Source organism: Phyllostomus discolor, chromosome 11, assembly GCF_004126475.2.
Source record: "Phyllostomus discolor isolate MPI-MPIP mPhyDis1 chromosome 11, mPhyDis1.pri.v3, whole genome shotgun sequence".
Classification (NCBI taxonomy): Eukaryota; Metazoa; Chordata; class Mammalia; order Chiroptera; family Phyllostomidae; genus Phyllostomus; species Phyllostomus discolor.
Genome location: NC_040913.2, coordinates 92,496,990 through 92,568,216, shown reverse-complemented (window position 1 = coordinate 92,568,216; position 71,227 = coordinate 92,496,990). Strand labels below are relative to the sequence as shown.

At 47.8% G+C, this 71,227-nt stretch overlaps 3 long non-coding RNA genes across 3 annotated transcripts; 1 reads left to right on the top strand and 2 right to left on the bottom strand.

Moving 5' to 3' along the window:
• Nucleotides 1-31,491: 31,491 nt before the first annotated feature.
• LOC118497466 lies at nucleotides 31,492-49,159 on the bottom strand. The gene is made up of 4 exons (XR_004899989.1): nucleotides 48,980-49,159; nucleotides 47,573-47,582; nucleotides 43,516-43,521; nucleotides 31,492-31,501 (listed from the first exon to the last, which is right to left on the bottom strand). It is a non-coding gene; the product is annotated as an uncharacterized LOC118497466 (long non-coding RNA).
• Nucleotides 35,379-38,577, top strand: LOC118497465. The gene is made up of 3 exons (XR_004899988.1): nucleotides 35,379-35,643; nucleotides 36,105-36,196; nucleotides 38,382-38,577. It is a non-coding gene; the product is annotated as an uncharacterized LOC118497465 (long non-coding RNA).
• Nucleotides 49,160-54,312: 5,153 nt separating the features above from the next.
• On the bottom strand, nucleotides 54,313-66,473 carry LOC118497306. The gene is made up of 3 exons (XR_004899830.1): nucleotides 66,324-66,473; nucleotides 60,996-61,001; nucleotides 54,313-54,397 (listed from the first exon to the last, which is right to left on the bottom strand). It is a non-coding gene; the product is annotated as an uncharacterized LOC118497306 (long non-coding RNA).
• Nucleotides 66,474-71,227: the final 4,754 nt, after the last annotated feature.

The following is a 71,227-nucleotide window of genomic DNA, read 5'->3' as shown; positions in this document are numbered from 1 at the left end:
TCCTAAGCCTCTCCTCATTTTTTTTAACTCTTGTTTCTTTATTCTTTTCTGTTTGGTTATTTCTTTCTTCCTTCTGGTCCACTCCATTGATTTGAGTTCCAGTTTTCTTCCCATCACTATTGGCTCCCTGTGCATTTTCCTTTATTTCACTTAGTGTAGCCTTCATTTTTTCATCTAATTTGCAACCAAATTCAACCAATTCTGTGAGCATCCTGATCACCAGTGCTTTGAACTGTGCATCTTATAGGTTGTCTGTCTCTTAGTCACTTAGTTGTATTTGCTGTGGAGCTTTGATCTATTCTTCCATTTGGGTCATTTTTTTTTGTCTTGTCACACCTGTTACATGTGAGTGGCAGAGCCTTCCATGTTCACCAGGGCAGGGCAACACAGTAACTGGGTTGTGATGTTGTATGTGGGGGAGGGGTCTGAGAGGGAACAATGGCGCTTGCTCCACTCTGTCAGATTTCAGTCCCTTCCGCTACTTCCCCCAAGCAAACTGGGCCTTTCTGGTGCTAATTCCCATGTGGTGGGCTTGTGCACATTCTAGGACCCCGTGGGTCTCTCCATCAAACTCTCCTGTGAGGCTGGGCGTCTCTCCCTGCGCCTCAACCCCCACAGGTGTTTTCAATCAGTGCCTCGAGGCTCTATTTCCCGGCATGGGAACCCTGGGTTGTGCAGTGTGTCTCCCCAGTTTCACCTGGTTTATCTGTGTGCAAATGTGGGACTACCCGGTCAGCCTTGTGTGTAGTGCCTTGCTTCACAATCACCACCTCACTGGGTCTGCCCATTGCCACCCTCTGCCCAGGGTCTGCCAACCACTGCCTGTGCACCCAGGGTCCGCTCACTGGGGTCTTGTGTGCCTGGGATGCCTTACAAACTAGGTGCCACCACTTTTTGTGCCACGACCCCCCTCTGCTCAGCTGTCTGACTCAGCCCCTCCTACCGGTCTGGATGAGTGTGTCTATTTTAACTCCTTGGTCGTTCAACTTCCATACAGTTCAATTTTCTGCTGGTTCTTGTTGTTACTTTGCTTCTGAATAGTTGTTGTCCTTATTTAGGTTGTGCAAGGAGGCACAGTGTGTCTACCTATGCCTCCATGTTGGCTGGAAGTCCAAAGTGCAGCATTTTTAAGTACTAAAATGATTTACTATTACTCACAATGGTGCTATGTTGTTATTTATACATTTTCTCTCTATTTGTACTTGGAGGTTTGGAATGGCTGGCAATGTAGCTCATTGTATCTTGACCGTGAAGAGGAGAGTGACTCCATGAGGATGGTGGAGCAGGAAGGTGTGGAATGCCTGCCCTGGAGGTCAAGGATGAGCCATGCCACCCAGCTTCTGGGCTGCCCATGCTTCTGACTTTCTATAGCCACTGGTGGCCGGAAGCTGTCTGGGCCCGGAACGGTGAGGGTTTGGATTTTTCCCAACCTGACAGGTAAGAATTGAACACGAGTTGAGTCCTGGCTCTGTTTCTATCATGAGTCAGGAATACTGTGTCTTCATATCTAAGATGCACTGTGTTTACTCTCTCTGAGTGCCCTTTCCATTTGGCATTTGTGTGGGAGATGTAATGGTTGGCCAATTTATTTATACTGATTGTTAAGATATAATTATACATTTAGGCTATTAGCTCTTTGTCCCAAGTACTTCAAATCATTTCCAGATTTTATCATTTCTCTTTTGGCTTTGTCCCTTTTCTACAGAGATACTTTGGATTTTTACGTAGTTTTAAATTCCCTTTAAGTAATTTTTTTCACTTTGTGTCTTTCCCTCTCAGTTTGTAAAAGTTAGTGCTTGTCTCTTGGTGGTGGAACCTAAGAGGGCCTCTTTGATTGTAGACTTAACGAAAACTCTGTTGTTCTTGGTCTTTTCAAGGAAAAATTTTTCAGAATAGAAAGGCCACAGGCCAGAGATCAACTCAATGTCATTACCAGCACGGCACAGTTTCAGGGTAGAACATGGGGTCATGGCTGTACGGATGCAGGTGGCCCCCATGGACGTGGGAGGGGGAGGGGAGAGAGATGCTCGTGTCCTGGAAACCAGGCCCCTGTGCATCTCAGCTGGTACACAGCAGCCCGCCTTTCAGCCCAGGAGTGCAGGGCCTGTCCTTGGCATCATTAAAACATATTATTTGCTTTTAAAATTTACTTTTGTAATTTATTTTCCATCCCCGTTTCCCTCCAAAAATCTTCCACCTTCCCTCATCCCCTCTGTCCTCTGCAATCACCACACCGTTCATTTCCTCGAGCTCTTTCTTTCTTTTTCCTTTTGGCTCCATCCACCACCCCTTTTCCCGCAGCTGTCTGCCTGTTCTCCATCTGTCAGTCTGTGTCTCTTTTGCTTGTTAGTTCAGTTTGTTCATTAGATTCACACACAAATGAGATCATATGGTTTTTCTCTTTGTGTGGCCTGTTCATTTCACTTAGCATAATGTTCTCCAGGTCCATGTGTGCTGTTGCAAAGTCTAATGTTTTTCCTTCTTTTTATGGCCCAGAAGTATTCCATCATATAAATGTTGGATGTATTTTATCCTCATATCTACTGATGGACACTTGGGCGGCTTCCACATCCTGGCTGTTGTGATAATGCTGCAATGAACACTGGGGTGCATATATCCTACCATGTGGTCTTCAGGTTTCTTTGGCTCAGTCTCATAAGTGGAATTCCTGGGTTGTAAGGCAGAGCCATATGTAATTTTGTGAAGTACCCCATGCAGTCTCCTTGAGTGGCTGCAACAACTTGTATCCTCCCAACATTCCATGGGTTTCCTCTTTTCCACAACCTCAGCAATGGTTGTGTGTTGATACATTGTTTATGGCCATTCTGACAGGTGTGAAGTGTCATATGATTGTGGTTTTTAAAATATATTTTATTGGTTATGCTATTACAGTTGTCCCATTTTCCACCTCTTTATGCCCCTCCATGCTCTATCCCCCCTCCCACCACCAATCCACTACTTAGCTCAAAAAAGATGATGAAAAATATGAACAGTAAAATGACAACTCACAACTATCAACAACCAAACCTAAAAAAAAACAAGAACTAAAACAAACTAAGCAAACGATGGAACAGAGATGGAGATTACAAGGAGGGTTATCAGCTGGTGGTAGAGAGGGGAGAATGGGAGAAAAGGCACAGGGAAGATGAAGAAGAAATGGTAGGTGGAAAATAGACAGGGGAGGTGAAGAATAGTATAGGTAAAGTAGAAGCCAAAGAACCTACATGTATGACCCATGGGCTTGATGGTGGTTTTAATGTGCCTTTCTCTGATGATTAGTGACATTGAGTTTCTTTGCAAGTATCTGTTGACCATCTGTATATTCTCTTTGGAGAAGTGTCTATTTAGGTCCTTTGTCCATTTTTCACTGGTTTGTTTGTTAACTGGTTATGTTTTTGATGTTGAGCTTTATAAATTCTTTATATATTTTAGATATCAACCACTTACCAGTTGTCAGGAAATATATGTTCCGATTCAGTGGGTCATCCTTGTATTTGGTAGATGGTTCTTTTTCTGTGCAAAATGTTTCTAGTTGCATATAGCCCCCTTAGTTATTTTTTCCTTTTCTTTCCCTTGACCGAGGAGATGTACCAGAAAAAAATATTACTATGAGCAATGTCTGATATTTTACTGCCCATGTTTTCTTGTTGGAATGTCAGGTTTTGGGTCTAACATGTAAGTCTTTAATCCATTTTGGGTTTATTCTTGTGTGTGGCATAAGAATGTTGCCTAGTTTAATTTTTTTGCACATATCTGCCTGATTGCTTCAACACCATTTACTGAAAAGAGTAACTTGTTGATATAGCTAGGGAAGACATTGAAGTAACTGTAGTACCTACATAAAATGAGAAAATATCCCAACATGCATATGCCCACCCATAACTTAGAATCAAAGAACAAGTACCACTGTTCATTGGATCCACCTTCCCAACATTCAATGGAACATTTTGGACTCTCCAAAGAAACTTCCTTCTTTTGAGTTTCACTATGAATGGGTTGAACTTTGACCATTAAAATCGTCTTAAGAATTATGTTCCTCTCTGCTGGTTTGTTTTTGCCAGGAGATGCCCAGGTGTTGCATCCCTGAGATGCAAAGGCTGGTCACCTTAGTGTAGACCATTGAGGACAGAATTCTCTGTGCAAGAGAACCATGGGGTTAGTCTTATGGAATGAAAGAAAAAAGCCAAACAGTGAGTTTAATGCTTGAAGTTTATTATGGAGAGAGAAAGAAGAAAAGGCACAGGTAGAAAGACTAAATGCTTGTCCAGGTCTTCAGTAGGATCTTGCTGTACTCTGGGTCTCAGTCCACACAGCTCAGTGACAGCAGAGTGTGTATAGACGGCCAGAGATCTTACAGGTTCCAGAGGGACGCCTAGGGAATGGGCAGACCCCACTAAAACATGAGCAGTATATTGTCTTCCGAAGGCCTACAGAGGGAAGAGGGAGGGCAGGGTCAGGCTCATGGGGGAAGGAAACAGGGAACAGAGGCTCAGCCAGCCTGATGGAGACCTTCTGAGAGGTGACATGTCTACTCACTGTGGACAGTACCTGCCTGGCCAGAGTGAAGGGATTCACAAGTCTGTCCTAAATCCCAGGAAATTTTACTGGCTGTGTGGTCATCCGGGATTCTGATTTTTTTGTGATCCTGGTCTATGTCCCACATGCTTCTATCCTGTGTCTTGTTCCTCAAGCTGCTCCTAAACTTGCAGTTCTTATCTCCCCCCAGCTTCATCCAAATACTTCACTCTGTGCCTCTGTCCCAATTCCACACCAACAAGCCCCTGTCATGTGCTGCCACCCCAGTTACATGTGGGCAGGCGTCTCACCTCCAAGCTGTCGAGCAAAGCGTTCGTGTTCTGAGAAGGACACAGCCACATCCTGGTCATCGTCCCCGGGCTGGTCCTGGTCCTCAACCTCCGGTTGATCCTGGGTGGGAACCTGGTCAGCTGTCTTTTGCAGGGTCCCAGCCTGGGCCTGAAAGGCCAGGAGGAGAAGGGCAGTGAGGAGAGCGAGGGTCCTCATGGCTGAGGGTCACTGGAGGTACGGGTTTTGTGAGAGGAAAGAATGGAGTGGTGAGGAGGGCCCAGGCAGCCTGTACTTATAGGTGGGATGGGAGGAGGCTCAGAGACTCCAGGGCAGTGAGAGGGAGAGGCTGTGCCTTTGGCTGGCCTGGGGCCAAGGCGGCCGTCACCCTCAAAGCCCCTTTGATGCTCCTGCTCCTGCCCCTTCATCAGAGCACACGTATGTGAGCTGAGTGTCCACACTTGTTTCAAGTTGACAGTGGTGATAAGGGCCCTGGTGTGGTGTCTGTTTCCCATCTGCCTGGGTATTTACCTTGTGACGGTCACAGAGATCAAGGAACCGTGCTCTTGGTGAGTGAGTCAAGGAAGGAAGACCCCTTCTTCTTGCTGCTGGGCCCTTCTTACCTGAGCCCAGACCTTCCCAATGGGGTTGGGTGTCCCCCTGCATGGTCAGGGGCATCACCACCTTGTGAGGGAACTTTTCAGGCCCTGGGTGGTGGCTCCTATGGGGGAGGGGATGGTGACTTGGGCTCAGGTGAGGTGGGACAGAGGGAAGGAGCTGGTCAGAGTAAAGTGAAGGACAGGCTTGTTTCAGGATGTCAGTGGGACATGTGCACATTGTGTACCCCATTCAACGGTCACTTGTGTCCCTTTTGGAGAAACAGCAAATACAACCAAGTTCCTGGGTCTCCCTTATGAAAGTGCTCATTTTCAAAAGTGGAAATGATTCATGCACGAAGCACTGAGTTCTACGTGTAGATGAGAGAAGAGTGGAAATACCATCTCCGTCGTGTCCCTGCCCCCGTCCTTTGTGCGGGAACCACCAGGTCTCTGTGTCCCCAGTTTCCTCAGGCGTCCTGGGCTCTGACTCAAACACTGTCACACCAGCACATAGAGAACCTCTTCTCTGTTTTGTTAGCATTCTCCCATCATGGTGTTTGATATACGTCCTCAATGAACTATTGGTATTGCTCATGAAATTCTGAAGTTTCGTTATTTCTTTTTTCTTTCAGTCTTTCATTGTTTGTGCTATTACAGTTACCTCGGTATTTCCCCCTTTACTCCCCCTCCACGCTGCCCACCCCTCACTTCAGTCCCCCGGTGTTGTTCCTGTCCATGAGCCCTGCACACATGTTCTTTCGCTGTTCCCCTCTTTCCTCTCCTCCCTGTCCTCTGTTACAGCTATCAGCTTGTACCACGTTCTATGCCTCCCATTCTGTTTTGGTCGTTATTTATTTTGTTCATTAGATGCCACTTATAAGTGAGATGATGTGGTGTTTGTCTTTCACTGACTGGCTTATTCAATTTAGGCTAATCTAGTCCAGTTCCATCCATGGTGTCAAAAAAGGTAAGAATTCCTTCCTCCTACTGCTCGGTTGTGTTCCATTGTGTAAATGTACGACAGTTTGTTTTCTTAACCACTCATTTACTGATGAGCACTTAGGATGTTTCCGTATCTTGGTTATTGTAAATAACACTGCTATGAACATGGGTTGTGTATATTCTTTTGAGCTAGTGTTTTGGATTTCTTTGATTATATTCCCAGAAGTGGGATTGCTGAGTCAATGGGCAGTTCCATGTTTATTCTGGGGGAAGCTCCATTCATCTTTCCAGAGAGGTTGCATCAGCCTGTATTAATACCAACAGTTCACTGGCATTCCCTTTTTCTCCATACATAGCCTCACCAGCATTTGATGTTTGTTGATTTATTAGTGCTGGCCATTCTGACAGATGTGAGGCGATATCTCATTGTGGTTTTTATTGGCATCTCTCTGATGACTAGTGACATTGGTCATCTTTTCATATGTCTGTTGGCCATCTGTATGTCCTCTTTGGAGAAGTGTCTATTCAGGTCCTTTGCCAATTTGTAATTGGACTGTTTGTGTTTTTGGTATTGAGCTTTATAAGTTCTTTATGAATTTTGGATATCGATCTCTTACCAGATGTTATTGGGAAATACGTGCTTCCATCCAGTAGGTTGTCTTTGTACTTTGTAGATGGTTTCCTTTTCTGTGCAAAACATTTCTGGTTGGATATAGTCCCCTTTGTTATTTTTTCTTTTGTTTCCCTTGGCTGAGGAGGTTTACCAAAAAAAGTATTACTATGTAAAGTGTCTGAGATTGTACTGCCTATGTTTTCTTCTAGGGTTTTTATAATTTTGAGTCTAACATTTAAGCCTTTAATCCATTTTAAGTTTATTTTTTGTGTCCATAGAAAGTGGTTTAGTTTGTTTTTTTTGCACATATCTTTCCAATTTCCCCAACACTATTTATTGAGCAGACTATGTTTAGTCCATTCATGGTCTTGCTTCTTTTGTCCAATATTAATTGAATATAATATGTGGTGTGTCCCTGGGCTTTCTGTTCTGTTCCATTCTTTAGGTCTGTCTTTATGCCAGTATGCTGTTTTGATTACCCTTGTCTTGTGGCATAGTTTGATATTAGTAGTGTGATTCTTCCAACTTTGTTCTTCTTTCTAAAGATTGCTGTTGTGATTCAGGGTCTTTTGTGATTCCATATGAATTTATTGAACATTTGTTATAGTTCTATGGAATATGCTAGTGGTATCTTGATAGGACCTGCTTGAATCTGTAGATGGCTTTGGTTAGTATGGACATTTTAGTGATGTTAATTCTTCCTATCCGTGAACACTGTACATGCTTCCACATATTTGTATATTCTTCAGTGTCTTAATAGAAACAAGGTTGACAAAACATTTAACCAGACTCATAAAAAAGAGAGAGGACCCAAATAAATAAAATGAGCAATGAAAGTGGAGACGTAACACCTGACACCAAAGAAATACAAAGGACTGTAAGAAAATATTATCAACCACTACATGCCAACAAATTGGGCAATCTGGATGAAATGGATAATTCCTAGGAACATATAGTCTGCCAAAACTAACTCAGGAAGAATCAGAGAATCTGAATAGAAAGATTACAACTAGTGAAACTGAAGCAGTGATAAAAAACTGGCAACAAAGAAAAGCCCTGGGCCAGAATGCTTCACAGGTGAATTTTATTAAATACTTGAAGAAGAGCTAACACCTATCTTTCTCAAATTCTTCCAAAGATTCAAGAGGAGGGACAACTCCCATGCTCATTTTCTGAGGCCAGCATTATCCTAATTCCAAAACAGATAAAGACACTACAAAGAAAGAAAACTATAGCCCAGTATTTCTGATGAATGTAGGTGCTAAAACCTGAACTCAATAATAGCAACAGAATCCAGTGATACATGAAAGAGAACATGCACCATGACCGAGTGGGGTTTATTCCAGGGATGCAAGGTTGATACAATATCTGAAAATCAATCAACTTGATGCACCACACAAACCAAATGAAGGATAAAAAGCACTTGGTCATATCAACAGATGCAGAGAAAGCATTTGGTAAAATCCAGCAACCATTTCTGATAAAAACTCTCAGCCAAGTGGAAATAGTGGGAACACACCTCAGTATAATGAAGGCCGTAATGACAAACCCACAGCCCACATCATACTCTAGGGGCCAAAACTAGTAGCGTTCCCCTTAAGAATGGTGACACACAGGATGTCCACTTTCACCTCTCTTACTGGAAGTGCTCACTATGGCAATCAGACACGAAGAAAGTGATAAAAGGCAACCAGTTTGGAAAATTGGCATTATAGCCCTGGTTGGCATAGCTCAGTGGGTTGAGCGTGGGCTGCGAACCAAAGCATCGCAGGTTCGATTCCCAGTCAGAGCACATGCCTGGGTTGCAGGCCACAGCCCCCAGCAACTGCACATTGATGTTTCTCTCTCTCTCTCTTTCTCCCTCCTTTCCCTCTCTAAAAATAAATAAATAAAATCTTTTTTTAAAAAAGAAAGAAAATTGGCATTGTTTGCTGATGACCTGATACTGTAAATAGAGAACCCCGAAGATTACAACAAAAACTACTAGGACTGATACATGAAGTCAGTGAAGTAGCAGAATACAAATAAAAGTCTGGAAATCACTAGCATTATTTTACACCAATAAGGAACTCTCAGAAAGGGAAACGAAGAAAACAATCCCAATCATAATTTCTTTGAAAAGAATAAAATACCCAAGAAAAAAATTAACCAAGGATCTAAAGACCTTTGCTAGGAAAAAATACTATTTATTGCTAAAATTTTGTTAAAATTAGTAGTGGTTTATTATGACTAGTAGATTCAATCAAGAGAGAGAGAGAGAGAGAGTTGAGAACAACTTCTTTTTTACTTGACATTGCATTAATCTTTAAGGCCAAACGAGGACCCGATTTTCACTGGTCATTGTGCATGACCATCTATATGGAACAGCTTCCGAACTCCCCCTTTCTCTGGTCATTTTTGAGGCCACTGGCACTGGACAGAATATTCTGTTTTGGGGGTAGTTCTTACATTTTCCTTGTTGCTGACATACTGAAGCATTAGTTCCCTTTATCTTGTTAATGCAACTAAAAGAAATATGTAGATAACTCTAATGCCTGCTTGTCATGAGAAAATATCCATTCATATCAATGCCCACACGTTATCTTCAAATCAAAGAACAAAATCACACAGGCCATCGGATCCCCCTTTCAGGGCATCAACAATTCATTTTGGGCGCTCCATAGAAACCTGCTTCTTTTGAGTTTCACTATGAATGGATGTAACTTTGCAGGTTAAAGTTGTCCTAATAAAGAGTGATGCTCATTTTTGCTGGTTTGTTGTTGCCGTGAGATGCTCCCATGTGGCATCCCTGAGATGCAAAAGCTGGTTGGTCACCTTCATGTAGACCATCAGGAAAGAATTCTCTGTACAAGTGAACCACACAAATAACCCTTATGGAAAACCATCTTAAACAGTGTAATGCCTGAGGTTTATTTTGGAGCTAGGAAAAAGAAAAGGTACAGGTACAAAGACTAAAGGTCTTCCATGAACAATGCAGTGTTTTGGACCCCTTCCCAAGAGCTCATTAACAGCATCGTGTGTATCTCCGGTGACGGATTGAACACCTTCCAGAAGGACGCTCTGTAGGCTTGCAGAAGAGCCCCCGTCGGCATCTGCAGATTCTTAGTACGGGAATGCCTGCAAAGGGAAGAGAAGGGTCAGGCTCAAGGTGGAAGGGGGACAGGGAGGAGAGGCTCAGTCCGCCTCTGGGAGATCTTCTGAGAGGCGAAGGGTCTACTCACTGTACACGGTACCTGCCTGGTTTGGGTGAAAGGATTCAGTGTCTGTCACGAATCCGAAGACATCTTACTGGCTCTGTGTGGACATGCAGGATAACAACTTTCTCTGACCCCAGGGTATCATGTACATTGTTGGGTCCTCTGCCTTGCCCAACAAGCTCCTCCTGAGCATGGTTAACCTCCTCCTCACTCCAACTCATCACACAGTCCATTTTGAACCCAGAATCCATGTCCCCTCCGACAAGCCTCTCCAACGGTCCAGAGACTCTAATGGCATAGGTGTGGGTTATCTCACCTGCAGCCTCCCGAGTGAGACGTTCCTCTCCTGTGACAGGGTTGACCGTGTCCTCAGCCTCAAGTAGGTTCTGGATCTCATCTGCAAGCAGGTTTAGGTCCTCGACCCCAAGCTGGTCCTGGTCCTTGGTCCCAGGTTGGTCCTGGGTGGGAACCTGGTCAGCTGTCTCTTGCAGGGTCTGAGCCCAAGCCTGGAAGGCCAGGAGGAGAAGAGCAGTGAGGAGAGTGAGGGTCCTCATGGCTGAGGGTCCCTGGAGGTCCGGGTTGTGTTAGAGGAAAGAATGGAGTGGTGAGGAGGGCCCAGGCAGCCTGTACTTATAGGTGGGATGGGAGGAGGCTCGGAGACTCCAGGGCAGTGAGAGGGAGAGGCTGTGCCTTTGGCTGGCCTGGGTCCAAGGTGGCCATGGCCCTCGAAGCCCCTTTGATGCTCCTGCTCCTGCCCCTTCATCAGAGCACGTGTGCATGAGCTGAGTGTCCACACTTGTTTCAAGTTGATAGTAGTGATAAGAGCCCTGGTGTGGTGTCTGTTTCCCATCTGCCTGGGTGTTTACCTTGTGATGGTCACAGAGATCAAGGAACTGTGCTCTTGCTGAGTGATTCAGGGGATGAAGACCTCTTTTTTCTGCTGCTGGGCCCTTCTCGTCTCAGCCCAGACCTTCCCAATGGGGTTGGGGGTCCCCTTGCAGGTTCAGGGGCATCACTGCCCAGTGAGGGAGACTTGCAGATCCTGGGTGGTGGCTCCTATGGGGGAGGGGACAGTGACTTGGGCTCAGGTGAGGTGGGACAGAGGGAAGGAGCTGGTCAGAGCAAAGTGAAGGACAGGCTAGTTTCAGGATGTCAGTGGCACATGTGCCTGTCGTGTACCCCACTCAGCAGTCACTTGTGTCCCTTTGGAGAAGGCAAAGACAACTATGTCCCTGCAGCTCCCTTCTGAAAGTGTTCATTTTTTAAAACTGGAAATGATTTGTGCCTGAAGCACAGAATCCTAAATGTAGAAGAAAGAGGAGTGGAGACACCAGTCTCCCCTCTGTCCCTGTCCCCCATCTTTTCTGCAGAAACCACCGGGTCACCGGGTCCTGTGTTTCCTCACTCAGTTGGAGCTACTACAGTTGTCTTATTCGCCCACCCCCATATACCCTTTACTACCCTCCACCCTGCATCCCCCCTCCCACCAGCAATCCACCCCCTTAGTTCCAAAAAAATGATAAAAAATATGAACAGTAAAATGACAACAACTCACAACTATCAGCCACCAAACCTAAAAAAAACAAGAACTAAACAAACTAAGCAAACAACTAGAACAGGAACAGAATCACAGAAATGGAGATCACATGGAGGGGTATCAGCAGGGAGGTGGAGAGGGGAGAATGGGGGAAAAGGGACAGGGAAGAAGAAGCATAAGTGGTAGGTACAGAATAGACAGGGGGATGTTAAGAATAGTATCGGAAAAGTAGAAGCCAAAGAACCTACATGTATGACCCATGGACTTGATTGTGGTTTTAATGTGCCTTTCTCTGATGATTAGTGACTTTGAGCATCTTTTCAAGTATTTGTTTGCCGTCTGTATGTCCTCTTTGGAGAAGTGTCTTTTTAGGTCCTTTGTCCATTTTTCATTGTTTTTTTTATTGAATTGCTTGTGTTTTTTATGTTGAGCTTTATAAGTTCTTTATATATTTTGAATATCAACCTCTTATCAGATGTTATTAGGAAATATGTGTTCCCATCCAGTGGGTCATCCTTGCATTTTGTAGATGGTTCCTTTTCTGTGCAAAACGTTTCTAGTTGGATAGAGTCCCCTTAGTTATTCTTTTCTTTTCTTTCCCTTGACCGAGGAGATATACCAGAAAAAAATATTACTATGAACAATGTGTGATATTTTACTGCCTATGTTTTCTTGTAGGAATGTCAGGTGTCGAGTCTAACATGTAAGTCTTTAATCCATTTTGGGTTTATTGTGTGTGACATAAGAAGGTTGTCTAGTTTCATTTTCTTGCACATATCTGTCTCATTACTTTAACACCATTTACTGAAAAGAGTAACTTGTTGATATAGCTAGGGAAGACATTGAAGTAACTGTAGTACCTACATAAAATGAGAAAATATCCCAACATGCATATGCCCACCCATAACTTAGAATCAAAGAACAAGTACCACGGTTCATTGGATCCACCTTCCCAACATTCAATGGAACATTTTGGACTCTCCAAAGAAACTTCCTTCTTTTGAGTTTCACTATGAATGGGTTGAACTTTGACCATTAAAATGGTCTTAAGAATTATGTTCCTCTCTGCTGGTTTGTTTTTGCCAGGAGATGCCCAGGTGTTGCATCCCTGAGATGCAAAGGCTGGTCACCTTAGCATAGACCATTGAGGACAGAATTCTCTGTGCAAGAGAACCATGGGGTTAGTCTTATGGAATGAAATAAAAAAGCCAAACAGTGAGTTTAATGCTTGAAGTTTATTATGGAGAGAGAAAGAAGAAAAGGCACAGGTAGAAAGACTAAATGCTTGTCCAGGTCTTCAGTAGGATCTTGCCGTACTCTGGGTCTCAGTCCACACAGCTCAGTGACAGCAGAGTGTGTATACACGGTTAGAGTACCTACAGGTTCCAGAGGGACGCCTAGGGAATGGGCAGACCCCACTAAAACATGAGCAGTATATTGTCTTCCGAAGGCCTACAGAGGGAAGAGGGAGGGCAGGGTCAGGCTCATGGGGGAAGGAAACAGGGAACAGAGGCTCAGCCAGCCTGATGGAGACCTTCTGAGAGGTGACATGTCTACTCACTGTGGACAGTACCTGCCTGGCCAGAGTGAAGGGATTCACAAGTCTGTCCTAAATCCCAGGAAATCTTACTGGCTGTGTATGGTCATCCAGGATTGTTATTTTTCTGTGATCCTGGTCTATGTCCCACATGCTTCTATCCTGTGTCTCGCTCCTCAAGCTGCTCCTGAGCTTGGGGTACTTATCTCCCTCCAGCTTCATCCAAATACTTCATTCTGTGCCTCTGTCCCAATTCCACACCAACAAGCCCCTGTCATGTGCTGCCACCCCAGTTACATGTGGGCAGGTGTCTCACCTCCAAGCTGTCGAGCAAAGCGTTCGTGTTCTGAGAAGGACACGGCCACATCCTGGTCATCATCCCCGGGCTGGTCCTGGTCCTCAACCTCAGGCTGGTCCTGGTTGGGAACCTGGTCAGCTGTCTCTTGCAGGGTCTGAGCCTGGGCCTGGAAGGCCAGGAGGAGAAGGGCAGTGAGGAGAGTGAGGGTCCTCATGGCTGAGGGTCACCTGGAGCTCCGGGTTGTGTGAGAGGAAAGAATGGAGTGGTGGGGAGGGCCCAGGCAGCCTGTACTTACAGGTGGGATGGAAGGAGGCTCGGAGACTCCCGGGCAGTGAGAGGGAGAAGCTGTGCCTTTGGCTGGCCTGGGGCCAAGGCGGCCATGGCCCTCGAAGCCCCTTTGATGCTCCTGCTCCTGCCCCTTCATCAGAGCACGTGTACATGAGCTGAGTGTCCACACTTGTTTCAAGTTGACTAGTAGTGATAAAGGTCCTGGTGTGGTGTCTGTTTCCCAGCTCCCTGGGTGTTTACCTTGTGATGGTCAAAGGGGACAGGGAGTTGTGCTCTTGGAGAGTGAATCAGGGGACAAATGCCCCTTCCTCCTGCTGCTGGGCCCTTATTGTCTAAGCCCCGACCCTGGGTCTAGGTGGTCCCAGGGAGTAAGGTGGTCCCCCTACATGTTCAGTGGAATCACTGCCCTTTGAGGGAGCTTTTCAGGTCCTGGGTGGTGGCTCCTAGGGGGGAGGGGACAGTGACTTGGGCTCAGGTGAAGTGGGGCAGAAGGAAGGAGCTGGTTAGAGTAAAGTGAAAGGACAGGCTTGTTTCAGGACAGTCAGTGGGATGTGGGCACATTGTGTACCCCATTCAGCTGTCACTTGTGTCCTTGTGGAGAAACAACCAACACAATGAAGTTGTGGTTGCTCCTTTTTGCAATTCTTGGTCTTTAAACAAAATTCATTCACAAAGAACAACATTCAGCGTGTAGCCTAGAGAGGAGTGGAAATACCAGCATCCCTCCTGCCCCTGCCCCTTTCCTCCCGCAGGAGCCACCAGCTCCCCAGGTGCTGCGTTTCCTCACTCAGCTGGGGCCCCAACTCGAACGCTATCACTCCAGCACGTACAGAACGGCTTCACGGCTGTTACAGTGTTGTACATCTCAGTATTTTATATGCCATCATTTAACTTTTTCTTATTGATAAAGCAGCATTAAATTTTTAGTTTCTTTCTTTATGAATTTTTGCAGTTACAAGCATAGTGGCAATGTGTATCTTTTTACCTACAGCATCTTGCATATTTGTGACTGTTTTTTAGATAAGTTTCTAGATATAGATTTTGGTGATGGAGAAAACATCTCATACATTTAAAAGACATTAATTTATTGTCCCCTGTAGAGGTCATTCCCACATCACTCACCAGAATACAGGAGCCTAAGTGTGTCCCATGGACAGTGGAAGGTGTTTCAACGGCCCTGTGATTGCCCCCAACTTCCTTCATCCTTCCATCCTGTCTGGGATGTGGGCAGCAGTGTGCTTTGTGAGCAATGCACTTGAGCTCTAACACTCTCTTGCAGGTGAGTGTGGCCAATAAACAGAGTTCTAATAAAATGTAAACCCTGGGAAGGGCCGCACTTTTAAATAATAAAATGATTTATTGTTAAATCGTTTGTGCTGTGCTATCATTGTATATATTTCCTCTCCGTTTGTACTTGGAGTTTTGGAACGGTTGGCAGTGTGGCTCATTGCATTTTCATCATGAAGAGGGCAGTGACTTGATGTGGCTGGTGGAGCAGGAAGGTCCATGACTCATCCTGCCCTTGAGGTCATGGCTGAGCCATGTCACCCAGCTCCCAGGATGCCCATGCTCCTGACTTTCTGCAGCCACTTGTGGCGATGGTCCTTGGGTCCTGGTGGTGCCTGGAAGCAGTCTGAGCCTAGGACTGTGAGGGTTGAGGTCTTTCCCATCGTGACAGGGAAGAACTGCAACCCATGGAGTCTGGGCTTTATTTCTCTCAAGTGTCAGGGGCAGTCTGTGCTCATCGCTAACTGTGGACTGGTGTTAGTCTCCCTGAGTGTCTTCTCTGTTAGCATCCCTTTGGGAAACTGAAGCATTGGCTGATTTTTTAGTGTTGATTAGTAAGGTTTAATTTTAAACTCAGGAAATTAGCTTCTTGTCCAAGTAGCACAAATTATTTCCAGAATTTGTCATTTCTCTTTTGGTTCTTTTTCTTGTTTACCCAGATACTTTGGGTTTTTATGCAGTGCAAAATTTTGGGAGTAATTTCTGGGTCATGTGTCCTTTCCCACTAAAAGTTGGAAAGGGTAGTGCTCAAGTATCCGGTGGCACAGCTGAGAGTCTCAGGGGGGTTGACAGTAAAGCTGTAGATAGAGCTATTTGTCATCCTTTGTATTTTCAGGGGAAAGTTCTCAAAATAGAAGTGGCCACAGGACAAAGATCAGATCCAAGGTGCCCTCAGTACAACATTGTTGCAGGGCAGAACCCAGGGCTGTGGGTGTGAGGATGTCTGTGGCCACCGTGAGGCTGTGAAAGGGGCATGGAGGAGGGATGCTTGCCCCTGGAAATCAGGCTCCTGTGAATCTCATTGCCTCACCTGCGCACTCCCTTCCATTCAGGGTGTGAAAGGCCTGTTACTGGCATTACTAAAAACACATCATTTCTTCCTAGAATTCTATTTAAGTTAGTACCTGTTTATTATAACTAGTAGACTCGGTCTCTTTAGAGAGAAAGTTGAAACCAAAATATTTCACTGGACATAGGAGTAGTCTAGAGGGGACCATTTATTTCACTGGTCACTGGGCATGACCACCTATACTGAGCAGCTTCTGGAAACTTCTTTTGTCTGGTAGTTATTTGAGGCCACAGATACTGGTCAGTGTATTCTGTTTTTGGTGTATAAGGCATGTCTGGAAAAAGTTGAGCCATTGTCAATATAACAAGAATGGTTTGCATGACATTGCTATAACCTGATAGCTAAGCAGAGTGGATTGGAATGAGCATTCATGAACAATGATGACTTCATTGTACTAGTCAGTGGGGGTGGTCGACACTGTTGAGTGAGCATGTATACTGTGTGGCCATTGCATTTAAAATGACTGAGTGAGTAGAGCAATGAATCTGTATCCAATTTTGCATTAAGCTTGAATACTCCTCTGTGGAAACTGTTTTCATGATTCAGAAGGCCACAGCTATGGGCCACTGGTGATTGGCACCTTCATTACAACAACACACCCACTTATGTATCACTTGTACAGTTTTTTGATGAAACACCAACTCACCCAGACGACCCACCACCTTCTACAACCCAAATTTGATGCCCTGTGACTTCTGGCTTTCCCAACCCTAAAATCACCTTTGAAAGGGATGAGATTTCCAACTTTTGCTGAGATTCAGGAAAAGACAACAGGGTAGCTGATGGCGATTGGGAGAACTGTGTGAGGTCCCAAGGTGCCTACTTTGGAGGAGAATGAGGTATCATTGTCCTGTGTACAGTGTTTCCTGTATCTTCTTCAATAAATGTCTCTATTTTTCATATTACATGACTGGATACCTTCTGGACAGACCTTATAGTTCTTCCTTTTTTCCGTTGGTGGCATAGTGAAGCATCAGTTCACCCTATCTTGTTCATGCAGCTAAAAGAAATATATATGTAATGGAAACCCCTGCTTATCATGAGGAACTATCAATACATATGGATGCCCACCCATGTCTTAAAATCAAGGAACAAGTACCATGGTCCATTGGGTGTTCCTTTCCTGGAACCCACAAAGTATTTTGGACACTGCCATAGAAACTTCCTCTTTGTTTTATTATGAATGGGTCAAATTTCGTAGGTTAAAATTATATTAATCAATAATCATGTTCATTTTTTCCTATTTGTTTTTTTTTTTCTGTGTAATGCTCGAATTGTGGGACACAAAGGCCGGTCCCCTTCATGTAGACTGTTCAGGACAGAATTCTCTGTACAAGTGAACCACGCAAAGAAGCCTTATGGAACTGACAAAAAAAAAATCCAAGCAATAAGTTTAATGCTTGAAGTTTATTCTGGAGAGACAAAGAAGAAAAGGTACAGATAGAAAGACTAAATTAAACGCTTGTCCAGGTCTTCAGTGGAATCTCACAGTGCTCTGGGTCTTGGTCCACAAAGCTCATTTACAGCAAATCTTGGAGAGACCCAGTTTTCCACATTTCCCCAGGTTACGCTCGAAGGTACTTGCAGGAGAGTCTGTGTCGGCACTTACATATGGCAAACGGCTGAAATCCTGCAGTGGGAAGGGAAGGGTCAGGCCCAGGGGTGGAGGGGATGGGGAGGAGAGGCTCATCTAACTTCATGGAGATCTTCTGAGAGGCAATGACTCTACTCACTGTAGACAGTACCTGCCTGGTTCAGGTGGAAGGATTCAGCATTTATCGTAAGTCCCGAGTCATCTTACTGGCTCTGCGTGCTTATGCAGGGTCACGCTTTTTCTCTGATTCTCGACCATCACATCCTTGGTCATTTCCTAACCCACACTCTACAACTCTCCTTTTTAACTCTGGGTACCTGCTGCTCACCCCACCTCATGCACACACCCGTTTTTGAGCCCAGACTCCATGCAGCCTCTAACAAGCCCCTGTAATGGGTGTAGACCCCAATAGCATGTGGGCAGTGTCTCACCTAGTTGTCGAGTTAGGCGTCTCCCTTCTGGGAAGGAGAGGGCCACCTCCTGGTCCTCATCCTCAAACAGGTCCTGGTCCTCAGCCCCAGGCTGGTCCTGAGCAGGAACCTGGTCAGCTGTCTCTTGCAGGGTCTGAGCCCGGGCCTGGAAGGCCAAGAGGAGAAGGGCAGTGAGGAGAGCGAGAGTCCTCATGGCTGAGGGTCCCTGGAGGTCTGGGTCAGCTGGGAGGAAAGAATGGATTGGTGAGGAGGGCCCAGGCAGCCTGTATTTATGGACGAGCTGGAGGAAAGAAGGCGTGCACTCAGTGTGTGAACAGGTGGTGGCCGGTGGCCTGTCCCAGCTCCACCTGTTGTTGCCCAGAGTTTCTTTGATGTGCTGACCTGGCTGTTCTCTTCCACGTCTCACCTGCTTGCGTGGTGCTCATGCAGGTGTTCATAGGTGATGATGGAGGTCTGTTCAGCACATGGCAGCTTTCTCTGTCTCTAGTCTGCCTGAGTGTTTACCTGTGAAGATATGTGCTCGGGCGCCAGAGTGCATCAAAGACATCAGAGATGCCTGTGAACTTGTAAAACTGGGGCAGGACAGGGCTGCCACCAGATGGGGATGACCCGTGTCACCCAGTTCCAATTACTGGATGGTATAATTGACACTTTGGAAGGAAATTGTTTGAATGCGGAGCTATTTTTTATAATTCACATTTTAGGGACAAATGGTCTGTTTTCATATGTTCACGAATTCAGAAAATTTGATCTGCACGAGTCCCTTCTGAAAAATATTTTTCAAACACTCATGCCAACAAAATTTAAAAAATGGCCCCCAAATAAGAAGACATTGAGATCAAAAAGACAGTTGGAAAACAAGCTAGTGAAACATTTGTATTCTTTTCATTCATTTTCATTAATGTTTGATAAGGCTATACATTTTAAGGCTGTTTTTAAGAAAAGATTCCTGAACAAAGTAAAAAAAAATACATGAGTTGCCATTTGGAATCAAAATTCCCAATAAATTCAACAAAACATGGGAAATGATCAAGAAAGAAAGTGGGATCATGGACAAATACTAACTCTTCCTATCACTAAGGAAACACTTGTTTAAGTACGTGTTTAATAGGTATGTTTCCCAGTGGAGGGCAGGTACATAGAACACTAAACAAGACAGACGCAGTAGAAGGAAGACGACAAGGAAGGGAATTTATTCTTCAATGAGAAAGACAAAGTCAGGAATTGTAACCAATAGGAGACGCCACCAAGATGTCAGGAAGGCCATTAGCTCGACTGGCTTCTTGTTCCCACTCTGTCCCTTCTCACTGGGGACAGAACTCCCCTTTCTGTCCCTCGTTTTCTTCATCTTCATTGTGTTGTTGTGAGGAAACAAGGACAAGAACCATGTCATGTGCTTAGAGTGATGCCTGGCACGAAGCAAAACCGCAGTCAATATTGTTGTGGTTATTTTATTATTTTCAGGATCATGGCCATGACCCAAGCACTTGGAAGAGTGGTTGGGGCAACGTAAGTGCTGGAGGCGGGTTTGCAGCAATCCCCGTTTGAACCCGCCAAGGAGCAGGCTGACCTGGGGCTGAATTTGCTGTGTGGGCAATGTCAGCTCTCGGGGTGTTATACCTTCTCTACCTGCCCCCCTTGCAGTCCCTCCCTGGGCTTTGCTCCTGGACTCATGGTGCCGCTCCCCAGTTCTCATGTCTGGTGTCTTCTCTCGGCATCTCTAGAGGTGACGACTGCGGGGCGTTTGAGGAAAGGTTTGTTCTGGGTTTAGCCTTTCCCCACGGATTCCGTTTTGTGGTCTTGGTCACCCGGAGTCCCCATTTATTGCAGAAAATTTGATCTTCAGCCTCTCTTCATCCTTGGTGGGCCTTGTTGGGCGAGGGGAGTGGCATATCCAGGAACGAGAAGCACATGGTTTAAAGGCTCAGCAGCCAGGCCCTGATGAGACAGGCTCTACTGGGCTCTGCCCGCGAACCAGAACAGGCCTGGAGCCGGTTCCTGTGCTTCCGGCCCGGACCCACTCCACCGGCTCACGGCTCAGCCCGGGACACTAGGTGTCCCTGCCTGCTGAGTACCGTTTCGCTCGACTTCTCTTAGGGAGAGCTATTTCTAGCAAATTTCTACTGACTGACATTATGGAAAACAATTGTAGTTTTCTAACGTGTTTGTAAATGATAATTTAGAATAAAATGTCTTTTCTTTTGCCTTTTTTTTTTACTCTAGCAAGTCATGTGTTGTCTAGTGTCCTGACATCAGTCTGCTGTCATTTATAGTGCAACCCGGGGGAACGTGTTCCCTGTCCTTCCCTCAGAGTCTGATCTAGCCTCTGCTCTCTTGGGGGCCAGGACGGACAAGACACAGACATCTGAAATACGGACTCCGCCAAGAGGGGCATGAATCCCCTGACCTGGGACTTAAGAGCTTAGCCTGGGAATGAACTTGGCCATGCTGAGAAGTGTGGTGCAAGGGAATTAGCCTGAAGGGAAGACTGGATATCTTAGGATGTCAACAGGTGTGGTTTTGGACAAGCGGTTCTGTATTGCGTGTTGTTCCAGAGAACAGATGATGCGGAGGGTGCCTGGGTTATTGCTGCTAATAATGGCCCGGCAGATGGGCAGCAGGGAGAGCCATCCAGGTGGGCCTCTGTCATCATGAAGAGCGGCGTTTGAGTGAAGCGGCTGGATCTCAGAATCATCAAAGGCCTGAGCTGTCACACCCTAGCAACACACACATGGCATGCGCACACACAGCACACACACACACGGCACACACCCACACCTCCCACCTGAGGGCACCCCCTTCGCCCAAAGCTCATTGACTCCAACTCTGCATTTCTCAGACTCTCACCCACACAGGGCTGGGGTCTCCTCTGTCCCCACAGACACCCAGGCCCTTGCTGTCCATCAGGGGCTGACCCCCAGGAGGCCACCCCTCACAAGCGCCCGAGAGCCCCTGGCTGCCTTTGTCTCTAGGACACTCGGAGGAAGAGCCGAATGGCTCCCAGCCCTGCGGCAGCCTGGGGGCCGAGGGCCGGGATGGGGCTGCCTCTCTTCGGGGAATCCACACTATGTACTCCAGGAGAGGTGTCCCAGGTGTGCCACAGACTGGTCGTGGAATCATTAGGAGGTAGGCTTTTTGCAGTCTCAGTTTTTTCTGGAAACTGAAGGCATTGGATTGGTCTCTCCAAGGACCCCTTGGGTGCTAGAGACTCTGGTTTCATGGCCCCTGCATGTGAGCCTCAGCAGCTTCAGCTGCAGAGACGAAACGAGTCTATTAGACAAGCCTGGAGTGACGCTTAAGGTGAGTGTGTGCTCACATACACACGTGCGTGTGGTTCTGCATACATGGGGGCAGGTGTATGGATGTTTTTCTAGTAGGTGTATTATGTGTAAGTAAGTGTCTGTGTGTGCATGCAGGGGGGCCTTGAACACTATAAATGGTAGACAAGGTGAGAGAAGGAGCCAGCTGCTGAATGGCCGGATGCGGCCAGTTAAGATTTCTTGGCCCTGCTCTGAGAGGACCTGTAAGGAGACACTTTGCTCCTCTGGGCGACTTCAAGCTGCTGACGCTGTGTCCCGCCACCTCTCCTCCCAAGTCTGGTTGGCCTGGTGCCTGACATGCCCGAACTCTCCCCACCTTTCCCTGGGCCTTCAGGTGAGCTCTACCTGCTCCTGCAGCCCAGACTTCAGATTCCGGGTGACCCAGCATCACTCAGGGACCCTGCCTTCCATGGAGCCCACTGGGAGACTCGGGGCAAGATTCAGCTGGAAGGCCTGGAACTAGCATTTCCCTCTGTGTACCTTGTGCCTTGTCTTCCATCTCCAAGATCACACTTCCACCATAAACTCCATGTGTCTGGGCATGTCCCTTCTCCTTCTTTTCTCTTTTTTGCCTTACTTTTTGTATGACACGGCTAGCTTACATTGTGGCCGTTTTCATAGAGTGGTTGGCACTCTACCTTCTGACTACCTTCTGGCTTCCTTTGACTAGCTGGGGGTAGTCCCGAGAAAGAGGGACTCTAGGACACCAATATCTTCTTAAAAAACACACATTTATTTATTTATTTATTTATTTATTTATTTATTTATTTATAGAGGAAAGGGAGGGAGAAAGAAAGGGAGAGAAACACTGACGTGACAGGGAACCATGGATTGGTTGCCCCTTGCACGCACCTGACCAAGGACCACACCTGTGACCCAGACTCAAACCAACAGCCTTTTGCTTTGTGGGACAATGCTCCAACCACTAGGCCACACCGGGCAGGGCTAGGACCCTGATGTTTTGTCTGAGTGACGAAGCTGAGAGCAATGGGAAGTGCCTTGTCAGATATCTTTGACATGGACGTGAATTGAGCGTGGTGGCAATGCCCACGGAGAACACCGTGGGGCACAGCGGTTGCCTAAATGTCCCCTCCCTGGCCTCCCCTCCCATGCACAGCCCAGCACCCCAGCCCAGCCTCCACCATTGGTCTAATTAACATTTTAAGCACCTCCTTTTCCCAGCATGTCTCTTTTTGGCTCAGCTCCTTTAACCTTGGCATTGACCGGGTGTAGTAGGTCCCATCATGCACTTTAGAAACAAACATGGTACAGCCAGCGGTGGCTGAGTAACTTGTGAATGGCCACATGGCCATTAGAAGCAGCCTCGGGGGTGGGGGGTGGGGGTCAGAGCCCGCTGTCCTCACCACCGGGCTCCGAGCTCCACAGGGCTACAGGCAGCCTTCTTAGAAGCAGCTTTTCTGTGGGCCTCTGTTTTCACAATGCGGGGGTGGGGACTTCAACCACCATCCTCTTTCTTAGAGGTCTGGTTAAAAATAAAAAGAAAAATTAGAAAATAGAAGATAAAAATGTGAAGTTAGGGAATAGTGTGCTATTCCCTTTTGTGAGCACAGTTGAATCTTATTTCTGAATGAGACTTGGGGTTTTCAGCCCGAGCCGCTGATGTCAAAGACGCTCTGATGGAGGACCCTCCATCATCTGTCCACAGTGCGGGGTCTCAGCACTCCACCCCTGTTCCCAGCAGAAGGACCCACCTCCCTCTCCACCGCCCTCTGAACTGCTGGGTCCTTGGGGGAAAGGTCAGGCCTAGTTGTCACTCGGTGCTTTCTTTGTGTCTGTGCCCCACACCCATCTTGCTTCTGTTTGTTCCTAGACTGCTAGACCACTTCCTTCTGCTTTACCCCCTTCTGCACAGGGATCTTACAGTTCTCGTTAGCTTACCATCTCGGCCCCAACAAGTTCCCACAGTTGCAGAGTTTCAGAGTTCCACACATTTCCCCCATTCTTCTCATCTTCTCCATGTCTTCCAGTTCTCGTGCTCTCAGTCCCCCGCCCTGGGGACACGAAACGATGCGGACCTGGGTGCGCTCTATGGGGGCACCTGATTCTCTGACACATTCTTTTTTTTTTTTTTTAAAGTTTTGATTGTTGTTAAAGTACAGTTTTCTGCCCTTTACCTCCATACCAGCCCACCCCGCCAACCCTCCCCACCTCCCTCCCTTTTCCTCTCCCCCTTGTTATTGTCCATGTGTCCTTCATACTTGTTCCTGCAAACCTTTCCCCTTTCCCCCTGAAATTCCCTCCCCTCTCCCCTCTGGTCACTGTTCTGACGCATTCTTGGTGGGAGAGTCACTTCCCATGACCTTCCCTGGGGGGCAGGGCCATGCTCCGCACTCTGACGTCTCAGTGGGCTCCTGCCCCTTAAGATCTCTGCTTATTAGCCGAGCCCATTTCCCAGTGCCAGTGGGGTGCCTGTCCTTGTCCTTGGGTGGCTGCCAGGAGCATGCCACTCATCTGAATTGCCCACTCAGTGGTTTCTATGGTTCAGTAGCCGCAGTGTGAGCAGAGCACGGGCAGGCTGTCAGTGTCACCTCCGGGAACGAGGATGGAGAATGAAGCATTGGCTGAGTGAACGACCTGCTGCCCACAGGACGGAGTGGAGGTGAGTACTAGGCAGCATGCAGACAGGGGCTGGTTTGGGACTGGCCAGATGTTGAGGCCAGCTGCCTTGAGTCCCTGCACTCCCACTCCTCTTTCCCCACCTCTGCTCTTTGGCACACGCACCCTTTCAGAAGCACCTCGAACCACAAACCTGGGAACTGAGGCGGGGACTTTAGGATGTCACCTGACCCCATCCTATCATTTTGCAGATGAGGGGTCTGAGGCCCAGACAGGTGACGTGACTTGTAAGTCAGGGGCAGAGCTAGAACCTAGGAACCCACAATCAATGCACTCCTTATTTTTTTTTTTTCTTTATAATGCCCTTGAGTTCCCTGACACTACTTCTGGGGCAGAGCCAAGGCTCAGGAGGCGAAGTCGCAGGGCAGCTGTGAGCCCAGGGCATGACTCCTGCTGGAGTTCAGCTCCTGCTTGACCACCGGGTGGCCCTGTGGCCTCACCCACAGCAGAGAGTGCTCCTCGGAGTGAACCTGCCTCTCAGGACGTTCTGGGGGATGAACTGAAGTGACCGCGCAGGGCACTTGGCACCATGCTGCGCACGTGGGGAGGGCTCGGAGCCCGACCTGGGCCCTCAGGCGCACTGGGGGTTGATTGTTGGGCACTGCAGAGGGCCGGACACCAGGTGCCTGTGCACGTCAGAGGATGGAGTTCACCTAAACTGACCCGAAGTAAAACACTGAGAGTCCCAGGGAGTGCCCTGTGGGTTCTCCCTGGAAGCGGGACAGCGGCGGCGCTGGGGTCAGATACAGGACCATCGTGTCTGAGGGACTCAGAGCCCCATCTGCGAAGTGCAGCTCAGGGGCTCTTTGGTCGATCAGTGTCTTCGGAATTCCAGGGTTTGTGGTTTTGCGGAAGGTGCCTCCTATTTTTAGGCTAAAGTTGTTCGTACCAAAGGGCTCAACGCTGGGAGACAAGGCATACACACATCCAGTCTGGGGTTCTCCAGACTCTCGCGGGTGAGAGACGGGCTGACAGGTGCTGGAGCACCCAACTGGTCATGATGGCAAGGGGCCGATTCTATTTTCCTAGTCGGAGGAAGGGGATCCATTCCGTGCACGTTGTCTGTCTTGTCAGGGACGGGGTTAGTGAGCTCTCCCTGGGCCAGAGAGTGGGCGGGGACAGAGCAGCCTCTTTGGGAAGACGAGAGGTGACATGCTAACCCAGGACCACCTGGTCACCTGCTCGCGGGGTGGCTGCCTTTCTGGTTGTGCCCTGACAGGGCAGCAGGCAGCAGGGTCTCTGTTGCCCCCCAAAATGGGGAGAATTTTTACAAGAGTTTCACACACTCTCTCTTCCTGCTTCCCTTTCTCCCTTCATTCCTGTTTTCTCTCCTTAAAAGTATCATCCATCCTTACTCATAACCATCCTTATATCTGGCAATTTTTTCTCACCTTCCCTGCATCTTCCAGAGCTTTTTCTCAGGGCTCCCGAACAGTAGTAGCCACAACTCCTTGACCTGAAGTGGGTTTCCTCCGGCTCTACCTTGCCAATCAAAAATCTTCACTGGAATTCTGTTGGGTCGATTTGGGGCCCTAAAAGTGTGGCCGACTCAGTGCCAGGGTCACAGAGGCACTGGGGTTTTGTATTGTCATTAAAATTCTCTCAGGTCGCTCACTGGACACAGGCTCGCTGTTGGGCCCCAGAGACATCAGGGCTGAAGCTACAGCCTGTGCTTAATGCATGAGCTGAAAGCCTTCATCGCGTCCTGGAAGAAAAATCAAAGGTTTTTATGGAAGGAATCACATTAAGGAAAAACCACTGAAGCGTTTGTTTAAAAAAAAAATTGTTTTTTAAAACTATTTTTGAAAAATCTTGTTTTTTGTTTTTTGGTTTTTTTTTTGATTGTAAGGAAGTCAATCTTTCACAGGAGGAGAGAGGACCAAGAGAAACCAGGAAGAAGAAAGTAGGGGACGTGGAGAGAAATAAGGGAGTTTTTGTGTTGTGGTAACAGAGTTCTGCAAAATCAGGGGCCTCTACCATGGGCTTACCTCGTGACATTATTGCGACCTTTCTGGCTTGGCCGTAGTTTCTTCCTCTGTAAAGTGAGAAGGTTGGGTTATGTGATCTCTGAGTTCGCCAGTGATTATCAGTCAGTGCGGTTTGATGAGAGAAGAGAATCACAGGCCTCTATGCCAGAAACAAGGAGGTTAAACAACAATGATTACAGGTTTAGGATTTTCATGGTAGAAAAACCGTTGAGAAGTCAGCACAAGAAATGTATACAAGAGTTTAACTCATGGGTGAATGACATAGGTTATAGAAAACCTTTCTCTGTGCAGTCAGTAGCCAGTCGTAACACACAATGAAAGAAGAATGCGACTCAGATAGAAAGAAAATCACAAAATATCTAGGAATATGGTTACAAACCACATTCTGGATTTATATGATAGAACTTCTTAAAGGACATAAAACATGATGTTAAAAGAGAACAAAAATGAGGCCAGGCTGACAGTGCCCACAGAAGAGAGAAGAGGGAATTTAAGGGGACAGTGGGAAGGATTCACAGGAACAAACTTAAAGGACACATGGTCATAAACTAAGGGGAGGGTGGTAATGGTAGAGAAGTAGGGAGGGGTGGGAGGGGGGACTGGATTGGGAGTAAAAAGGAGAAAACTGTATTTGAACAATGCTTAAAATAAAAAAAAAAACAAAAATGTGTAACGTAAAATCTTATTTTTTAGAAAGGCTTAATCATTCACATGTCATTGTTTTTCTTAAGTAAAACCTGAAATGTCTATGTATGCCGTGTTAGTTAACCAAGCAGCGCAATTATTTTTAACTCACTGGAGTCACTTCAAGTTCATTTGTGAGAGTGGATCACGAGCGAATGCTGGGAAAGGCCGGCGAGGGAGCTTTGCCCGCCCTGAGGGCTAGCAGCTGGGTGGGCTCAGAGCACGCACACGACGAGAATGCACGCTATGACCTACAACCATCCGGGCCCTTCAGACCTGACAGGTTGGGTCTGAGGCACTGTGATGAGTGGGCAAAGTGCCCCATCTGTTCCCTTCAGACGTTCTCCAGTTCTCAAAGCATCAGGATAAGCCCGATCACCTTCTGGTACCTTCCAGTCATGTTCGACTTTGTTTCTCTCTTGTGTAAGATAATTTTTTTAAGAGAACAAGGACATGAACTCAGTCATGTGCCTATTTTTAAAGACCATAGGCTTAGAGAGTGATGGCATTTCTGCAGACTCAGCAAACTCACATTTCCGGGTGGGGCAAGAAACCGTTTTCATGCCGCTGCTGGGAACTCAGAACTGGCACCGCTTTTCAGAGAAGACGCCAGCCACCCCTGGGCCTGAAAGGACTGAGCACAAAACCGACCTCGAATACAGACATAATGAGGTAAACACAGACAAGACACACATCTTTGAGGAAAACCAAGCATGAGCAGAGCGCAAAACGTAATCACCACGAGTGACCGTGAATTTCGCCGTCCACTGGATGAGCAAGCACCAAGTGAAAAGCAAGCCATGGACAGTGTCTGTGCTGACAATTTAAAAAATGTCCAGCCTCAGAAATAATTTCAAAAAGATATATTAAAGTAAACAGGAACTATTATTATTCCCTTATATAAAGTTTTCAAAGATTCAAACAATTGACAATAACCAGCACTGACGAGAACACTGACAGACCAAAGGTGCTTTTCAGCCTCGTCACTAAGATCATGAAGTGGCCCAGAGGTTTCTGCGGTGGGCAGTCGGCAGTACCCATTCCAACTTGAATGTGCACAGCTGTTGTCATCTCATTTCTAGGAATTTATGCAAAATTCCTAGATTGGTTATATAAATGGTTATATGGTTATGGTTGTATAAAGTTCTAAGCATATGTGAATAGTCATACAGGTATACCAGGCAAGTATATTTGAACAGGTACTTAAAAATTCCCAAGACAATGTTTAGGTGGGAAAAAACACGCAATAGAGCTGGCTATAAAGTACGATTCTATATTTTAAATTTAAAGCAATAGTTACATAAATTTATTGGTAAAGAAATAAAACTGCACTACTCTGAATTGTGGCTATAACGGAAGAGTTGGGGTTTTTTTTTAGCCTTCTGTCTCTTGCATTTCTTCATTACTTGAAATTTTCCAATGCGTTAACTGTTCTCAGAAAAATAATAGATTTAGATGTAAGTAAACGAGAAAATTCAAGTGCTGCAGGTCACTAGGTCAATTTTTCCACTAATTTTTAACGACTGCGCACCTTTTCTCTCTTTAACATGGATTCTGTAGGGAGGTTATAACTAACCCACCACTATCCTGAACTTCCTTGTAAGGAGCCCTGGAACTTCAGTCAGCTTGCCTCAAAACCTTTTCCTCACCTGGGAGGGACTGTCCTGGCCTCCTTTTGTGACAGCTGACTCTGGGCCTCCCACTCACCTGCAGATGCCTCGGCTACACCTGACGCCCCCTCGGTGCGCAGTGATCCCATCAGGGGCCGCAGGGCGAGGCCAGTGGGGGTGGCAGCCTGGGAGCAGGGGAGCACCGGCCTGTTAGGGCTCCTGCCTCCGGCACCGAAGGGCAGGGACCTCGGGCAGGGAGTCGACCTCTATCCCCATCCCCGGGCAGTGACTCGGTCCTCTGACCGAGCACCTCAGGCTCCTCTGACTCTGTCCTCTGACTCCTCCCCAGGCCTCCCGAGCCTTCCGCCGCGGCGCGATGAGACTCCTCCGCATCTTCCTTACCGCCCTCCTCACCATCTGCCAGGCACTGCCCGGTAAATACCAGCCGTGCCGCCTTTATCGCCGTCTTGGGTTTCCTTCCCCTCAGTCAACCGTAGCTGAAAGGCACAGCAGGAGAGAGCTGCTCAGGGGTCCCCTCCACACCCCAGCTTCACGCACAGAGAGGTAGAAGTGCCCTTGAAAGCTGGTGGTGTGTGTGTGTGTGTCGTTGCAAGTCTTGTGGTGTACTGAGCTTCTCTCTTCCCTTTCCTGCAAGTGAGCTGGACGATTTGAGAACCAAGTCAGTTGAATCACCTGGTTAGGGTAACCCAGAGTGGAGACAAATGTCATGGAGACCCTGGCTAGGCACCTCTTGCCACTCATGTCATGGGAGTGACCAAGAGTTTAGATGGGCGAGGCTTCCATCCCTTGAGACGGACAGTTGGGGTGGGTCTTGTGTGGTGGGGAGGTGGGGCAATTGGTGAGACAGGTGGGGCATTGGGGAGACACACTGGGCGTTACTGATAGAGCACACCGCACCCTCCAGTGAATGCCCAGTGGTTCCCTTGGCAGGAAGGACAATTTGGCCAGAGGTTGTATCAGCAGCAATGACATCTTAGGGCAGGACGAGAGGGTGAAGAGAAGGGAGGGTGAAGTCTGGGGATCAAGCCCACTTTGCTGTTGGTGTTTAGCCGGGAGAGATGGGGGCCCATCCAGATACTGAGGTCTCTAGCTGTCTTCATGGACATCCAGCTCAAACAAACATCGTTTCCTTTTTGCAGACAGCACTAGGGCACTCAGTTTTGAAAGACCCTGCTACCTTCGGGGTGGAGTCTGCCTGAAGCAAGGGACACCAAGCTGTGAGCCCTACCGAGGATCCTGCCGAGCATTCACCATTTGCTGCCGGATAAAGAGGAGCTGATGAAGGCGCCCAGGGGAGGAAGCTCAGCTCAGGGACCTGCCACATGAAGGGGTAGTAGTGAGAGGGGAACAATGACAAGAATTAAATTTATGTTACGCGTTAACTTTTGCAAAGCACTTTCATGCACGTAACACTGTCATCCTTAGAACCACTCTGGTCTGTCAAACCCATTTCACAGATGTAGAAACCAAAACTCAGCTAGATTCAGCCACTCCCCAAAGATGACACAGTCATAAAAGAAGGAGCATAATCTAAAACTTTGTTCTGTTCCAGAATTCTCTGTCTGTACAGACAGGGAGTTATGGTTCCCTTCACAGTCTCAGGCATCTGGACAGGAAGGAATTCACTACAGTGGGCGAGGCACCATGAAGACAGGGCGTGGTCCTGGGTCCTGCCACCATTGTGGGTCAAGTACAAGTGGGAGGAGCTATGGGGGCTGCATAGGGCTAAGGAGGGTGGTATTGGGGACATGCAGGACAAAAGCACAAGTGTCTGTAGAGTATCCAGAAAGGAATTTCAATTGCAGGTCAGAAGGCTTATGCATGGGGCAGGAGTCCTAGTGGCCGTTGTGTGTCTTCCTCACTCACTTTTCCTGTCCAGGTGTGCCACCCACTGCAGCCTCCTCAGTAAGTGGTCTCTCTACTATGTCACTGTCCTTCCTTGGGGGGAGGAGCCAGCCTAGAGATCAGCGTTGCTTCCTGCGATTTACAATGCATGTCAGGGGAGGGGTGGGGAGGAGGTGGCAGAAAGTCGTCCAAGGTGCCCAGGAAGGTGGGAGACAAAGAGAAAAGGTAAGATATGCTTACATGCTTCCAAAACCCAAAGAAACCCATGGAAAAGAGCAGAGCTTGGCTGGCTTTGTTGTGAGGGACAATGAGGGCTAACTGTGTGACCGGGTCCCTGTCACTGAGTAAGGAAAGGAACAACGGGCGCTCCCATGTGGACACAGACACGAGTGTCTATTTCTCCACTGTCCCTCATCAGCACTGTCATCCTCCAGAGTCCAGGTCCAGGGGTCCTCGCAGGGTTTTGCCTCTTCCTGGTGTCTGTGCTATGGGCCCGCAGGGGACCCTGTCCTTTGGTGGCACAGTCTACCCCCAAAAGCCAGGCAAACTTAGGAATCGACGAGTAATTTAAACATAACTCATGTTCTCATTTGCATTTCTTCACCACGAAGAAAAAACCCATCTTTGCTTTCCCATATAATTCTCTCAGCATTCACAGATTTGCTGACACCTCTCTCTTCTAAAGTCTCTGGAAAACCCCAGCGCCAGCCCCATGCCTCTAGGTCTTCCTCTTCCTCCCTTTTCTTCCTGATCCAAACATGGGGGCCTGGCTTGTGATGAGTGGAGCAAACCTCAGAGGGGAGGCAGGGGAGGGAAGGAGCCCTGGTGGTCAGGGGTGAAGACAGAGGAGAGGTGGGGACGCTGAGCATAAACGTGGCTTGTGCTGTGGCCCCAGCTCTGAAGCTCTTTGTCACAGTGAATCAGTAGAGTGACACGTCCCTCTGATTTGAACTGCCTGTGTTGCTTAAGTCTGAGAAAATTAACCAATTATATCAACTTTCATTCATTCATATTTTTCTCGATAAATTATGAATTGAGCTGTGAACCAAACAGAAAAAAAATTCACTGCATGGTGCATATATTGTAATGGAGGAGAAAAACAATAGAAATAAGTAACATTTAATACACTAAATGCAAAACACATTAAGTGCAAAAAACAATATGTGGGTGATGTATTATAGAATTGTATGCTTGAGGACTTCTGACAAAGGTGGAGGCATAGACACACTGTACCTCCTCACACAGCCAAAAGAAGGACTGCAACAAATTTGAAAACAAAAAATAACCAGAACTGACAGAAAATTGAACTGTATGGAAGTCCTACAACCAAGGAGTTAAAGAAGAAACATTCACCCAGACCAGTAGGAGGGGTGGAGATGGGCAGCCAGGGTGGAGAGGACATGTGGCAAGGCAGCAGCTGGAGGACCAGGGTGGGCAAGCCAGTGGCTGGCAGAGTGGGCAGTCCCACATTTGCATGCAGATAAACCAAGAGGAACAACTGGGGAGTGGGACAGACCACACAACCCAGGGTTCCAGCTTGGGGATATAAAGCCTCAAAGCCTCTGAGTGAAAAAACCTGTGGGAGTTGTGGCAGTGGGGGAAACTCCCAGCTTCATAGGAGAGTTCCTTGGAGAGACCCACAGGGTCCTAGAATGTACACAAAACCACCCAGGAATCAGCACCAGAAGGGCCCAATTTGATTGTGGATAGTAGAGGAAGTGACTGAAAGCCAGCTGAGAGCTGAGCAAGTGGCACTATTTCCTCTCTCTCCCCTCCCTCACAGACAGCACCACAAGCAGCAACATGGGTTACCCCACCCTGGTGAATACCTAAGGCTCCACCCCTTACTACATAACAGGTGCACTGAGATGAAAAAATATGGCCCAAATGAAAGAACAGATTGAAGCTCCAGGAAAAATACAACTAAGCAATGAAGAGATAGCCAGCCTATCAGATGCAGAGTTCAAGACACTGGCCATTATGATGTTCACAGAAATGGTTGAGTATGGTTAAAAAATAGATGAAAAAATGAAGGCTATGCTAGGTGAAATAAAGAAAAATGTACAGGGAACCAACAGTGACATGAAGGAAACTGGGACTTAAATCAACAGTTTCGACCAGAAGGAAGAAATAAACATTCAACCAGAACAGAATGAAGAAACAAGGATCCAGAAAAATGAGGAGAGGCTTAGGAACCTCCAGAACAACTTTAAATATTCCAACATCTGAATCATAGGGATATCAGAAGGAGAAGAGGAAGAGTAAGAAATTGAAAACTTCTTTGAAAACATAATGAAGGAGAACTTCCCCAATCTGGCCAAGGAAATAGACTTCCAGGACGTCCAGGAAGCTCAGAGAGCCCCAAAGAAGTTGGATCCAAGGAGGAACACATCAAGGCACATCATAATTGCATTACCCGAGATTAAAGATAAGGAGAGAATCTTAAAAGCAGCAAAAGAAAAGGAGACGGTTACCTACAAAGGAGTTCCCATAAGACTATCAGCTGATTTCTCAAAAGAAACCTTACAAACAAGAAGGGGCTGGAAAGAAGAATTCAAAGTCATGAAAGGTAAAGACCTACATCCAAGATTCCTCTATCCAGCAAAGCTATCATTTAGAATGGAAGGGCAGATAAAGTGCTTCCCAGGCTAGGTAAAGCTAAAGGAGTTAATCACCATCAAGCCCTTATTATATGAAATGTTAAAGGGACTTATCTAAGAAAAAGAAGATAAAAAATATGAACAGTAAAATGACAACAAAATCACAACTATCAACAACCAAACCTAAAAACAAGAACAAAAATGAACTAAGCAAACAACTAGAAGAGGAATGGACTCAGAAATGGAGAACACATGGAGGGTTATCAGCGGGGGAGGAGGAGGGGAGAATGGGGGAAAACGTGCAGGGAATAAGTAGCATAAATGGCAGGTAGAAAATAGACAGGGGGAGGTTAAGAATAGTATGGGAAAGGTAGAAGCCAAAGAACTTATATGTATCATGGACATGAACTAAGGTGGGGGAATGATGGAGTGGAGCTGCAGGGCATAGGGGAATAAAGGGAGGAAAAATGGAACAACTGTAATAGCATAATCAATAAGATATATTATAAAAAGAATTGTACCCTTGAAACGTATATAATTTTATTAACCAGTGCCACCCAACAAATTTAATAAAATTTAACGCATTTGCAGAGACGGTACTGGGGGAGAGGGATGTGAAGCCTCGAGTGGGATGGGGTGGGGTGTCCAGGGAAGGCTTTCTGGGGCAGGCATGAGCCCTGAAGTTGTTTTTCAGACTCCAGCTCTGACTGTGCGGGGTTCGTGTTTTGTTACCGGGAGCCTCTGGCTGCGCTCACCCTTGAGTGCCTGGGACTTACTGGGGCTTTCACAACACGCACCCGCTTCTGGGGCACGGAGGTCTGTGGTCTTGCCTGGTCCCGTCTGCCCAGTGTTCCATGCCGCTCCCGCCCCTCCCACCTTCTAGACACACTCACCTCACTAAGCGGAAACTTGCCCAATAGCTCTCCACCACAGCCTGCTGCTGCGACAGTTGTAGACATTTTTAGTCTCAGAGGCAATGGGTTAAAATAACTCACTAAACCCCTACTCCTGGCATTCCAGTTCCATGTTCCCTCCATTTCTGCATTTCGTAGATTCTGGAGTCTGCTGGGACCCCCTGACATTCTGAGCCACTCAGAAGGATCTGTGCTAAATTCTTTTCTATGACACAGGTGACGCAGGGGCTTCCTCAACTGCCGTTGCACTCTGGGGGCAGCCGCCCATGTGGAAACACTAGCTGCTGGCATCTGTAGGCAGAGGCCCAGCAGGCCATGTGGGAGCTTTCACTCCAACGAGAAACTGTTGAAGGAGGCAGATCACTGATTCGCTGGCCTCTGGTTCACAGGCATTCACCACTTTTAGGTACCCCAAATCCACCTGTGTACTTACGTGACTCCACTCAGTGATACCAGAAGCAAGACAAAGTGCAAGGACCAAAGTCACTAGTGCCTGGGGCACAGGACAGGGCGGGACACCAAGGGACAGTTGCGGGGACAGTTGTGGGAACGTGCCTCCTGCCCCAGGAACGCTCCAGTCCTGCCCCGGGGCCTGCCCATGGATGTGTGCGCCCAGAAAGATCCAATCAGCGGAGGGGACTTTCCCCAGATGCCCGATTACCAGTGTTTCTGCAGGGGCCCATTCGGGCTTTTTCTCTTCCTGGGCCAATGCCACAGAGTTCGAGAGTCAGCATCATTGTCAGTTATGATAACTGGCAGTGGATGTCACAGTGGCTGCTCTTCCCACGGCTTGTTGACTTTTGCCCATTTTCCCTGTACAGTAAGTGTTTAAATCAGCTAGCCTGATATTACAGAAATCTGTGTTTTGAACCTGAACTTTCTAAATCTCACTGATCTGTGGAATGTCATTAGCCAAGGTACTATTCTTTTAAAATGTGACATGACAGTCACCGAATTCTAACAGCCAGTCCCTGTGTATGGAGACTATCCTGCAGGAGGAAAGAACTCCTAAGTTCCAGGTTCCTCATTCTAATCTGGGTTTCACCATGTGCGAACTTGATCACCATGCTGGATGGCTCTTGTCTTATCTTCCTGGTGTGTGCATGTAGGAGTAATGTTAGGACCTGCTCAAAGTAAGACTAATCTGCCTCTGGCTGAAGGAAGGCCAGACCAGTCACCTCCGTGTGCTCTTCTCGGCTGGTCCTGCTTAACTCCCCAAATGTAAGGCACAACCGTCATCTAGAAATAAGAGGGAAAAGCACAAAAATCCCTGTGTCGGCCTCTTCTGAAGCTGCTTGTTGTAGACAAGGTCATGGTTCATTCAGTGTGAAGGGCGTCATTTTTCATGGGAGTCCTACGATCATCTGGGAGAGTGAGAAAAAACAGAGACCTCACCCCGGGCTCTGTGGGATCGTAAGTTAGGGTTGGTGGGCCACACCCCCGCAACAGGACGGAAACTGTCAGGTGAAGCCCCCGCCTGAAGACCAGACCTGATTTGGGAGGAAGACTTGTTTTTATTCAAGCTTTGGCCAGGGAGGAAAGCCCTGCAGCGTCACCTACCAGAGCTCCGTTTGGTCACCCCGCAGTGGAGCCGAGAACGTGGGGGTTTTATCAGTCATGAGACATCACTGTGACCTGGACAGGGACCTGAATCAGCAGGGTCACCCTGGAACCGAAGGCAAATCTCACTGGTCAGACCGGGCAGGACCTGTCCCCAGTAAGAGCGCATGACCTGGTGACGCAGCCACGGCTGTGCATTTAAGAGGTTTTGGAAGCGTGCTCTGGACATCTGGAGACGGAACAGAGCCTGGGGAGGGGAGTCCTAAGAGGTAGGTGGTGGTTTCCATTCTACTAGGTTTCATTCTACGCAGCACTAGAGTGATCAGTGGAAAAACGAAAGGTTATTTGGTGACTGCAAGTGTACCCGAGGTCAAAGAGCAGGTCATAATACAAGTTACATGAGAGTAAATGAGGAAGAAAGTCATATAAACTCTTCTTGGTTTTCTTCATAGATCGAACGTCCATCAACTGTAGTCACTTTTACTTTTACTATTGTCACCACTAGTTTTTCCCAGAGTCTTTGAGGTTAACAAAAGAAACTCTTCCAGCTGTGCACCATTGTTCTCGTCCACTTCCTGCGCATTCACTTTTGGGTACACAATTTATCTAGAACTCGTCGCAGTCGGACATTCTCTCCCTCAGGTAGCACCCCGATGAGACCTACCAGATGATGGCTGAAACTACTTTTCATTCAACAGCACTCTTCAGCCATTTGTTTTCTCCCTTCCAGAAGTCTCAAAAGAGGTCTCCACGGAATCAGCCCCATGAAGCTGTTGTACATTCTCCTCTTCGCTATCTTCCTCATGTCTGAAGTGACGCCAGGTATGCCCTCCTCCTTGGCATCTCCTTTTCCTCTCTGAATGCTTTTTCCTTTGTTCATCTGCTCCCCTTGCCCAAGGACCCCCAGTTCCCTGGGGCCATGTAGGAATGCTCACCCAGGAACGATAAGACAAGGAAACTTCTCGAGTGGGCCCCTGGGCTAGCCCCTTCAGGTGTGCATCTGAGGCGTGGAGAAGCCCCTGCTGACCTGAGAGCAGGAATGGGAAAAACCAACCCGCTTTCTTGTCTACCAGATGATGCCCTGACAAACACGCTCTCTCCTCTCGTAAAGCTTCCACCTGCAGATGGCAATTTCTAGTTCACCCTTTCCCTCATTCTACGGGTGTTGTGTTTCATGTCTGGCTATAGGAGCAGGAAAAGAAGGAGCTTAGAAATGTTATAGGAGGCAGCAATGCATGCACTTAGAACCATGGCGTTTGGAAGAAACGTAGAGGTGTATTCTTCTCCCTACGTCATGGAAGTGCCAGGTGTCACAGAACAGCTCAGGGTTTTACACCTGGATTGGAGTGAGAAAAGGTGGCTTGTATGGGTGAGCCCTATGGGGTCTGGCAGGGCACTGAGGGGGCTGGGCCTGTCACCCTGCACACAGTGACTCTCCTGTCTGCTGTGCTGTGCTTTGTGCTCACCCACCTTGGTCCTCGTCCTCCACCCCAACTATTTCCCCCTCTGATATTCTGCGTTAAGATAAATCCATTCACCTAGTCAGACACTTCGCTCCGTCTCCTGGCTCAGGGCTCCTTATGCTCCTTCACGAATTGACAGGTAAGCACTAAGGGGACAGGAGCTGGGCCCAGAGGTATTCCCCCAGCCACTGTCCTCTTTGCTTTGGCTTCACAAGAGCCTGCTCACTGTGACTCGCTGGGAGTCAGGATCATTTGGTTGCAACCCTCAGAACAGTGGCCCCAGCCAATTGCCTCCCTGGGCTGCTTTTCTATCAAAGCAATGGAAGGGCAGGTGGCAGGGGTGCTATGGAGAAGCACAGGGAGAGGGCTGGCAGGTTGCCTCCCAGGACACCCTGCTGGTCACAGTCCCAGGGCACAGGGATGGGAGGGATTCCTAGCAGCAGGTGGCCTGCCTGTCCAAGCTCCTTGGGTGCAGTGGCTCCTATGAAGCCCAGGACAAGGTGGGTGGCCCTCTCCCAAGAGCCTTGGCATCTGGCGTGAGGATGGGCCACAAGCAGCCCTCACCAGCGGGTCTGGGGAAGCTCTCCCCTGGAAGCCCAGTCCTCCCACTTCTCCAGCAGGGTGTGGCTGAGAGGGGCCGGTTGAATAAAGCGGACACAGGGCTGAGCTCAATGGGTGGGTGGAGTTGGGGGTTGTGAGCCCGTCTCTAGCCCTGGTGTTGATTCCTTAGGGGTAGGTACGGCCCTACGGCCAGTCTGGGGCCAGTGATAGCCAGCTAGCCTCTGGGGGCTCTGCTGCCTGGGCTCCAAAGTCAGTGACCTCTGTTAATGACCCTGGGGGACAGGCTGGATGAAGGGGGCTACACAGACCCTTCCTTCTTGGGGCTGAGTGCAGACTCTCACCTACAAAGAGGCAGGAAGGGGGTCTCTTTCAAGCCTGGCCTTGAGTCGGGTAAGCACCTCAGTTGGTGCCCCTGAGTCTTCTGGGTCTTTTTCTTTAGAGCCTTGAATTTAGGTCTTTGATTTTACTTTTAGGACACAGCTGTTAAATCCTGAAGGTGGGGCTTGAGCCTGGGAAATGTGGGTGAACTTCAGAGGGTTGCTGACATGCCTCAAAGTCCTTGGGGCATGTCATGTGTGTTTGCGTGCTTGGATAAACACATATGTAGCCCCTCAACCTCAGTGTCTGCTTCTAAAGGACAGTATCTGACAGTTCTGGAAGGACACCTGCGGGGACACTCGGGGTCTGTGGCATATCAACCCACGAGGAACATGGGAAGTGTCTCATCTCAGCCTCCAAATAACAGCACAAACTTTTCTGTCCATAACTGGCTTGCAGGCACCGGCACGGTCCTCCTGTTGAAAGGACAAGGGACAAGGTGGGGGTGAGCAGGTGCCTAGGACCGAATTCCCTCATGAGCAATGAGCAGTGAAGTTTGGGGGTTCCTGGTTATACTGAAGTATTCCTTCCCCTGCATGGGGGGAAGCTCCCTGTGGAGCTTGGGCCTTTCTTCCCCCAAACAAGTGTTTTTGTTCTTTCTGCAGCTTATGGGCACGGTAGAGTGCATACTTGGTGTGACTGGGATATAAGTGTGTGCCTGAAGAGGAAAAGAAACTGCATCAAGCGCATGCCCGGCATGTGCCCTGGAAGAAGCTTCTGCTGTTTGAGAATAAGTGAACCCGAGAATTCTCGGTTCACGCCCTGACCCCGTCCGTGTTCAGTAAACTGAAGGGCTCATGTGTAACGTGTCCACTCTGAGTTAATCCTTCATTCACTGATTCGTTTCTTTTGTCAACACCAGTTGGCCACCTGCTGTGGGACTAGGAACTGTAGAGGCGGCCGGGGGATGTGTTCAGGGTCCCTTTGAAGATGCACACAGACACGGGCATCTTCTCCAAGTTGGGTGCATCAAGAACATCTTCCCCAGTGAATATGAGCTGAATCTTAAAACGATGAGTAAGAGTTAGCCAGGGAAAGCAGGAAGGAGAGAGCGCGAGGGTGCCAGAAGGAAGAGAACAAAAGAGACGAGGATCCCCGGCCACAGACATGACTCAGGGGCATGGCCCACGGATGGGGGGCGTGAGATTCTCGGGAGAATTTTACTTTATTGTTTAAGCTACAGGGAAACAGTGAAGACTTTTAGATGCCATTGAGGATATTATGCGAGAACAGAAGTGTCCGAGTGGGAGGTGGAAGGGCAGGAATGAAGACACTGCCAGAGACAAGACTTGGAGGTCAGTCATGGAGAAGCTCCTTGGGAGGAGAAGCGGGAGGAGTTGGTCCCTGTGGGTGAGGAGCGAGGAGGAAGGAGATTGCAGCTCCGTGGGACTCACTGGGAGAGGGGGAGCTCCCAGAGTGGGGCCTCTGGGCTAGAGTTCGGAGGAGAGAGGGTGGTTTCTGACCACAGGGCTGGCATGGGCTGTCGCGGCAGCCACCAGGCTGGGCTTCCAGCAGAGACGGACAGGCAACAGAGGACAGAGGGCTGGACAGAGGAGAGGCCGAGGAGGCTGGCAGGTTGAGGTGCACCCTGGAGGAGCGGCACCTGCAGCCACTCCGGGAAACCGAGCTCCTAGTTGCATTCCAGCCGCAGTGCCGCCAACTCAGAACGGCCTGAGGCCCCTGGGGTTAAACCTTTCCTGAGCACCAGTCCAGCCCCGATGTCTATGGCAAGGATCAGGCCTAACTTAATAACTAATTAGGTTTGTTACACCTATTAATTCAGTGATTAAGTCAACTTATTAGAGTACTACATTATCCGGCCCATTAAATAGTACCATTTGGCCTCTGATAGTGTAACTTCCGCAGTGACATCGATGGTGGGGTTCCCCCGTGGTCCCTGGATTACAGAGGATGGGCACTGTACAACTTCTCCCTCATCTGGGGCCCCCTCGCTGATGCATGGCTTCATGCCCTCGCCCGTGAGGGGGGCGTGCTCTGGGCCCCGGCAGAGGTCAGTGGTCCCGCGTCGTACGTCAGGTCCAACATCCCTCCCTGTTTCAGATGTCCTGACACCTCGGCTCTCTTTCCCGTGTCACTAGATCAGTGTTTCAGCCGACCAAGCACTCCTAGCAGCTTGAGCAAAGCTACTGAGACCCGAATCACTGACTCCATGGGCCCATATACTGCCCCAATCCAATGGCCTCTCGTCTCCTTTCTGCTGCAACAGCCTCAGGATGAAATAAAAAAATGTATCAGTGGGGTCCACGTTTGCAAAACCTTGCAGTTCCTTTGATGTGCGCAGCAGGTCTTCATGGGGAGAGCTTCTGCAGTCTTTCAGATTGCTGTCCCCATGCTCCAGAAGCAGTGAGACATCGGCAAGGTGTGTCTGCAGAAACGGCCCGGAGGCCTCTGCGTCAGGGGAGGTCGCCGCAGAGACTTTGGGCGAGAGGAGGCTAACACCCTTAGCCCTCGGAGGGGGAGGCTTCCCTCAGGAAGGGGTGCTAAGATCTGGGAGTTCAAGGTATTAGAAGGATCAGAGGCCACCCAAATGTCCCTGTCCCAACTTCAGGTCCCCTCCTCCTTGATAAGCTCCATGTTTTTCACGTGAGATTGGGTAGGGCTCCAAAGTTCACCTGGCTTGTCAGTCAGCAGCCTCTCCTATCCCACTTTGGGTCGGTGTTTCAGAGACACACACTCTGTCACTACGAGAGTGCGTGGAGGCCTTCTGTGACCGCAGGGGGAGAGGTCGTCCGTGTCTCTGACTCTGCTCAGCCCGGGGGCACCAGAGTGGGTGCCGGGGTCCTGAGGGCTGAGTGGGGGAAGGAAGCTGGTGCTTGCACCTTGGCGCTTGTACGTTTTCGTTTAATGCATCTGTTTTCACCTCACTGGCCTCAACGACCCCTTTGCCTACCCAGGGTGCCAAGTCCACCACCTTCCTGGTTCAGCATTTCCAAAAAGTAAACTCTCCACCTTCGACTGAGGTGGGGACAGAGCGTCACAAGCTAGGGAATGGGGGCCTCGGGGCCAAATTTCTCCTTGTTCGGACTTCTGGTCACTTGTGCCGTCTCTGAGTTCTGGTTCTGGGGGCCGATGCCTAAGTGCCCACTAAACTCTTTCTGCTCCTTGCAGGCCTTCCAACTAACTTGTTTCCCTGGCTCTTCAGGACTGCTTGATACCCAAGAGTCTTGAAGAGCATGAAAATGAGAACAAAACCTCAGGAACCTTTCCACACACAAGCCACATTCCCCTCTGCCCCTCAAAGCTCTTTTCCTCAGCCCAGAGGTGCATAGACAGGCGCGAGCAGATCACAGGCGGCGAGGGGAACCACAGTTGCAACAGTCCAGGGGCAGAAACTCAGAGTGGGAGGAGGAGACAAGAGGTCCTCGTCCGCAGTCAATCAGCCCAGTAGTGGAGTGAGCACCCTTCGAACCTAGGGGTTCCCCTCCCGTTCCAGGACCTGCCCCTCTAATAAGCATGCTCTCAGACACACCTGGCGCAGGCCCCACGCGAGTGGCGGGGATTTTATTGGAAGTCGGTGGCGGTGGTCGCTGGTGTTGGGGGGCGGCGAGGCGGGGCGTCTCCCGGCCCACCCTAGACTCGCAGCAGTGCTTGCTCCGACTCCTGCACTCGGCCGGCAGGATGGAGCAGCCGTGGGTTCTCTGGTGCCTGCAGACGCCACCCATGTTCTCACACTGCTGCTTTTTGTTTTCTTTTTTGTGTCCTACAAAGGAAGAGGCGAAAACAAAAAACCACCAAAAAGAAATGAAGGCATGCTGAACCCAAACCACGAACTCCCCTTGTGCGGTGAGAATCTGAGAACCACTGGCCACGGGACAACATTCACCCTCTCCCTGCTCTGGTGTGACCTGGGAGCTGAGAACGGCTTTCACGGGTTTTACGTGGTAGGGAAATACACAGAAGAAGAGAAATGTCGGATGATTTGTGAAAACGGTGTGGCATGCCAATTTTAGTGCCTGTGGCTAACTTTACTTCCTAGGAAGACAAGTGCCCCCTTCGTTTCCACACCACCGGGGGTGGCCTTCCATCCGCAGCCGCGGGAGGTGAGCTGTCGCGGCCGTGACCCGCGGCCCACAAAGCCAGGCGTGTGGGTTACACTCCGCCCTCCCCACGGACAGCATGGCCCACCTCTGCCTGGGAGGGTCTTTCCTTTGCAGATGACAACACTTTAGATCAGAGATCCACTCTCCATGTTCGTCTAAAAAAGCGTCCTAAAGTGCCTTTTCCTTGGTCCAAAGGGCAAAGTGCAACATGCACGGAGCCCAGGTGAGTGAGACGGGAAATGTGCGTCCTCACTCCTGGGTGCAGGAGGCCGTGGTCACGGCCCCTGGTGCGCATGTGCGCTGCGGCTCCTGGGTGGACTGACCGCCAGGGGCCCGGTGGGGGGCCAGTGGGGGGGACTCCGGCAGTTCAGAAGGCGTCCTGGGGAGGAGACAGAGTCTCAGTCCGGGCTGGAGAGAGCAATAGAGAGAGACCGGCTGGCGGGCGCGAGGCAGCCACGGAGAAGGAGTGTTTCTGTGCGAGTTAGTGGCTGTGTCAACACCCCATGTTGGGGTGGGGAGCACACTCTGCCAGGGATTAGGATTCCTGGCTTCCAGTTCCAGATCTGCCTCAACTGCAGCTTTCCTCTGGAAGCTGCGGACTCGCCTCGTTTTTCATAAGGAGGCAAGGTCAAAATAATGATTAATTATGTATGCAATTCATATGTATTTATATTCATATTACACCTACGGACATGCATTTACAATTAATATCATGCCTATTATAATATGAATACGAATATACATTCATATGCAGAGGCGGGCCAAAGTAGGTTTACAGGTGTAATAGAAATAAATAATACAACAAGTAATGAATAATACAAGAATGAACGGTGTTCCGCATACTGACACCTGTCAGCCCACCCCGTATACCCATGTCTATACTTATATTTGCGCCTATGTGTCCATGTGTGTACCTACTGTGTGCCTATTTCCATTAGGCTGCTCACCACACAGGCCCGGCTGTCCATTTTCCTGACACAGAGTAAGCTTCACCTTCTGTGTGACTGGGTGGGGCCGCAGGACTTGCCTGGGTCATCCACTCAGAGCAGAAGTCACATGCCCTCCGGAGCCTGGAAGCGCCTGGCGTGGGGCTCCGGGGAGCCCTCACCTCCCACCCAGGAACCAGCCACGTTCCCAGGGGTGGCAGCTTGGGCAGCCAGGCCTGGGCAGCCATAGTGAGCAGAGCACCTCTCTGGCCGCTATTAATTTGTACTGTGACCAGAATGAAAACTCTGCTCCTCTGAGATGCCAAAGTTCAGGTGTTGCCCTCACCAGGGCACAACCTGGCACGTGTCGACAAATGCATGAGGTTGCCAAGTGAAATGCAGGACACCCATTTAAGTTTGAATGTCAGATACACAAGAACAAGACTTCTAGTATAATAACTACGTTCCAATAGGTATTGCATGGGTCATAGCCATACTAAAAAGTGTTCATTGTTTTACATGTAATTTTAAAAGAATTTTAAAGATTTTATTTATTTGTTTTTAGAGAGAGAGGAAAGGAAGGAGAAAGAGAGGGAGGGAGAGAAACATCAGTGAGTGCTTGCCTGTCCTGTGCCCCCTACTGGGGGGCTGGCCCACAATCAAGGCACGTACCCTGACTGGGAATCAAACCTGTGACCTTTAGGTTCCCAGGCAGATGCTCAATCCACTAAGCCACACCAGACAGGGCTTACATGTAACTTAATAAATAAGCTTATTTTTCTGGGAAAACGTTAATCTATCATCATTACCAGGGGCAGGGCAACCTTGGGAAAGTCTTTTTCATTTCTTCACGCTTCTCCTTCCTTATTTGTTAGGTGGAGAGTGTTGTGCACACTATGTCTCTCTCAGCTACGATGTTAATCGGTTGCTCCATATTTCAGTGCCTCAGTGGATTAAGAGACACTTTGGCCCCCTCTACTCTGGGCTCCTAGGTCAGCCACTGGATCATCCTACCAGTTGGATCTACAGTTTACCTGATGCCATCTGGGTAAGACACACGAGGAAGAGGAAGAGAAGGGGCAGAAGCCTCATGGTGGGAAGTGAATTCTTGGGTTACAGGAAGAACTGGCAGTGTGTGGTGGTGGCTCCTTGTTCAGTGCACATCAGTGGAGGCAGGTGACCTGTGAAAGAGTTTGAAACGCTCAGCCAGAGACAAGAAGCCTGTCTTCCTAATGAAGGTGTGCAATTGAGGCTCGACTGTAATTTGAGGAGGATTTCGTTTATGGACACATGGGTACAGACCCAAGTTTCTGCCTGACCAAATGGAAGACCTTGAGAGTTAACTCAGCATTTCCTCCTTGATTCTCACTTCTGCTTATGACTTGGAGGTTTGGTACTTTTTCTGCTTGAGATAAACAATAGTTTAAAAACTGACTTGGTTCAGTAAACTATCCAGTCATTCATTCATGTTTATGGCAGGTGTCTCTACCCCTTTATGACAAGTGAGTTTCTTGTTTAGGAATATGATGACCATCTCCCTTTTTAGGAGGTAAATAAGGAGGTGAAATTTTGTAAATGAAAAGAATCTCTCCTTTTTTACTCAGTATTTTTGTTTTTGGCTACCTATTTCAAAGAGCATGGATGCATCCTAGACAAGCTCCCACCATGCCAAACTCTCACAGAGGTCACGAGCAGGTGAGACTTTGGGGACCACAATACTTCTTTTGCTTTCTTGTTAGTTTTTAAACAATTAAATTAATTGGGGTGACATTGGTTAAGTAAGATTATATCCATTTCAAATGTAGCATTCTGTAATAAATCATCTGTACATGACATTGTGTGCTCCCCACCCAGAGGGGAGTGTCCCTTTGTCACCACGTGTTAGAGCCCCTCTGCCCTCTTCTACCTCACCCAGCCCCCCATTTCCCACTGGTGCCCACCACACAGTTGCCTGTGTCTGTGACTCTGCTTGTTTGTTGCTTTATGTTTTATATCCCACGTGTCAGTGACACTCATGAGGTTCTGGCCTTTTCCAGCTCACTTATTCACTTAGCATGGTCCTCTCAGGATCCACCCATGTGATCACAGTGACAGTATTTTTTAATACAGGTTTTACGTCAATGCTTTATTGTGATAAAGCCCAGAAGAATCCAAGGTGATGCATTGAAGTTCTCCCCCATCTCTGCCTCTGCATCTCAGTTCTACTTTACCTTGTTCATATGTCTCCCTTTTTCACTATGGCACCAATTTCTAAATAAGAAGTCCTGTTATTATCTCACATTCTCAACACCTTGAACAGGGTGGCTGGCATAGAGAAAGCAGTCAAACTTATGTTTAAATGAATGAGTGCTAGTACAGCAGAACCCGTCTGTGAGTGAGTCAAAAAATGGATGGATGGGGGAAACAATGAGGGAGGGAATGAAGGGAAAAAAGGAAGGAGGGAAGGAGGGAGGAAGGAAGAAAGAAAGGAAGAAAAGGAAGAAGGAGACAGAGAGAATCTGATTTTCCTACTTATCTGAAAACAGCCACTAATATTAGGGAGGAGAAAGGTACATTATGACTAAGAAACAAACATCAAAGAACTCATCAGAGCCATGGAGTAAACAGTAACCTTTGAGGGAATAAAAAGAAAGGGAATTCCACTTAATAGTTAAAGAGCTTTTGGGTCAGATTGACCTTGGTTCATAGTCCTTCATCTGCCCCTTATTAGCTGAGTGATCTTGAAGTAGCCTTTTGAGTCTACAGTTCTGTCTGTATCTTTGATGAGGAATCAAGTACCATGCTCCCGTGTCCCATCTGAGAAACTGGGAGATCACTGGAGTGAGTGGCTGGCTGGTGCCTCTCCATGCAGAGCTGTGCTGGAGCTGACGTCCCTGCTAGGGAACCATCGCAATGCAAGAAGGGCTTCCCAGGCAACCTCTGGGTTTCAGAAATCACACAAGCTGTTGGTTTCTTCCATTAAGTTATAGAATGTCTCAGAAAAACATGGAAATTTAAAACTGGAATTTGACCAAATTGTCTTTTTTGGGGGGTGGCCCATGAAATTAGAATGTGGTAGTGAACCTTCTGTCATTTCTGAGATGGAAGAAAGATGATCTTCAAAAGAACCTAGAATTGTAGGTAAGTTCACACAATTCCCCTCTGCATTTCACTTATTAAATGGCTCCACAGATGAATAAGTTTCCATAATTTATTCTTTTCTTTCTTGCTGGAGCAAAGGTGAAAGGAGAGTTTTGAATCTTTGCATCAGCATTTGAATTTTTCACTAAATAGGGACCAATTTTAGTTCGGTGATATTCACTTAAAAATAGAGTAAGTGTGGTAATCTGTTTAAATAAGTCACACTTAATTCTAAACAGTAGAATTAATTCTAGCTCTGAGGGACTTACTTCCTTGACTCTAGCAAAATAATAATAGTGTAATAATAATATTAATAGAACAAAGTGTATAGAATGAAAGCTTTTGTGCACATTCCTACCCCCTATGCCTGTACACTGAAAGCAATAATTTTCATTGACTCCCTAAATATTATGATTTATTGCCACCTCTTCTCCCACATGTGGCTCTCTCCTGAACACCCACCTTGCAATAGGTTTCTTCACCCTTCACAGGCTGTCTGCTGCTGTCCTTCCAGGCAGGGACACCTAAGAGCTGCTGCCATTGCCACATAATTAGGGTTGGGTCAGGTCACGTCACAGTGGGCAGAGAAAGGGCTGAGTGACATCAGCGTGCATTATGATTCCTTCTGGACAGGGGTCAGTTTGGTGCAGAGGTGGGGTTGAGTCAGACTTGAGTGATGTTAACCCCCAAGAGAAGGTGAGAAGTGGGGACTGTAGACACTCCCTCCAAAGGATGTTGCTCAAACAACTAAGCAAAGACAAGAGGCAGGTGAGACCAGCATCTCTGTGCTCCTCCTGCCATCTCTGTTGTCATCCTTCTGGGGTCTGGTCCCCTGTTCTGTGTCCCATGGTTGGTCGTCTTCCTGCACACGTGCCTTCAAAAGGACAGCTGAGCTGCACCCCTGACCTGCCTCATGTTGTGTCCTCCTGGAGAGACACACTGTGTCTGACTCTTCATTGCCACCAAACGGGTCACAATGAATAAAGCCATGTTCTCCTCAAAGACCAGTTCACAGATGAAGTGGGCCAAGTCCACTCCCCAGAGGTTTTATAGCCAAAGGGAGAATTGGAGGTTGACCCACAGGGACCAAAAAGAAGGGAGGACATTGGGTGGCATAAAGGAGGGAGGCGTCCCTTCCAGGGAGGAGCAAGTGTGGGGTGCTTGGGGAGAGGGTGCTCTGTGGGGCTTGGGTAAAGGAGGCACTTGTTGGCAGGGTGAGATGGGGCAGGTGAGGGCTCACGGGGCTGGAGGAAGCAAGACCCAAGTGCGCATTCTAGGGAAGCACAGGCTCACTGGGGAGCTCAGGTGACCCAAAGGGGCCCCTGAACCAGAAAACAGAAGAAGAGAGCAGCATGGGGTCCCTGAAGGTCAGTAGGGGAGCTTCAAAGGGGCCCTCCAGGGATTTTGGATCGGCTGGTGCGATCCATCGCTGCACAGTAACTAGAATGACAAAAGGGGAAGATTCTTGGTTTTTGAACCAAGCGGTTCTACTTTATTTCAATTTGATGTCTTTGCAAAGGGCACATATCTGACTTCTCTGTCACAACTGGTTCTTAGTTTTCAAATTACTTTCGTATGCAGCATTTTATTCCTGGCAGGAGGCAGTTGCCCATTGTTATTCTACCTTCAGGGCAATAGAATGGTGAGCATCGAGCTCCTCTCCTTCCGCAGACACTAAGACGTGGAAACTTAGAAGAACCTGGAAGGAAAATAAAAAGGGCCAAAGTGTGTCAGAAATCAAAGCAATCTGTGTCTGTGTGTCATTGAGAGAACCCTCAAGGTCATGGTCACCCCATTATGATAATAAGAGAGGAGTCTGTAAAGTTAGGATCCCCTTTCCAGACAGATGAGAACTGCCGAGGTTCAAGAGGTTCCTTTTGTTTCTAGAACCAGCTGCTTAAAGTCTCTGAGCTGGGGGCCTAGGGACCGGTGGGACTAGACAGAGCCTGTGCCCATTGAGGACCTCCAACAGAGAGTCACCAGGAAGCCCTGCAAGGTCAGGTTCGCACACAGCCCAGTGGTTTCAGAATCAGAAACAGCCAGCAGGTGTCCATTTTTAACCTTTGTTTTCCAAATCATTTCCTCAGCCAAGTATTGGAGCTGAGATAGAGCTTAGGTGGAGAGATTGTTGAAGGAGAACCTAATGACTAACTAACTGACCATTGAAAATAAAGATCGCTTCTAGGACTCCTTCTGTAGTAGTGTTTCTCATCTCTGGGAAGTATGTGAGACCGCACACTTCCTGCATCCTCTCTTCCTGGCCTTTTCAGTCTTTTGCCTTCCTTCTCCTCTTCCTGTTCTTCCTGCTTCTACCCTGATACCGTTTTGTGTTGGAATACAGCCATGGACAAATGAATAAAACCACAACTTTCCAACAGAGTTTTTGAAAGGTAATCGGTGACTTAATGTCTCTGCCTCCCACTTCTCTTCCCCTCCTTACCCAATTCCTCCTTTCTCCTTCTAGTCCATTTCCGTAACATCAAAGACAAAATCAGGCGTGGGCAGCCAGCTGTCAGAGCTCCAAGCCCTGAGCCAAGGGCAACCCTGTTGGGAATGTGTCCTCAGGGATCCTGAAGCCGAGAAGGCAAAGGTACAGATGTCTCCCCAGATAGTGGCTGCCCCCATCCAGGATGGGCTTTGTTATTCTCTAGGTTACTGGAGACTCCACCCTTCAGTATAAGACTTAGAAGGTGACACTCTACACATCTGACCTTAGACAAAATCCAATTTCTTGCTTGTATTAAATAAGAAAAGCTACCCAACAGAGGCCGCCTCTGTTAGCAGCATCTGAACCTGGATCTCGGTGAGTAGATGATGTTTACGAGCTGGCCGGGGCCTTCGGAGAGGCTCAGGGAAGGTTCTGCACCTCCTTCCCTAGCAGCGATGGGCAGGGCGCTCGGATCTTATGAACAAGTGAGACACTCTCTTTGGTCTAAGAGTATGTGTAGAAGAGAAAAGACAGAGAAGGGAGGGATGGGAGTGGGGAGACAGAAGAAGACAGGGGAGAGAGAGAAGGCGAGGGAGAGAGATCAGGGCACAGAGAGGGACTGCCCTGCCCTTCCCACCTGTGTGGCCCCCAGGCTCTGCCCCACTCACCTGGCACAGACAGCAGGAGCACGGAGAAGAATGCAAGCAGAAGGTGGTGGAGCCTCATGCTGGCGGGTGGGAAGCTGAGCAGCTGACTGGAGGGTAAGCGGAGCCTTGCCCTTATATGAGGCTCAAGTTCCTGCAGAGATCAGCAGGGGCTGCAACTTGGGTGACTTCAGAGTAACTAAATTGTTCAAATCACCTGTTCCTCATGAGCAAGTCCTTCAGAGCACAAAGCATACCTACTCCTCTGTATGCAAACTGGGAGGGGAAACTCTGGGAGAACCTTCAGGTGGGGCCTGACCAGAACAAGGGCGGGGCTGTCTCCACACAGGAGTAAACTTTCTGGAGCTCATCTGCTTTCCCTGTGCAAGTGTCAATCTGCCAATGCTGTGTTTCCTGTACAGTCTCAGGTCACACTAGGAACCAGGTGTCTCTGTAGAAATTGTGGGGGACAAGAGACAGATGGGCCTGAGCCTCCATAGGTTATCAAGGATGGTGACATTCATGTGGAAAATCTCCTAAAATTTACCATCATCCCTGGTGGCAGGTGATAAGACCAGTACTGTAGGGGACCAGTTTGTTTCAGTCTGGCAGATGTGACTCAGCTCTGTATGGAAAACCTACAGAAGCAAAGTGGTGGGCAGGAGCCAGACCATCAAACCGACTTTTCCCATGGGAATCAGGCCTAGAAAATGCATACTGACTGTTATGGCTTGCCCTTGCTAAAACTCCATCACCCTGATCTGAAACAACAAATGTGTATCATCCATCTTCCAGGTAGTTTCCAAATCCTGAGTGAATTCTCCCAAGGACAGAGCTAATCAGCTTGCTGCTATTCCCCTCTGCACGTTATTTTCATTTCCTTGATTGTACCTAAAATGTAGACAACAATATTCTGTGTAATAGATAATAAACCTCTCTCTTGTGTAAGCCCCGAGGAAACAATCAAAGCCTGTCTAGGCAAGGGTCGGGGCGCTCTCCTCTGAGGGAGTGGCCAAGGCACTCATAGACACGCCCCCCTTGAGAGAGTGGCAGTGCCGTCCCCTTTTGCTCCACAGGACGGCTGTCGTCCGGGCATTTATTTTCTCTTTCAGCCATAACAGGTAGACTCTGCTGGCCGGACATACATGGTCTGTTTCTCTTCCTCAGAGGTAAAAGGGAGGGTGAAATGGTGACCCCACCTGTCTCCTCAGAGTCTCTGTATCACAAAGCAAGGGCAGCTCTTGCAACTTAGAGTCACTCAGATACTCAGGGGACATGCAGCTGTACCTGACAGCACTGCTGGGAGCCAGTGATTTGTCCTCTCCTCAGACATGTCAAGGCTGGGCTCTCCCTGTCATTTGGGTCCAGTGGGGACTCTCTGAGGGAATGGCAGGAGCTCCTTACCCTCTCTGTCCTCGGTGGCACCCCGTTCTGAATGCACCCATGACCTCAGGCTCTCGGAGGTCTGGGGGTGTCACCCAGAACCTCCCTGCTGCTCTGACACCCAGCCCAGTAAACGGTGGCCCCAGGGCAGGGACAGCCCTGTGCCCCACGCCCAGGAGGAGCGTGTTCAGAGACGAAGGAAGGTGCATCCATCCCGATTCCTTCCTCTCCAGTCTGAGGATGTTTGAGAGAGAGAAACATCTACTCACATAGATTATAATCCTCTGCAGAGAATATATCGATGCATTTGTTTCAGATGTGGTGGTGAAAAAATCCATAATCCAGGGTCATTTTTGACCAGTGCCCTAAGGAGACGCTGGAGAGAGACGTGGAATGTGGTCATGGTCCACTCTGTGTGCTCATTAAAATGCGGACCTCAGAGGGCCCAGGTGAAGGGCTGGGTGGAGGTGCGCTCACAGGAAGCTGTAGGAGCCATCAGGTGTCAGTGTGGGGGTGGCCTTCACAGGGGAGTTTCTGATGGGCCCTGGAGAATGGCGCAGCTAGGCATGGAAGGACATTGTGATGGAGACTGTGTCACTGGCATGCCACATCTCTGTGGTCACTTTTTTCCCCTCCTGGTGACCAGGTTATCCCCGTCATCCTGACCCTAACCCTGTCCCTTCCTGGCCAGGGAGCCTCTGGCAAAGCTGGGTGTGCAAGGGGATCTCTGTGCACTCTGTCTGGACTCATCAGGTTTCCAAAATATATCTCTGGTCTGGTGAAAGGACTCGGCCAATATTGTGTGGGTCACCCTGGTGATCTCATCCTGTGTCTAGGAAGAGTGAGGATGATCCCCTTGCAAGTCCCAGTGCCATTTGCAGACACCAAATAACGACAGTCGTTTTTACAAAGTGAGACTGAGTGTCATCTACGATCTAGGGAACAGTGTCATTCCCCAGGGGTTCCAGGAATGAGCTTCACAGCTGTGGATTTCATTCCTTGTCCGTTTTCCATCTGGACCCACATGGGAGGAGGCTGTGCCCTGTGTGCGTTGCTTTAAGGAAGATTCCTTGGGGAAATTCCACGCCCTGCTCAGGGCCTTGGAGGAAGCTGAAGGGAGTTAGAGGTTTTCAGGCTTTTCATGTTTGGTGTCAGTTCCGACCCCTACTGCCTACAGTTTCCAGTATCAAAGGAATACTGGTATACTGATATTTAGAAGTCCAACGAGGAAGAGGTGGTTGCAGGATTCCCCTGCAACCATTTTCCAATGCCAGAGAGCCAGCAGGAGCATTTTAAAGGAATTTTTATGGAGATATCCTGGCATATCACAGTATATGAGCCCAGGTTCCATTATAAAGATCTCCTATTTTTCTCTTCTGTAAAATGATTCTCCCAGTAAGTCTAGTGAACATGCATTACCACATTATATGTTTTTCCTTACAGTAAGGACTTGCCAGTTCCACTCTCTTGGCAGGTTTCAGATACACACACAGGATTATTAACTGTATTCACCATGCTGTGCCCTGCATGCCCTGGATTGTTGCCCTTTATAACTGGAAGTGTGTTGGGTGTCAGACCACGCCCACCTCCCCCGGAGACCACCAGTCTGTTCTCTGCATCTCAGTTAGTTTTTTAGGATTCCACCCACAAGGAGTTTAGATGGTGGTTGTCTTTCTCTGCCTGCCTTACACCACTTAGCACAAGGCCCTGGAGTTTCCTGGATGGTGTTGCCAAGGGCAAGGTTTCCTTTTTCCTGGTTGAGCCATGTTCCTTGGCACATATGCCTGTGTTTCTTCACTTATCCATCCGTGGAGGAAACCTCGGTGGTTCCTGTGTGCTGCAGGGGGCACAGGCGGCAGATACCTTTTCTGGGCAGTGTTCTCCTGCCTCCAGACAAGAGTGTTCTTCTATACTTGTTGCCCCACTTAGACCCGCGCCCCCACGTACATGTCACAGGATCTGTATTCACCTGTCTGGCAGTGAGCATGAAAGCTGTTTTTGAATCTTAGCTACTGTGAATATTCCTCTAGGGACCAGAGGAGTACAGATATCTTTCTGAGGCCCTGCTTTCTTTGCTTTAGGTGCACATTTGGAAGGGGATTGCTGGATCATGTGGTAGATGTATTTTTAGGTTTTGGGGGAACGGCCATACTGTTGTCCACAGTGGCTGTGCCTGTTTAAAGTCCCTCCAAACATGCAAAAAGCTCCCTTTCTCCCCATTATTGATCTTCTATTTTCCTCAGTATCTTGCTAACAGGTAGGAGGTGATATTGAGATTTTGATTTGCATTGCCTTAGTGATTAGTAATGTTGACCATCTTTGCACACACCTGTCGGCCACGCATGGCAAAGGAAACCATTAACAAAGTGAACAGGCATTTATGGAATGGGAGAAGTATTTGCAAACCCTGTATCTGACAAGGGGTTAATATCTGAAATAGAAAGGATCTCATCAAATTCAGTAACAACAACAACAAAGAACCCCTGATAAACTTGCAGAGGACCTGAGGAGCATTTTGCCAAAGACATACACGTGGTCACTGGACTGTTGACAGGGAGTGTCCTGAATTTGTAGTTGCTCCTGGTGGTACACCTCAAACTCCTTTAAAGACAGAGTGTGACCTTACCTTGCATGAGGTCAGGAGTGAGGGTGCAGATGACTGCCACCTGGTGGCAGCTCTCTGTCCGGGTGTCCCCTGAGATGCAGAGCTGTGGTCCTGCTTCCCTGAAGCTTGGGCTACAGGTGAGGCCTCCTGTGAGTTGTTCCTTTGTCCTCAGTGACCCAGTGAGAGCACTCCCGGTGGCATCATCCTCTCCAGGACCCAGCGTTTGCTTTTCCTTCCCTGCCGTGTGTGGGTTGTCTTTCCCTTTCCGTGTCCTGTGGGTTTATCTCCTTCCATGCTGGCTTATTGGTGGTAGAAAGTCAGCCTGTTGATTTGGGAGCATTTCTCACTTCTACCATAGAAGCATTCAATGTTATAAATTTCTCTGAGCACTACTTAAGTGGCTTGGCTACAGTTTTGTATGTTGTGTTTTCATTTCTGATTTGTTAAAAATATTTTCTGATTTGTTCTGTGATTTGTCCCTGACCCACTAGAAACATGCTGGTTAATTTCTGGAAAGTTGGAGGCTTTCCAGATATTTTTCTGTTATTGGTATCTTTTCAATTCTGCTGGAGATACTGACATACACTGGATGATTTTGAATGGCTTTGATCTTTGAGACTTGCTTTGCAGCTCAGTGTGGGCTGTATTGTGTGACATTGTAGTGTATTCTGGTCTTATTGGCTGAGGTGTGTAATGAATTCCCATTGGGTCAAAGTGGCTGACAGGGTTGGTTAAGTCTTGTACATCTTTACTGATACACTGATATGTTGTCTGCTTCATTTTTCCTTGTAGGCAGGAGTGAGTGGCTGGCTGGTGCCTCTCCATGCAGAGCTGTGCTGGAGCTGACGTCCCTGCTAGGGAACCATCCCAATGCAAGAAGGGCTTCCCAGGCAACCTCTGGGTTTCAGAAATCACACAAGCTGTTGGTTTCTCCCATTGAGGTATAGAATATCTCAGAAAACACTGCAATTTATAACTGGAATTGGACCAAATTGTCTTTTTTGGGGGGTGGCCCATGAAATTAGAATCTGGTAGTGAACTTGCTGTGATTTCTGGGATGGAAGAAAGGTGATCTTCAAAAGACCCTACAATTATAGGTAAGTTCACACAATTCCCCTCTGCATTTCACTCATTGAATGGCTCCAGAGATGAGTAAGTTTCCACAATTTGTTCCTTTCTTTCTTGCTAGAGGAAAGGTGAAAGGAGAGTTTTGAATCTTTGCATCAGTATTTGAATTTTTCACTAAATAGGGACCTATTTTAGTTTGGTGATGTTCACTTAAAAATAGAGTAAGTGTCGTAATCTGTTCAGATAAGTCACACTTAATTCTCCACAGTGGCTCTGAGGGTTTTACTTCCTTGACTCTAGCAAAATAATAATAATATAATAATAATATTAATAGAACAAAGTGTATAGAGTGAAAGCTTTTGTCCATATTCCTACCTCCTATGCTTCTACAAATGAAAGCAATCATTTGCTATGCTAAAAATGAAAGCAATAATTTTTATTGACTACCTAAATTTTTTTTTATTTTTTTTAAGATCTTATTTATTTATTTTTAGAGAGGGAAGGGGGAGAGAGAGAGAGAGAAACATCAATGCACGGTTGCTGGGGGCCGTGGCCTGCAACCCAGGCATGTGCCCTGGCTGGGAATCCAACCTGGGACACTTTGGTTCCCAGCCCGCGCTCAATCCACTGAGCTACACCAGCCAGGGCTCTAAATATTTTTATTTATTCCCACCTCTTCTTCTCCCACATGTGGCTCTCTCCTGAACACCCGCCTTGCAATAGGTTCCTTCACCCTTCACAGGCTGTCTGCTGCTGTCCTTCTAGGCAGGGACACCTAAGAGCTGCTGCCCATTGCCACATAATTTGCGTTTGGGTCAGATCACGTCACAGTGGGCAGAGAAAGGGCTGAGTGAGGCCAGCATATGCATTATGATTCCTTCTGGACAGGGGTCAGTTTGGTGCAGAGGTGGGGGTGAGTCAGACTTGAGTGATGTCAGCCCCCAAGAGAAGGTGAGAAGTGGGGACTATAGACACTCCCTCCAAAGGGTGTTGCTCTAACAACAAGCAAAGACAAGAGGCAGGTGAGACCAGCATCTCTGTGCTCCTCCTGCCATCTCTGTTGTCTTCCTTCTGGGGTCTGGTCCCCTGTTCTGTGTCCCATGCTCGGTCGTCTTCCTGCACACGTGCCTTCAAAAGGACAGCTGAGCTGCACCCCTGGACCTGCCTCATGTTGTGTCCCCCTGGACAGACACACTGTGTCTGACTCTTCATTGCCACCAAATGGGTCACAATGAATAAAGCCATGTTCTCCTCAAAGACCAGTTCATAGGTGAAGTGGGCCAAATACCCTCCCATAGAGGTTTTATAGCCAAAGGGAGAATTGGAGGTTGACCCACAGGAACTAAAAAGAAGTGAGGACTTGGGCAGCCTAAAGGAGGGAGGTGTCCCTTCCAGCAGGGAGCAGGTGTGGGGCCCTTGGGGAGCGGGTGCTCTTGGGGCTTGGGTGAAGTAGGCACTTGTTGGGAGGGTGACATGGGGCAGGTGAGGGCTCATGGGGCTGGGGGAAGGGAGAGCCAAGTGCACATTCTAGGGAAGCACAAGGCTCACTGGGGAGCTCAGGTGACCCAAAGGGGCCCCTGAACCAGAAAACAGAGGAATAGAGCAGCATGGCATCCCTGAAGGTCAGTAGGGGAGCTTCAAAGGGGCCCTCCAGGGATTTTGGGATCAGTCCCAGTGGTCAATCTCTGCACAGTAAGCACCATAATGAAAGGGCAAGGTACTTTGTTTTTAAACCAAATGGTTCAATTTTATTTCCATTTGATGTCTTTGCAACGGTCTTCAATGTCTTCCATGTCTTTGTATGACTTTTCTGTGACAACTGGTTTTTCCTTTTCAAGTTACTTTCCTACACAGCATTTTACTCCAGGCACCACGCAGTAGGCTATTGCTCTTTTACCTCCTGGGCAAAGGAATTGTGAGCATTGACCTCCTATCTTCCTGCATGTACTAGGACTTATAAAGTCAGAAAAACCTACAAGGAAAATAAAAAGGGCCAAAGAGTGTTAGAAATCAAAGCAATCTGTGTCTGTGTGTCATTGAGAGAACCCTCAAGGTCATGGTCACCCCATTATGATAATAAGAGAGGAGTCTGTAAAGTTAGGATCCCCTTTCCAGACAGATGAGAACTGCTGAGGTTCAAGAGGTTCCTTTTGTTTCTAGAACCAGCTGCTTAAAGTCTCTGAGCTGGGGGCCTAGGGACGGGTGGGACTAGACAGAGCCTGTGCCCGTTGAGGACCTCCAACAGAGAGTCACCAGGAAGCCCTGCAAGGTCAGGTTCGCACACAGCCCAGTGGTTTCAGAATCAGAAACAGCCAGCAGGTGTCCATTTTTAACCTTTGTTTTCCAAATCATTTCCTCAGTGAATTACAGGAGCTGAGATAGAGCTTAGGTGGAGAGATTGTTGAAGGAGAACCTAATAGCTAAGTAACTGACCATTGAAAATAAAGATTGCTTCTAGGACTCCTTCTGTAGTAGTGTTTCTCATCTCTGGGAAGTATGTGAGACCGCACACTTCCTCGATGCTCTCTTGCTGGCCTTTTCAGTCTTTCTGCCTTCCTTCCCCTCTTCCTGCTCTTCCCTCCTCTCTCCCTGATACTGTTCCGTGTTGGAATAAAGCCATGGACACAATGAATAAAATGACAACTTTCCAACATTGTTTTTCTAAGGTAATTGGTGACCTCATGTCTTTATCTCCTGTTTCTCTCTCCCTTTCTCCCATATCCTCCTTGCTCCTTCTCATCCATTTCTGTCACACCGAGGACAAAGTTAAGCATGGGCATCCGGCTGTCAGAGCTCCAACCCTGAGCCAAGAGCAGCTGTGTTGGGGATGTGTCCTCAGGGATCCTCAGGCCGAGGAGGCAAAGGAAGAAATGTCTCCCTGGATAGTGGCTGCCCACGTCCAGGAGGGCTTTGTTATTGTCTAGGTTACTGGAGACTCCACCCTTCAGTATAAGACTTAGAAAGTGACATTCTACACGTCTGACCTTAGACAAAATCCAAATTCTTGCTTTTATTGAATATGAAAAGCTACCCATGAGAGGCCGCCTCTGTTAGCAGCATCTGAGCCTGGATCTCGGTGAGTAGATGATGTTTATGAGCTGGCCAGTGCCTTCAGGGAGGCTCAGGGAAGGTTCTGCACCTGCTTCCCAGGCAGCGATGGGCAGGGCGCTCGGATCTCATGAACAAGTGAGACACTCTCTTTGGTCTAAGAGTGTGTGTAGAAGAGAAAAGACAGAGAAGGGAGGGATGGGAGTGGGGAGACAGAAGAAGACAGGGGAGAGAGAGAAGGCGAGGGAGAGAGATCAGGGCACAGAGAGGGACTGCCCTTCCCTTCCCACCTGTGCGGCCCCCAGGCTCTGCCCCGCTCACCTGGCACAGACAGCAGGAGCACGGAGAGGAATGCAAGTAGAAGGTGGTGGAGCCTCATGCTGGCGGCTGGGAAACTGAGCAGCTGACTGGACGGGAAGCTGAGCCTTGCCTTTATATAAGGCTCCAGGTTCCTGCAGAATTCAGCAGGGCGGGGCTGTCTCCATGCCAGAATAAACTTTCTGGAGCTCAGCTGCTTGCGCCTACAAGTTTGAATCTGTCAATGCTGTGTTTCCTGTACAGTCTCAGGTCACATTAGGAACCAGGTCTTCCTACAGGAATTGGAAGGAACAAGAGACAGGGGGGCCTGAGCCTCCATAGGTTACCAAGGATGGTGACAGTGATGTGGAAAATATAAAATTTGCCCTCATCCCAGGTGGCATGTGATGAGAGAGGTGTATGCTGTGTTTCTTTCTCTTCCTCAGAGGAAAAATGGAGGGTGAAATGGTGACCCCAACTGTCTCCTCCGAGTCTCTGTATCACAAAGCAAGGACAGCCCTTGCAGCTTAGGGTCACTCAGATACTCAGGGGACATGCAGCTGTCCCTGACAGCACTGCTGGGAGCCAGTCATTTGTCCTCTCCTCAGACATGTCAAGGCTGGGATCTCCCTGTATTTGGGTCCAGTGGGGACTCTCTGAGGAAATGGTAGGAGATCCACACCCTCTCTGTCCTCGATGGCACCCGGTTCTGAATGCACCCATGACCTTAAGCTCTGCGAGGTCTGCGGGTGCCAACCAGAACCTCCCTGTTGCTCTGACACCCAGCCCAGTAAACCGTGGACCCAGGACAGGGACAGCCCTGTGCCCCAGGCCCAGGGGTAGTGTGTTCAGAGACAAAGGAAGGCGCATCCATCCCGACTCCTTCCTCTCCAGTCTGAGGAGGTTTGAGAGAGAGAAACATCTACTCACATAGATTATAACCCTCGGTAGAGAATGTATCAATGCATTTGTTTCAGATGTGGTGGTGAAAAAATCCATAATCCAGGGTCATTTTTGACCAGTGCCCTAAGGAGATGCTGGAGAGGGATGTGGAATGTGGTCACGGTCCACTCTGTGTACTCATTAAAATGCCGAGCTTCAGAGGCCCCAGGTGACGGGCTGGGTGGAGATTCGTTCACAGGGAGTTGTGGGAGCCATCAGGTGTCAGGGTGGGGGTGGCCTTCACAGGGGAGTTTCTGATGGGCCCTGAAGAATGGTGAAGGCAGGAATGGAAGGACATTGTGAAGGAGACCCCTTCACTGGCACGCCACATCTCCGTGGTCACTTTTGTCCCCTCCTGGTGACCAGGTTGTCCCTGGGACCCTGTCACTTCCATCCTGACCCTAACCATGTCCTTTCCTGGTCAGGCGGCTGCTGGTAAAGCTGGGTGTGCAAGAGGGTCTCTCTGAGCTCCGTTTAGACTCATCATGTTTCAAAAATATTTCTCTGGTCTGGTGAAAGGACTCGGCCAATATTGTGGGGGTTACTCTCGTGATCTCATCCTCTGTCTAGGAAGAGTGAGGACGATCCCCTTGCAATTCCCAGTGCTATTTGCAGACACCAAATAACGACAGTCATTTTTACAAAGTGAGATGGAGTGTCATTTACAATCTAGGGAACAGTGTCATTCCCCAGGGGTTCCAGGAATGAGCTTCACAGCTGTGGATTTCATTTCTCGTCCATTTTCCATCTGGACCCACATGGGAGGAGGCTGTGCCCTGTCTGCCTTGCTTTAAGGAAGCTTCCTTGGGGAAATTCCATGCCCTGCTCAGGGTCTTGGAGGAAATGGAAGGGAGTTAGAGGTTTTCAGGCTTTTCATGTTTGGTGTCAGTTCCGACCCCTACTGCCTACAGTTTCCAGTATCAAAGGAATACTGGTATACTGATATTTAGAAGTCCACCGTGGAAGAGGTGGATTGCAGGATTCCCCTGCAACCATTTTCCAATGCCAGAGAGCCAGCAGGAGCATTTTAAAGGAATTTTTATTGAGATACCCTTGGCATATCACTGTGTATGAGCCCCAGGTTTCATTATAAAGATCTCCTGTTTTTATCTTTTGTAAAATGATTTTCCAGTATGTCTAGTGAACATGAACTTCCAGATTATAGGTTTTTCCTTACAATGAGGATTTGTCAGACCCACTCTCTTAGCAGGTTTCAGATACACACACGGAATTATTAACTGTACTCACCATGCTGTGCCCTGCATCCCCCGGACTGTTGCCCTTATAACTGCTAGTTTGTTAGGTCTCAGACCACTCTCACCCCCACCTCCCCTGGAGACCACCAGTCTGTTCTCTGCATCTGAGTCAGTTTTTTAGGGTTCCACACACAAGGAGGTTAGATGGTGGTTGTCTTTCTCTGCCTGCTTTACACCACTTAGCACAAGGCCCTGGAGTTTCCTGGATGGTGTTGCAAAGGGCAAGGTTTCCTATTTCCTGGTTGAGCCATGTTCCTTGGCACATATTCCTGTGTTTCTTCACTCATCCATCCGTGGTGGAAACCTCGGTGGTTGCTGTGTGGTGCAGGGGGCACAGGGGGCAGATACCTTTCCTGGGCAGTGTTGTCATCCCTCCAGACAAGAGTGTTCTTCTGTAATTGTTGCCCCACTTAGACCCGAGCCCCCACGTACATGTCACATGATCTGTATTCACCTGTCTGTCAGTGAGCATGAAAGCTGTTTTTGAATCTTAGCTACTGTGAATATTCCTCTAGGGACCAGGGGAGTACAGGTATCTTTCTGAGGCCCTGCTTTCTGTGCTTTAGGTGCACATTTGGAAGGGGATTGCTGGATCATGTGGTAGATGTATTTTTAGGTTTTGGGGGAACGGCCATACTGTTGTCCACAGTGGCTGTGCCTGTTTATAGTCCCTTCAAACATGCAAAAGTCTTCCTTTTCTCCCCATCTTTGATCTTCTTATTTCCTTAGTAACTATGCTAACAGGTAGGAGGTGATATTGAGGTTTTGATTTGCATTGCCTTAGTGATTAGTAATGTTGAGCATCTTTGCACACACCTGTTGGCCACGCATGGCAAAGGGAAACATCAACATTGTGAACAGACAGTTATGGAATGGGAGAAGTATTTGCAAGCCCTGTATCTGACAAGGGGTTAATATCTGAAATAGAAAGGATCTCATCAAACTCAGTAACAACAACAAGAAAGAACTCCTGATAAACTTGCAGAGGACCTGAGGAGCATTTTGCCAAAGACATACACGTGGTCACTGGACTGTTGACAGGGAGTGCCCTGAATTTGTAGTTGCTCCTGGTGGTACACCTCAAACTCCTTTAAAGACAGAGTGTGGTCTGACCTTGCATGAGGTCAGGAGTGAGGGTGCAGATGACTGCCACCTGGTGGCAGCTCTCTGTCCGGGTGTCCCCTGAGATGCAGAGCTGTGGTCCTGCTTCCCTGAAGCTTGGGCTACAGCTGAGGCCTCCTGTGAGTTGTTCCTTTGTCCTCAGTGACCCAGTGAGAGCACTCCTGGTGGCATCATCCTCTCCAGGACCCAGCGTTTGCTTTTCCTTCCCTGCTGTGTGTTCGTTGTCTTCCCCTTCCGGTGTTTCCTGTGGTTTTGTCTCCTTCCATGCTGGTTTATTGGTGGTAGAAAGTCAGCCTGTTGATTTGGGAGCATTTCTCACTTGTACCTAACAAGCATTCAATGTTAAAAGCTCTCGGTGAGCACTACTTAAGCGGTGTGGCTACAGAGTTTTGTATGTTGTGTTTTAAGTTCTGATTTGTTAGAAATATTTTCTAATTTGTTCTGTGATTTGTCTCTGACCCATTAGAAACATGCTGGTTAATTTCTGCAAAGTTGGAGGCTTTCCAGATATTTTTCTGTTATTGATATCTTTTCAATTCTGCTGGAGATACTGACATACACTGGATGATTTTAAATTACTTTGATCTTTGAGACTGGTTTTGTAGCTCAGTGCGGGCTGTATTGTGTGACATTGTAGTGTATTCTGCTCTTATTGGGTGAGGTGTTTAATAAATTCCCATTGGGTCTATTGGCTGATAGGTTTTTTCAAGTCTTATACATCTTTACTGATACACTGATATGTTGTCTGCTTCAGTTTTCCTTGCAGGCAGATAAATGTTGAAATACTCACTTACAATGATTAATTTGTTTGTTCTCTCATTTCTGTCAGTGTTTCTTGAAAATGTTTGCAATTCTGTTATTAGGTACATTCTGAGTTAGTATTAGTGTGTGTTCCTGGTGAATGAACGAACCATCTTAAGACTGGAAACTGCTCCCCGCCCTCCATCTGTTTAGTTCTGGTAATGCTTTGTCCCAAAATCTACGACGTGATTTATAGTCAGTTAGCTGAGTAGAGAGACTATTTCCTTTCTTTGGATTAATATTTCCAATTTGTATCAATTTCTATCCTTTCATCTTTAATCTATCTCCTTATGTTTGATATCTCAGTGATTTTTAAAACATAAATAATGTGCATCTGAGTCTCATCTTTACTGGCTTTACAATCTTTCCCTTTAAGACTGAGTGCCTAGGCCCTTAGCAGCTGAATTCATTTCTCCATGTAGATCCACATTCCACTGGAATTGACTTTTTTCTTCTGCCTCAAGAAATAATAATTCTCTTCTTCTTCTACCCCCCTTCTTCTTCTCTTTCTTCTTTTTCCTCCTCCTCCTCCTCTTCCTCTTCTTCTTTCTCTTTCCCCTCCTCATCTTTCTTCTTTTTCTCCTCCTCTTACTCCTGCTCCTTCTTTTTTTAAAAAATAGTGCCAGTTCTTGGTGGTGAGGATTTTTCTAAGATTTCTTTTTGTGGTTTAAAAATTTATAGCTTCCCTTAAGACTAGACTTGCATTTATAGAGCACTTTTAGGTTCACGACAAAATTGAGGGGAAGGTACAGAGATCCCAGATGTACCTTCCACCCCCACCTGCACAACCCTTGATAGCGAGCACACCCACCAGACAATAGGGACACTTGTGAAAACCAATAACCCCAAACTGAGACATCATCAGCACCCAGAGTTCATTTTACCATTTTTAAAATATTTTGTTTATTTGCTTTCAGAGAGAGAGGAAGGGAAGGACACAGAGTGGGAGAGAAACATCCATGTCTGGTTGCCTCTCATGTGCCCCTTACTGGGGAGCTCGCCCCCAATCCAGGCATGTGCCCCGAATGGGAATCAAACCTGCCACTTCTTTTTTATTTGTATTTTATTTTTATTTTAGTCATTGTTTAAGTACAGTTTTCTCCCTTTTACTCCCATTCCAGCCCACCCACCCAAACCTCCGCACTTCCCTCCCATTACCACCCTCCCCCTAGTTTTTGTCCATGTGTCCTTTAAATTTGTTCCTGCAAACCCTTCCCATTGTCCCCTGAAATTCCCTCTTCTCTCCCCTGTGGTCACTGTCAGTCTGTCCCCTATTTCAGTGTGTTTGGTTATATTTTGCTTGTTTCTTTGTTTTGTTGTTTAGGTTCCTGTAAGGTGAGATCCTATGGTGTTTGTGTTTCACTAACTGGCTTGTTTCACTTAGCATAATGCTCTCCAGCTCCATCCACGCTGTTGGGAAGGGTAGGAGCTCCTTCTTTCTTTTTTCTTTCTGCTGCATAGAATTCCATTGTGTAAATGTACCATAGTTTTTTGATCCATTCATTTACTGATGGGCATCTTGATTGCTTCCAGCCTTAGCTATTGTGAATCTTGCTGCTATGAACATTGGGTGCATAGGTTCTTTTGGATTGGTGTTTTAGTGTTCTTAGGATAGAGTCCCAGCAGTGGAATTGCAAGGTCAAAATGCAGATCCATTTTTAGTCTTCTGAAAAGTTTCATACTGTTTTCCATGGTGGTTGTACCAGTCTGCAGTCCCACCAACAGTGCACTAGGGACCCCTTTTCTCCAAAACCTCTCCAACACTTGTTTGTTGCTTTGTTTATGATGGCCATTCTGACTGGTGTGAAGTGGTATCTCATTGTGGTTTTAATTTGCATCTCTCTGATAGCTAGTGATATTGAGCATCACTTCATGTGTCTTTGGATTTTCTGTATGTCCTCCTTGGAGAAGTGTCTGTTCAAGTCCTTTGCCCATTTTTTAATTGGGTTGCTTGTCTTCTTAAAGTGCAGTCGTGTAAGTTCTTTATATATTTTGGAGATTAAACCCTCGTCTGAGGTATCATTGGCTAATATGTTTTCCCATACAGTTAAACCTGCGACTTTTAGGTTCACAGGCTGATGTGTAATGTACTGAGCCACATCAACCAGGACTTACATGCAACTTAATAAATAAGCTTATTTTTTTTCTGGGAAATTGTTAATCTATCATCATTACTAGTCATGGGCAAACTTGAAAAAGCCTTTTTAATTTCTTCACGCTTCTCCTTCCTTATTTGTCAGGTGGAGTGCATTGTGCACACTATGCTTCTTCTCAGCTATGATGTTAATCTGTTGTTACATATTTTAGTGCCTCAGTGGATTAAGAGACACTTTGACCCCTGTAATCTGGGCTTCTAGGTCAGCCACTGGCTCATCCTACCAGTTGGATCTACAGTTTACCTGGTGCCATCTGGGTAAGACACACGAGGAGGAGGAAGAGAAGGGACAGGAGCCTCATGGTGGGAAGTGAATTCTTGGGTTACAGGAAGAACTGGCAGTGTGTGGTGGTGGCTCCTTGTTCAGTGCACATCAATGGAGGCAGGTGACCTGTGAAAGAGTTTGAAACGCTCAGCCAGAGACAAGAAGCCTGTCTTCCCAATGAAGGTGTGCAATTGAGGCTCGCCTGTAATTTGAGGAGGTTTCGTCTATAGACACATGGGTACAGATCCAAGTTTTTGCCTGACCATAAGGAAGACCTTGAGAGTTAAGTCACCATTTCCTCCTTGATTCTCACTTCTGCTTATGACTTGGAGGTTTGGTACTATTTCTGCTTGAGAAGAACAATAATTTAAAATCTGAGTTGATTGGGCAAATTATCTGGTCAATCGTTCATCTTTATGACAGATGATATACCCCTTTATAGGAAGTGAGTTTTATGTTTAGGAATATGATGACCATCTCCCTTTTTAGGAGATAAATAAGGAGGTGAAAGTTTGTAAATGAAAATAATCTCTCCTTTTTTACTCAGTATTTTTGTTTTTGGCTACCTATTTCCAAGAGCGTGGATGCATCCTAGACAAGCTCTCACCATGGCAAACTCTCATAGACACGTCATGAGCAGGTGAGACTTTGGGGACCACAATCCTTCTTCTTCTTTCTTGTTAATTTTTAAACAATTAAATTAATTGGGGTGATATTGATTAAGTAAGATTATATCAATTGCAAGCATATCATTGTGTAATCAATCGTCTGTATGTTACATTGTGTGCTCACCAGCCAGAGGGGAGTGTCCCTTTGTCACCATGTGTTTGAGCCCCTCTGCCCTCTTCAACCTCACCCAGCCCTGTTTCCTGCTGGTGCCCACCACACTGTTGCCTGTGTCTGTGACTCTGCTTGTTTGTTGCTTTATGTTTTATATCCCACATGTGAGTGACATCCTGTGGAGTTTGCCCTTTCCCAGCTCACTTATTTCACTTAGCATGGTCCTCTCAGGATCCACCCCTGTCATCACAGTGACAGTAATTTTTAAGACAGGGTTTATGTCAATGCATTATTGTGATAAAGCCCAGAAGAATCCAAGGTGATGCACTGAAGTTCTCCCCCATCTCTGCCTCTCCATGTCAGTTCTACTTTACCTTGTTTATGTGTCTCCCTTTTTCACTATGCCATGAATTTCTAAATCACAAGTCCTGTTACTATCTCACATTCTCAACACCTTGAACAGGGTGCCTGGAATAGAGAAAGTAGTCAAACATATGTTTAAATGAATGAGTGCTAGTACAGAAGAACTGATTTGTTATTGAGTCAAAAAATGGATGCATGGAGGAAATTTTGAGGGAGGAAGGAAGGGAAAAAAGGAAGGAGGGAGGGAGGGAGGGATGGAGGGAGGGAGGAAGAAAGAAAAGAACAAAGGAAAAGAAGGGGACAGATATCTGATTTCCATACTTATCGAAAAAAGCCACTAATATTAGGGAGGAGAATGGTACATTATGACTAAGATACAAACGTGTAAGAACTCATCCCAGCCATGAAGTAAACAGTAACCTTTGGGGGAATGAAAACAAAAGGAATTTCAGTTAATAGTTAATGACCTTTGGAGTCAGATTGATCTTGGTTCACAGTCCTTCATCTGCCACATATTAGTTGAATGATGTTGAAGTAGCCTTTTGAAACTTCAGTTTCACCTGTATCTTTGATGAGGAATCAAGTACCACTCTCCTTTGTCCTCTCTCAGAAAGGGGGACATTGCAGGAGTCAGTGTCTGGCTGTCCCCATGCAGAGCTGTGCTGGAGCTGATGTCCCTGCCAGGGAACCATCCCAATGCAGGAAGGGCTTCCCAGGCAACCTCTGGGTTTCAGAGGTCACACAAGCTGTTGGTTTCTTCCATTAAGGTGTAGAATGTCTCAGAAGAACACTGCAATTTAAAACTGGAATTGGACCAAGTTGTCTTTTTTGGGAGCTGGACCATGAAATTAGAATCTGGTAGTGAACCTTCTGTCATTTCTGGGATGGAAGAAAGATGATCTTCAAAAGAAACTAGAATTGTAGGTAAGTTCACACAATTCCCATCTGCAATTCACTTATTGAACGGCTCCAGAGATGAATATGTTGCCATAGTTTGTTCCTTTCTTTCTTGCTGGAGCAAAGGTAAAATGAGAGTCTTGAATCTTTGCATCAGCATTTGAATTTTTCACTAAATAGGGACCTATTTTAGTTTGGTGATGTTCACTTAAAATAGAGTAAGTGTAGTAATCTCTCCACATAGTAGCTTTGAGAATTTTACTTCTTTGACCCTAGCAAAATAATGATAGAATGATAATAATAATAATAACATTAATAACAATGATGTAACAGAAAGTATAGAATGAAAGCTTCTGTTCAGATTCCTATCTCCTATGCATGTACACTGAAAGCAATAATTTTTATTGACTCATTAAATATTATGATTTATTCCCACATCTACCTCTACCACATCTGGCTCTCTCCTGAACACCCACCTTGCAATAGGTTCGTTCACCCTTCACAGGCTGTCTGCTGCTCTCCTTCCAGGCAAGGACACCTAAGAGCAGCTGCCCATTGTCACATAATTTGGGTTTGGGTCAGGTCACGTCACAGTGGGCAGAGAAAGGGCTGAGTGAGGCCAGCATATGTTATGATTCCTTCTGGACAGGGGTCAGTTTGGTGCAGAGGTGGGGGTGAGTCAGACTTGAGTGATATCATTCACCAAGAGAAGGTGAGAAGTGGGAACTTTAGACACTCCCTCCAAAGGGTGTTGCTCTAACAACTAAGCAAAGACAAGAGGCAGGTGAGACCAGCATCTCTGTGCTCCTCCTGCCATCTCTGTTGTCTTCCTTCTCGGGTCTGGTCCCCTGTTCTTTCTCCCATGGTTGGTCATCTTCCTGTACACGTACCTTCAAAAGGACTGGTGTGATAGACCCCTGACCTGCCTCATGTTGTGTCCCCATGGGGAGACACACAGAGTCTGACTCCTTGTTGCCAACAAATTGGTTACAATAAATAAAGCCATATTCCCCTCAAAGACCAGTTCATAGATGACATAGGCCAAGTCCAGTCCCATAGAGGTTTTATAGCCCAAGGGAGAATTGGAGGTTGACCCACAGGAACCAAAAAGAAGGGAGGACTTGGGCGGCATAAAGGAGGGAGGGGTCCCTTCCTGTGTGGAGCATGGGTCCGGTCCCTGAGGACTGGGTACTCTGTGGGGCCTGGGTGAAGAAGGCACCTGTCAGAGGGGTGACATGAGGCAGGTGAGGGGTCACAGGGCAAGAGCCAAGTGCCCATATTAGGAAAGCACAGGGGTCACTCAGCAGCTCAGGTGACCCAAAGGGGTCCCTGAACCAGAAAAACAAAAGAAGAGAGCAGCATGGGTTACCTGAAGGTCAGTAGGGGAGCTTCCAAGGGGCCCTCCAGGGATTTGGGGACCCACCCGTGCGGTCTATCTCTGTACAGTTACCAGAATGACAAAAGGGCAAGATTCTTGGTTTTTGAACCAAGTGGTTCTATTTTATTCAAATTCCATGTCTTTGCAAAGGGCACATTTCTGACTTCTCTGTGACAACTGGTTCTTAGTTTTCAAATTAGTTCTGTATACAGCATTTTACTGCACGCACGACGCAGTTGCCTATTGATCTTCTATTTCCAGGGCAACCCAATGGCCAGCATCGACCTCCTCTCCTCCCGCATGTTGCAGGAGATAAAAACTGAGAAAAACCTACAAGGAAAATAAAAAGGGTCAAAGAGTGTCAGAAATCAAAGCACCATTTTCAAAAGCAATCTGTGTCTGTGTGTACTTGAGAGAACCCTCAAGGTCATGGTCACCCCATTATGACAATAAGAGATGAGTCTGTAAAGTTAGGATCCCCTTTCCAGACAGATGAGAACTGCTGAGCCTCAAGAGGTTCCTTTTGTTTCTAGAACCAGCTGCTTAAAGTCTCTGAGCTGGGGGCCTAGGGACGGGTGGGACTAGACAGAGCCTGTGCCCATTGAGGACCTCCAACAGAGAGTCACCAGGAAGCCCTGCAAGGTCAGGTTTGCACACAGTCCAGTGGTTTCAGAATCAGAAACAGCCAGCAGGTGTCTATTTTTAACCTTTGTTTTCCAAATCATTTCCTCATTGAAGTATGGGAGCTGATATACATAGGTTAGGTGTAGAGATTGTTGAAGGAGAACCTAATGACTAAGTAACAGACCATTGAAAATAAAGATTGCTTCTAGGACTCCTTCTGTAGTAGTGTTTCTCATCTCTGGGAAGTATGTGAGACCTCACACTTCCTGGATCCTCTCTTGCTGGCCTTTTCAGTCTTTCTGCCTTCCTTCCCCTCTTCCTGCTCTTCCCTCCTCCCTCCTTGATACTGTTGTGTGTTGGAATAAAGCCATGGACACAATGAATAAAATGACAACTTTCCAACATAGTGTGCCTAGAAGAGAAAAGACAGAGAAGGGAGGGATGGGAGGGATGTGGGTGGGTGACTGAAGAAGACAGGGGAGAGAGAGAAGGTGAAGGAGAGAGATCAGGGCACAGAGAGGGACTGCCCTGCCGTGCCCACCTGTGCGGCCCCCTGGCTCTGCCCCGCTCACCTGGCACAGACAGCAGGAGCACGGAGAAGAATGCAAGCAGAAGGTGGTGGAGCCTCATGCTGGCGGGTGGGAAGCTGAGCAGCTGACTGGAGGGGAAGTGGAACCTTGCCTTTATGTAAGGCTCCAGGTTCCTGCAGAGTTCAGAAGGGGCTGTAACTTGGGTTATTTCAGAGTTACTAAATTGTCCATTCTTCCTGTTCCTCATGAGCAAGTCCTCCAGAGGACAAAGCATACCTACTCCTCTGTATGCAACCTGGGAGGGGGTAACTCTGGGAGAACCTTGAGTTGGGGCAAGGACAGAAGCAGGGCAGGGCTGTCTCCAAGCCAGAATAAACTTTGTGGAGCTCATCTGCTTGCCCCGTGCAACTTTGAATCTGTCAGTGCTGTGTTTCCTGTACATTCTCAGGTCACACTAGGAAGCAGGTCTTTCTACAGGAATTGTGAGGGACAAGAGACAGGTGGGCCTGAGCCTCTGCAGGTTACCAAGGATGGTGAGAGTGGTGTGGAAAATCTCCAAAATTGACCAACATCCCTGGTGGCAGGTGCTGAGAAAGTACATGGTTTGTTTGTCTTCCTCTTAGGAAAAATGGAGGGTGAAATGATGGCCAACCTGTGTCCCCTGAGTCTCTGTATCAAAAGCAAGGGCAGCCCTTGCAGCTTAGGGTCACTCAGATACTCAGGGGACATGCAGCTGTACCTGACAGCAGTGCTAGGAGCCAGTGATTTGTCCTCTCCTCAGACATGTCAAGGCTGGGCTCTCCCTGCCATTTGGGTCCTTTCGGGACTCTCTGAGGGAATGGCAGGAGCTCCTCACCCTATGTGTGTTGGATGGCACCCGGTTCTGAATGCACCCATGACCTCAGGCTATGCGAGGTCTGGGGGAGTCACCCAAAACCTCCCTGATGCTCTGAGGCCCAGCCTAGTAAACGGTGGCCCCAGGACAGGGAAAGCCCTGTGCCCCACACTAAGGGGTAGTGTGTTCAGACCAAGGAAGGCACATCAATCTGGACTCCTTCCACTTCAGTCGGAGGATGTTTGAGAGAGAGAAACATCTACTCACATAGATTGTAATCCTGTGTAGAGAATGTATCAATGCATTTGTTTCTGATGTGGTGGTGAAAAAATCCATAATCCAGGGTCATTTTTGACCAGTGCCCTAAGGAGATGCTGAAGAGAGATGTGGAATGTGGTCACGGTCCACTCTTGTTGCTCATTAAGATGCGGACTTCTGCAGCCCCAAGTGAAGGGCTGGGTGGAGGTGCGCTCACAGGAAGCTGTGGGAGCCATCAGGTGTCAGTGTGGGGGTGGCCTTCACAGGGGAGTTTCTGATGGGCCCTGGAGAATGGCGCAGCCAGGCATGGAAGGATGTTGTGTAGGAGACCCCATCACTGGCATGCCACATCTCTGTGGTCACTTTCTTCCCCACCTGGTGACCAGGTTAGCTCTGGAACCAGGTCCCCGACATCCTGACCCTAACCCCGTGTCTTCCAGGCCAGGGAGCCTCTGGCAAAGCTGGGTGTGCTAGGGGGTCTCTGTGCACTCTGTCTGGACTCATCAGGTTTCCAAAATATTTCTCTGGTCTGGTGAAAGGACTTGGCCAAGATTGTGCGAGTCACCCTGGTGATTTCCTGCTTTGTCTCTGAGGAGTGAGGACGATCCCCTTGCAAGTCTCAGTGCCATTTACAGACACCAAATAATGACAGTCGTTTTTACAAAGTGAGACTGAGTGTCATTTACCATCCAGGGAACAGTGTCATTCCCCAGGGGTTCCAGGAATGAGCTTCACAGCTGTGGGTTTCATCCCTCCTCCGTTTTCCATCTGGACCCACAGGAGAGGAGGCTGTGTCCTGTCTGCCTTGCTTTAAGGAAGCTTCCTTGGGGAAATTCCACATCCTGCTCAGGGTCTTGGAGGAGTGGAAGGGAGTTAGAGGTTTTCAGGCTTTTCATGCTTGGTGTCAGTTCCGACCCCTACTGCCTACAGTTTTCAGTATCAAAGGAATACTGGTATACTGATATTTAGAAGTCCACTGTGGAAGAGGTGGATTGCAGGATTCCCCTGCAACCATTTTCCAATGCCAGAGAGCCAGCAGGAGCATTTTAAAGGAATTTTTATTGACATACCCTTGGCATATCACAGTGTATGAGCCTCAGGTTCCATTATAAAGATCTCCTATTTTTATCTTTTGTAAAATGATTTTCCCAGTAAGCCTAGTGAACATGCACTACCAGATTATAGGTTTTTCCTTATAATGAGGACTTTCCAGTTCCACTCTCTTAGCATGTTTCAGGTACACACACGGGATCATTAACTGTACTCACCATGCTGTGCCCCGCATGCCCTGGATTGTTGCCCTTATAACTGCTAGTTTGCTGGGTCTCAGACCACCCACACCCCCACTTCCCCAGGAGACCACCAGTCTGTTCTCTGCATCTGAGTCAGTTTTTTAAGGTTCCACCCACAAGGAGTTTAGATGGTGGTTGTCGTTCTCTGCCTGCCTTACACCACTTAGCACAAGGCCCTAGAGTTTCCTGGGTGGTGTTGCAAAGGGCAAGGTTTCCTTTTTCCTGGTTGAGTCATATTCCTTGGCACATATTCCTGTGTTTTTTCACTCATCCATCCGTGTAGGAAACCTCGGTGGTTGCTGTGTGCTGCAGGGGGCACAGGGGGCAGATACCTTTCCTGGGCAGTGTTGTCATCCCTCCAGACAAGAGTGTT